Source organism: Ranitomeya variabilis, chromosome 6 (genome assembly GCF_051348905.1).
Source record: "Ranitomeya variabilis isolate aRanVar5 chromosome 6, aRanVar5.hap1, whole genome shotgun sequence".
In the NCBI taxonomy this organism is placed as follows: Eukaryota; Metazoa; Chordata; class Amphibia; order Anura; family Dendrobatidae; genus Ranitomeya; species Ranitomeya variabilis.
Window position 1 is genome coordinate 264,767,673 of NC_135237.1, and position 72,089 is coordinate 264,839,761.

The following is a 72,089-nucleotide window of genomic DNA, read 5'->3' on the forward strand; positions in this document are numbered from 1 at the left end:
GTTATACCACCTTACACAGGGACAAATAGGAAGGTGCAGATGAAAGTGCAGGTTCCTTCATCAGGTGGGGGGGGCATACTCGTTGGCAACGTCACTGGCACAGGGCCCCTCAGAGTACGCAAAAGTGACGCTGCTGGTGGGAGGCGTCCCCGCCATGCAAACACACCGCCGTACTTTGAGGGGCCCTGTGCCAGTGCCAATGCGAATGAGTGGGCCCTCCCTGCTTGCTCAGGATCACAGCACTTGCAACGTTGAAATACTTACCTCTCCCTGCTCCACCGCCGTGACGTAGTCCACATTTCCTGAGCCCACTAAAGGCTTGAACCAGCCCTACCCCCCACAACTTTTGCCAAATGACCCCCAATTTCCTATGCCCAACTATTATTATAAAGTTAATTAAGATTGACAAGCTTCAGAAACAAGAATGGATGTTTTTGGCATTAAAATGAGCACTGTAGGTGTTTTCCTGGCCTCCACTCACTGCCGACTATGCTTCCCCATTGACTTGCATTGGGTTTCGTGTTTCGGTCGATCCCCGACTTTTAGCGATAATCGGCCGACTGCACTCGACTCGACTCTGGACAAAGTCGGGTTTCACAAAACCCGAATCGATCTTCAAAAAATGAAAGTCGCTCAACCCTATCTGTAACCCTATATACAAGCCCACTCACTGATTCCAAGATTGTAGACACCTGTGATGCTAGTTAGTGGACACATCTTGATTAAGGCTACTTTCACATTTGCGTTTTAATCTGCAGCGTTTAATCCGCAAACGCAAGGACACGAAAAACGCAAGAAAATGCGTGTAAACGCAGCATTTTAAAACCACATGCGGTTACCGCATGCGTCATTAAAACGCTGTGTTTACATGCTTTTTTATGCGTTTTTCATGCGTTTGCGTTTTTTGTGCGCATGTTGAAAAAATTTACAGGAGAAAAATCTAGATCACAAGAAACAGCCAATGGGACTACAGAGGGCGTGTATTACGGGATATCTATATATAGACCCTAGGACAGCTGAAATCTTCAGATGTTGCTCCTGTATCCTGTGACAAGATGGATCTTCACATGGATAGCTTTTACTTCAAACTGGATCTAAGCATCAAGATTTTTCTGGCGTGTGCGTTTGCTTGGGAGCAACACCAAAACCGGGAAAGACAGAGAAGGACACGGCGTAGGCGTTTTTGGCAACACCCCATTGTAGAACTGCGGGAGAGCCGTGGTGCATATCACACCCTGTATGGCGAGCTCAATGAGAACCCAGAAAAGTTCCCGGAATATACAAGGATGTCACAAGACTCTTTCCGGGATTTGCTTGATCGCGTCCAAGGAGCCATCCGGAGACAGGACACACAGCTCCGTAGAGCGATTCCACCAGAGGAACATCTCCTGGTTACCTTAAGGTATGTAATAATTCTAAACAAATGCTAGACATAATTTTTGCAGGTCTGACATGTATTTTTGGCATTTTTGTAAATTATTTATTCTTTCTACAGATTTCTAGCAACTGGAGAGAGCTTGTCATCCCTTCATTTCCAATATCGCCTTGGAATTTCCACGCTGTCCGGAATTGTTTTTGACACCTGCCGGGCTTTATGGACCATTCTCCGTGAAGAATTTATACCCATACCCACGGAGGACATGTGGAAGGAAATTGCTGAAAAATTTTGGACTGTTTGTGATTTTCCCAACTGTTTGGGTGCGGTGGATGGGAAGCACATCCGGATTATCAAACCAGCCAGAACGGGATCACAGTTCTTCAACTATAAGAAATATTTTTCACTTGTTCTCATGGCAATAGCCGATGCAGACTGTCGCTTCATTGCTGTGGACATTGGTGCTTTTGGCCATGGCAACGATTCACAGACTTTTAAAAACTCTGATATGAGCCGACGTGTTTATGGCAAAAATTTTAATTTCCCACAGCCACGACCACTCCCCAACACTCGAGGCCCACCGCTGCCATTTGTAATGGTTGGGGATGAGGCCTTTCAGATGAGTGAAAATCTCCTGAAGCCCTATTCAAGTCGGGACTTGAACCGCACAAAACGGATCTATAACTACAGACTAACCAGGGCCCGCAGAACAGTAGAGTGTGCCTTTGGGATTATGGTGTCCAAATGCCGCATTCTAGCAACTGCCATAAATCTAAAAATGGAGACAGTGGATGAGGTGGTAAAAACCTGTGTGGTTCTCCACAATTTCATTCTGGCTAAGGAGCAATCCACCATAGAACTAGATGAACCTGTTGCAAACCCTTTGCCTGATTACCGTCATCACCCGCTGCGGTCAACAGTTGAAGTAGGCCACATGCGGGACCAATTTGCTGCCTTTTTTGATTCTGACATTGGACGTGTGCCATGGCAGGACAATATGGTGTAAAATGTCCTGCTGGCTTCGGGTCTGTAAAGTTATGTTTTAAATGTTAATAATGTTTTTTCTAATGAAATAATTGTGTTTTACTTTCTTCACCATGTCTCCTATCTATTTCCTTAACAAACCACTTTGGGTTTTTGGGCTTAGGTTGTTGACGTCATTGCATCTTGTCTTGGTTCACCAGTAGCTATTTGCCGCAGACTGTATAGACAATGGCTGCTATTGTCGCAGTATTTGTCCAGTACTTAACATCAGTATTTGTAAGCCAAAACCAGGAGTGGTAGTTAAATGCTTAGTGGTGCATATGTGTTTATTGAACTTTTCCTCACATAGTTCCACTCCAGGTTTTGGCTTACAAATAGTGCTGTAAAATACTGAGCAAATACTGACAGTGTGACGGCAGCCTACACCACAGATCTATAGTCATCAAGTCAGGTGTCAGAAATAATGAATTCATGATGCAAATGGCTCTTGAATTCATTTTTCCTGACACTTGTCTGGGTGAGTATAGATATGCCATGTATGACGTACATTGTCCCTTCACTTTGTGTGAGATATATGTAATGTACCAAGAAGATAAAATGGAGGTAATACAATGCATTTCTCAAATCAGCAGGTCAGGGGTCATAAATAATGTTTCTGATAAGACACGACCTGGTGAGTATAGTTGTGCTGTGTATTACCACCATTTTGTCTTCTGTGTGCGACAAAAAGTCACAGAGTAAACAGAAAGAAGTGTTTTTGGAGAAAATACAAGTGTTATTTTTGGGGTCAACCTCATATCTCCCAACCAAACACACACCAAGCTTCAGTGTTCTGCTAAGTAAGTACTGGAGGTTGGAGGTGGCCCCCAAAAAAGTGTTTGACGCATTTTTTGTTATTGGCGCACGGTGTGTGTTGACGGCGGCGATATACACAATTAACCAAACCTTATTGGAGCAAAACACAGATTTATTTTAAACACAAACAAAAAAAAAATTATAATAACTGCGCTCCTTGGGGTTGAGTGCCGATATTGTGGGGTGTCGAGCTGTGAGGTCTGGCTTACCGTAGCCAACATAGGGGTGGCAGGAGAAGGCGCTATAAAACTTCTGGGGTCAGGAAATTCAGGGATTGGGCTAGACACATGAGAGGGCTGAGACACACTGGAAGAGTGAGACAAACCAGACATTACAGACACATTGGGAGGTGAGGGGGGAGGGATAGCTATCGGTTTTTTTTGTTTTGTTTTGCCTTTCCCTTTCTTTGGTTGGCGCGGGTGTCCTGGGAGCCTTGTTGGGCTAATTGGTATCGGCCTGGCCGTGGTGGCCGACCTGTTGCGGTCTGTGTGCCTTTGCTGCGGCATAGTTGTTGTGGTGGCGGGTAACGCCAGGGCAGGGTCCAGCAGCGGCATAGTTGTTGTGGTGGCGGGGAACGCCAGGGCAGGGTCCGGCAGCGGCATAGTTGTTGTGGTGGCAGGGAACGCCAGGGCAGGGTCCGGCAGCGGCACTCTTGTGGTGGCGGGGAACGCCAGGGCAGGGTCCGGCAGTGGCATTCTTGTGGTGGTGGCGGGAATCGACAGGCCAGGGTCCGGCAGCGGCATTCTTGTGGTGGTGGCGGGGAACGACAGGCCAGGGTCCGGCAGCGGCATTCTTGTGGTGGTGGTGGTGGGGAACGACAGGCCAGGGTCCTGCGGCTGCAGCATGGTGGTGGCAGTGGAGGAGGCCCAAGCAGGAGCAGCAGTTGTCATGGTGGTGGCGGTGGGCTGACCCACTGCACTGGGCATGGTGGTGGTGCTATAATACGGTCCGGCAGTGTTTGGAATGGAGGTGGCTGTGCAGTGGTATGCAGCAGATGTCGGCATTGAGGTAAAGCGTGACAGTGTGGGCACTGGTGGAAATGCCCCCGCTGTCTGCTGAAAATACCGACTCTGCTGCATAGCCTGCACATAAGCAGCATTGCAGGCCTGCATAACAGTAATCTGGAGATCGGGACTAAGGTGTTCCGACATGCCCTGTTCTATCTGATTAAAAAAATGATGTGCTGGCCTCTGGAGGTCGGCTTTCACTTGGGCAAGGGCTGTGGTAACCTCCTGGATACGTGTGCTCATATGACTAATGGCAGTATCCAGTCGGTCACCAATCGCCTTGAGTCCCTCGTGGAAGACCGAGCTCAAGTGCAAAAACTCGGGCATGAGTGACCTGTCCGCGGCCCTCTGCCGCTGCCGGGAAGAGCCCATAAAAAATTGGCTAGAGGCAGAGGACTGAGGAAGGGGAACACCTGATGGACCAGCTTCCTGGTCTCCAGGTTGTGTGGCAGGCCCACTTGCTGCAGCGCTGGAGGATGGCTGGGATGGGTCCGTGACTGACTGATGAAGGACCGCTCCAGAACCTGGGCCAACAGTGGAGCTCCAAGTGCTGTGAAAAAAAAAAAATTAATACAAAACATTTACAAAAAGATAACTCCAGAGTTATATAAACATTCAGATAGGGATAGGTTACACTAGCACTATTTGGAGTGAATTTTACATCAGAATTTGCAAGCCAGGAGTACAACAGTAGGAAGAAAAGTTTCATAAAACCACATGCTCAACTTCTGCATGCATCAACCACTCCTTGTTTTGGATTCAAAATACTGATGTAAAATATGAAGAGACGATGGAGGCGATACAAGCCATATCTCTATACAAGCCACATCTATACTCACCAGGACAAGTGCCAGGAAAAATGAATTCAGGAGCCATTTGCATCCTGAATTCATTATTTCTGACACCTGACTTGATGACTATAGATCTGTTGTGTAGGCTGCCGTCACACTGTCAGTATTTGCTCTGTATTTCAAATCAGTATTGGTAAGCCAAAACCTGGAGAGGAACTATGTGAGGAAAAGTATTCAAAGAACACGTACCCCACTTCTGCATGTATCAATCACTCATGGTTTTGGATTCAAAATACGGATTCAAAATAGTGACCCAAATATGCTAGCATTACAAAACTTTTTTTTTTTTTTAACCAATATACTTACCTTCTTCATGCAAGGACCGGTCTCAAAAACGCAAGGATGAGGTGGTACTTGTATTTTTGTATCCTTGCTCCAGAACCACTTGGAAGCCGGCTCTCTTGGCGCAGGTCCTTGTTGAAGCGGTCCTTCATCGATCGCCAGCGTGTTTTGACTTTTGACACTGTTGACAAAACAAAACATAATAGTTAGGACAATGGTCTTTTGACCGTGGTCACACAACTGTGTGTGCTGTGAAAAAGTAATGACTTTCTCTCATCATACACAGTTGTGTGAGTATGGCCAAGGTATTGACTGCATCACACTGCATTGCTATACTTACCAAATGCAGAATGGACCCGAGCCGGGGCATTAGCCCAGCCATCCCACAACGCTGTGGCCACCTCATTCCAAAGCCGCTGGATCGTCACGTTGTTGGCGTGCAGTGGATCCCGGGTGTCCCACAATGGGACTCGCTCATGGACCAGGGAGATGAGGTGTTCATTCTCAATGAGGTCCTCATCCCCTTCTGGAACCTAAAAACAAAAAGGACATTAATATTGGAGACATTAACATAAGGAAGACAGAAAACAGAATCAGAGGAATGGCATGAATATTGAAATAAAAAAAACCACTGGTGCTGAAGCAAAAGGGAAAGAAAGAGAGAAGTAGAAAGAAATGAAGATTCAAGAATTGTAAAGTGAGGATACAATAAACAGTCAGCCAGGTATACTTACACGCTGCCGCCGTGCCACCCGACCGTGACTACGCTGCTCCTGCCCAGTCTCCTGCCCAGTCTCTTCCGCTGTAGAAGAAGTGGTCTGAAAAAAGAAAAATATACATTGTCATATGTGTAGATGTGACAGTGAATACTTACCAATCTGAGGAGGTGAATACTCACTTCGCTGACATGTTCTCCTTGTGCAGGCCCAGGCGTTTGCTCATCATCATCAGAAGAAGACATTCTGATGTGTGCAGAAAGAAATGGCAGAAATTAGGGCATATAGAGACAGAAAATAGAAAAGAAATGCATTGGATAGGATATACTCACATAGTTCTGAGGCTTGTTTGCTGCTCCAAGGGGTTGTGGGGCATCTAGTCTGCAAGACAGTCTGATGAGTAGTGAACTGCAAATGTCCACTTCCTCCCTTTATCACCTTGTATGTGGGGGGTGGCTTATCAGTGTCTAGACATGTTTTTCTCAATTGAGACGCATGCGTCGGCAAACGCAACCAAACACATGTGCTGAAAAACGCATGCGTTTACATAGACTACAATGCGTTTTTTTGGCACAAACCTTGCGCAATCAGCCGCTTACGTTTCCAGGCGGCAAAATGACGCCTCTAATAATTACTACATGTTGCATTTTCACGCCAAGACGCAGACGACTAGACGACGCATGCGTCGTCAAACGCGGCAAAATGCGAACAAACAAAAATGCATGCGTCAATAATGTAAAATATATGAATACACAACGCATGCGGATATTTGCGGAAGAAACGCTGCGGACACAACCGCAAATGTGAAAGCGGCCTTAACATGTCCATTTTGTCACATTATTTTCAGGGGTACCATATTTCTGTCCAGGCCTATTTCATGAGTTTTATTTTATTTTTTTAATTCTGTGGAAGCATGGTTGAAAAGCAATGTCTTTCATTTGTTAATTTTCATAGATTTTTATCAGATTTTGTCAGATTCAAGTTATTTCTGTGACCATTGTGGGTTTTTCTGTCATTAAAAGCGGGGTATCAACAATTTTGACCATGTGTGGAGGGCCAGACTGGGACTAAAATTCAGCCCTGGCATTTGAAGTTACACATGCCCACTTGTCACATGGTGACTGTATAATATCTTCGTACACTTGTAGGTTACAAGAAGTGAGGGGAGTGTAACATGACTACATAATATATAATCCCAGCTGTATCCAGCATTACAGCTCAGTCCTATTTATTGCTTTTAGTTGCAGTACCAAGTACTGCAGTCCCAAGAGAAGACACTACTTTACCTACATAACTGGATCTCATAGATAATGAAGGGATGAGATGACCAAAGGCTATGGAACCTCATTATGATGCTCCCTAAATGTTGCCTACAGCCACTTTTGGTTCTGCTGCGCAGCATGAGACCCGGTGACTCTGAAGAGCGGTGACATCAGTAACTCAGTAACGTCACCACTCTTCAGATATTTCAGGTCTTGTGCTGAGCTCAGCGACTGTGAAGAGCGGTGTTGTTACTACTGTCACCGCTCATAAGAGTCGCTGGATCTCGCCAGGTCTGGGCTAGTAGTGGGGGTGTCTGATAGACATCTCTCCATTACTTACACCAGGGATAGATAGCAGCTGACATTATGCAGCTGACATCAACCCTAAAAATCATTACACATACCAGAATTAAATGCTTTGGCAACTGGGAAAAGCAGTAGAGTTAGCGCTATTCCCAGGCGCCGGGTGCTAACTGCAACTGCCATCAACCTTGCTTGGTCTCCCTGCGAAGCATTTCTGCTGTATTTACATGCACTGATCTCAGGCCACTAAACAAGTGTGATGACAATACTGAAGTTGTTCGCTTGTTTCCTGGCCTCTTTACACCAACTGAGAAAAAATGATGGGGACAGAACAATCACAATTAAATCAATATGTCCCCATACAGTATCATGTTATCAGCAGCACATCTACAGTTTACGCCGGCGATGTGCTGCTGAGAATAAGGATTTCTGTTCACACATAAACAATCCAATCACTCGATGAATAGGCAGCATTTTGCTTGTTTAGTATAATACACCCCATAGTCCTCCATATATTATAATGTGCAGCTCAGTCCTCCATATAGTATAATATACTCCTCAGTCCTCCATATAGTATAATATGCTCCTCAGTCCTCCATATAGTATAATACACTCCCCATAGTCATCCATATAGTATAATACACTCCCCATAGTCCTCCATATATTAAAATACACTGCAATTCCTCCATATAGTATAATACACTCCTCAGTCATCCATATAGTATAATGTACTGCCACAGTCCTTTATAAGTATAATACACTCCTCAGTCCTCCAAATAGTATAATACATTCCTCATAGTGCTCCATATAGTATAATGCCCCGCCATTGTCATTCATGTAGTACAGTTCACTTCCCATAGTATAATGCACCCCATAGTTCTTCATATAGTATAATGTATTCCCCATAGTCCTCGATACATTATAATGCAGCCCACATATAGTATAATGATGCCACCCCAGAGTATAATGCAGCCACCCCACATAATATATTGTAGCCCCGAGTATAATGTAACCCCCAGAGAATATAATGCAGCCCCCTCATATAGTATAATGCAGCCCCTGCATATATAATATATGGTAGCCCCCTCATAGAGCATAATGAAGCCCCCTATAGAATATAATGTAGCCCCTCCATAGAATATAATACAGCACCCCATATAATGTAATACAGCCCCCCATAGAATGGAATACAACCCACCTCCCCATAGAATATAATACAGCCCCATAGAATATAATGTAGCCCCCATAGAATGTAATACAGCCCCTCATAAAATGTAATACAGCCCTCCCCAATAGAATGTAATACAGTCCCCCCATAGAATTTAATACAGCCCCCCAAAGAATGTAATGCAACCAGCCCCATAGAATGTAATGCAGCCAGCCCCCATAGAATGTAATGCAGCACAGCCCCCATAGAATGTAATGCAGCACAGCCCCATAGAATGTAATGCAGCACAGCCACCAAAGAATGTAATGCAACCAGCCCCATAGAATGTAATGCAGCCAGCCCCCATAGAATGTAATGCAGCACAGCCCCCATAGAATGTAATGCAGCACAGCCCCCATAGAATGTAATTCAGCACAGCCCCCATAAAATGTAATGCAGCACAGCCCCCATAGAATGTAATGCAGCACAGCCCCCATAGAATGTAATGCAGCCAGCCCCCATAGAATATAATACAGCACAGCCCCCATAGAATGTAATGCAGCCAGCCCCCATAGAATGTAATAAATCCCCCCATAGAATGTAATACAGCCCCCAATAGCCCCACAATCCAGTTATCACTCATTGATATATTTAAAAAAAAAAAAAAAAACACTCTCCTCACCTCTCCTTGTGCCCGTGCTGCTCCCGGCTCCGGTCTCAGCAGCTGCAGTCTGCCCGCCCAACACACAGCAGGTGCACGATGATATGATGTCATCGCGCACCCGCAGTGTCAGAGGCAGAGTGGGGAATGATGGAAGAGGGAGTGTCAGCTGACGCTCTCCTCCATCCTTGCATTCAACTGTACCGGCGTCATAGACGCCGGTATAGTTGAATGCGACGGCGCTGGCGGGGGGTGAGTCAGCGCTGGCGAGTGGCCCACGACTGCCACCGGCCCTTCTGGCATTTGCCAGAAATGCCCGATGGCCAGTAAGGCCCTGCATGTGTGTCTTTAGCTATTTGATGGGTAAAGATAGATTGGAACTGTGGTACACGAAATGTGCAATGTAATAGACCAAGTCTGAATAAGTCACTGAATACAGAATCAAGCAATTGGAGATTTGGGTAATATGCACTGCTGGTATTGTGTCCACAAATAATTCCAATATGCTGTATGATATGATCATACAGTTTACTCTTTAATGCGTTTACAAGTTCTCAAAGTTTTCTCATTAATCATATGCCTTCTCTGATTTTTATCCTCTTCTCTCTTTAGATTGTGAGCTCTGTTTCTTTTTTCCATATGGTGGGTATTCAGTTCTTTTTAATACCTGGCTCCCTTTGCAAGCTGCTATACCAATATATTTCCTAGATATTAGTATTGATATAATTATTTTTGGAGGCTTAAATGTATCCTAAATTTCCTACACAATATAGTTCTACTAGAGAAATAACAGCATGGATATAATATTTGTGTTTTAGCCAAATTTTGCACAGTGTATTTCTAGCAATCCATAATAGTGGACTATGGCGTTTGTTGCCTGCTTTAGTTACCTAATAAAAAATTGATAATGGACACAGCAATGAGGTAACTTGTAACTGCACATTCTTGTAACTGGGGATGTGCATGTCACTATGGACTTCAGTGAGACCGCTCTGGCCTAATTTCATCTGACTTTGAATGTGTGCAAATCACAGAGAGATGTGAACTGACTACGGACTGAGAAAATCAGCAAAGACAGAAAATCATTGCAAATCACAGCCTTATCAATATTTTACTAAGGGAAGACTAGACACTATACAAAACCCTCACATTGAACTGCACACATAAACACTTATGTGTATAGAGAAACGTATATTTACCTGTACATTCATCCATTACTAAATCCTATGAATATAAATTACAATTCTTAAATGTTTTTGAGTTGATATGAACTCATAATGCATGAAATGAAATGAATCACAAGACCTTGTGCAGACAATATATTCGCTTAAAAATTTCACTTATAGGACACGATATGGAGGAAAGATTATGCAATTGATATGACCTTGACTATGAACTCAAAGTCAAAGATATTTGTAATCCTATGATATGGAGGTGGTCTGTGTAAATGAAAACAGACGTCCAGCTCTGGTGTGTGTGTCATTTACTGCATCAAACTGTGCTAGTAATTAGGAGATAACATGCATGTTAAAGTACTGATTTGATAAAGTTCTCCGATAAATTTGTAAATGGAATGCATGGTGCCCATAATGACTGACTATATATATTTTGCAAATACCCACAGTTTTTATACTAATACAAAAATCTAAAATGTCAAAAAATACAAAATAATGGAATGAGTAACTTATTTATCTGTGTTTTAGCGATTGTATCAATAAGCTGTTATAATTGATAAAACAGGCAAGGTACCTCAATTATTATGTAGCAAGTGGTGCGGTAGATAATGTAAAGCTTAATCTTTGTAGAAATTAGAAAAGCAGTTTGAGATAGACATAGTATAGCTGCATCTCAGTGTCTGAATTGTCTCTACATTACTTAGTGTGAACCTTTCATAGGTCTACTGAACCTATGATCACTTCAAAGATCACTGAAGGTATATATGCATAGTTCAGTAGACTAGTGGAATAGCAGTCCTATTTTGGGCATTATCAGCGTTTTCATGGTCAGGGGAGTATATTGAAATCACAGGGCCAAATAGCAAAAGTGTTACATGGGAAAAAAAATACACAGTCATGGCCAAAAGTGTTGGTTTCATTTAAATTGTTCCAGAAAATGAAGTATTAGTCCCAGAAAATAATTGCAATTACACATGTTTTGTTATACACATGTTTATTTCCTTTGTGCGTATTGGAACAATACAAAGCAAAAACAGAGAAAAAAAGGCAACTTGGACAAAATTTCACACAAAACCCTGAAAATGGGTCTTACAAATTTGTTGGAACCCTCAATTTAATATTTGGTTGCACACCCTTTGGAATAAATAATTGCAATCAATCACTTCTTATAACCCTCTCAACTGAAATTTTGGACCTCTCTTTTTTTTGCAAACTGCTCAATGTCTCTCGTATTTGATGGATGCCTTTTCCCAACAGCAATTTTAAAATTCTTCTCAGTTGTTCAGTGGGATTCAGATCCAGACTCATTACTGGCCTCTTCAGAACTCTCCAGCGCTTTGTTTCCATCCATTTCTGAACGCTTCTTAAAGTATGTTTGAGGTCATTGTCCTGCTTGAAGACCAATGACCTAGGTTGCAAACCCAGCTTTCTGACACTGAGCACTAGATTACGACCAAAAATTCTTTGGTAATCTTCAGATTTCATGATGCCTTGAAAGGCATAGTTAAGGCACCCAAAGCCAGAGGCAGCCAAACCACCCTAAAACATCTTTGAAACTCCATCATATTTCACTGTAGGTATTGCGTTCTTTTCATTGTAGCCCTCATTACATTAAATAATATAGTAATTTGGTTTACCAAAAAGCTCTATCTTTTTGTCTTATCTGTCCACATGATGCTTTCCCAGAAGGATGCTGACTTACTCACATACATTTTGCACACTACAGTCTAACTTTTTTAGGTCTCTCTGTCAGCAGTGGGGTACTCCTGGGTCTTCTGCCATAGTGTTTCGCTTTGTTCAAATGTCAATGTATACTTTGCGCTGACACTGATGTAACTTGAGCCTGCAGGCCAGCTTGAATTTCTATGGAACTTAATTGGGGATGCGTATCTACCATCCAGATTTTCCTGGCATAAAACTATTAGAAATACTTTATTTTCTGGAACAATACTTTTGGCCATGACTATATATAAAGTATATATCCTTAATGAAGCCCCATAATGTTTTCACCAGCAATACCCCTTTTTTGGTAATTTTAGAGTATGATGCACCCAAAATGTGCCCGCCGATACACACCAACACACACTGAGTATGGTATGCCCACAGTGAATACCCCCCACAGTGTCACTTAACAAATAAAGTGTAGTAATTGTCATAATGATGCCCTCTTCTAGTATGAGAACTACACAGGACCCTACTCAGGATGATGGCAACTACAGCCCATCACACAGTATAATGTCCCTCACAGCTCCAACTTGGTATTAGGGCCCCCACAGCCTCCACACAGAATGAGGGCCTCCATAGCATCCCAACCAGAATAAGTGTCCCCACAGCATGCTACTCATCATGGGAGCCCACAAACTCTTCCTACTTAGTTTGGGAGCCTACATTTAGTAGTGGACCCCCACAGCTCTCCACTCAGTATGGGAGACCCACACCCCCTACTCAGTATTGTGGTCCCTGAGCCCCTTACACAATATAATGGCCACATAACTCCCCATTGAGTACAATAGCCACCACAGAAAATGAGGAACAAATATAGAATGAGGGTCCCCACAGCACAGCACTCAGTATGAGGACTCCTACAGTCCTTAACTCAATATGGGGGCTGTGAAGAATAATGGAGATATAATTTCATGTCAATCATTTGTATCCTTTTCAGCTTCAGAGAAGAACTTCACACCCCAAACAGCTAACTAGTATTAAGCTCCTACAAGAAGACCCTCTGCTGATACCATGTAGACTAACTGCTTTGTTGAGTCAGCTATGATTTCATAATTCAAATATGGACTTATTGTACTTTCTAGCCACACACGGGTTACATTTTTGAGAACTCTGGAATCTACCAAACTCCTTCCAGTGTTCGATCTCTTCTAGCACTCCAGGGTAGGGAATTCACATAGAATGGCTAGTAGGAGCCAGGTAGCAACACCGTATTTGGTCTCCCAGTGTAACGGGGTCAGGCCAGAAATCATGGCTACAAAACCGCCTCCTAATAACCACCCATTGGGAAGTTATGATCTTCCATATGTTTTGGGAGATGTAGCTGCAAACCTCCAGTAACATGCTTTGAAAAAATTACAAATTAGCTTGGAGTCCATGCCCCTGTGGTCCAGCACACACATAACCGAACATTAAATTGGTTATTGACATGATTCTTCTGCTCATAGCAAGTCAGCAATTCTGCTACATACAGGCAATCTGATCATCGCCTGTATGTAGCAGAGGCGATCGGGTTATGGCAGCTTCTAGTCTCCTATGGAGACTATTGAAGCATGCAAAAAGTAAAAAAAATGTTTTTAAAGATATAAAAAATATAAAAGTTCTATTCACCCGACTTTTGCATCATTCAAAATAAAACAATAAAAAAATCTAACATCCACATATTTGATATTGTCGGGCTCAAAAAAGCCCGATCTATCAATATAAAAAAATTCTTAACCATATCGCTAAACGGTGTAATGAGAAAAAAAGTAAAAACATCAGAATGAGGTTTTATTGGTAGCCACAACATCGCATTAAATTGCATCAATGGTCGATCTTGTCCCCCAAAAACCAAGCCCTCACATGGCCATATTGACCAAAAAATAAAAAAGTTATTGCCTTGGGAAAAAGGGGAGCAAAAATGAAAATACCTCAGGTCATGAAGGTGGTAATAAACCAGACTTATATCTAATGAGGAACTGGTGGCTGTCTTACCAGGTTGGCAGCGCTTTGTTTCAGTGGTGCTAATGATCGGGACCTCTCAACCTGTCAAGGAGAGTGTGGTGACACATCAGTGACTGCATGGGCCACATCCTATCACTCCTCATGATTTCCTAGGCCTGTGTGGACAGGGAGTGTCTGTATAAAATTGTACCAAGCTGCCCTTACATGTTCTCAGGGGGCACAGAACGACACGTTGGCGAAAGTGGGGAGACCGCACTATGTGATCCTTCTGATGTAATTGTGATATCAGGCAGGGTGGCAGGGTGGGGGTTCATCATAGAGGCTGTCACAGTTCCCCATAGCACCTCACACAGTACTATAGCTCCTATCAGTCTCCTATTCAGTATAATGGCCTGTACCAGCCTCTCACTCATTGGTATGGACACTAACAGCTCCCACCATCCACTACTCAATATTATGGCCCAGATCAACACTTCAGTCATTTTTAAGACCTTCACCAACCCCCACTCAGTATTATGACCTCCACCAGCTCCCCAATCAGTATGATGGCCTCCACAATTACTGACATAAAAAATTACCACTCACCTTGCCACATTTCCCCAGTGGGCTGCAGTGTGAGTACTGAGGCTCCAGAGTACAGGCAAAATGTAGTGGTGTCATCGTGCCTGCAATGCATGGAGTCTCAGACACATGAGTTCAGGCTGAATGGTGCCTAACCCACCATTCAACTCAATGGTATCTGCATCCTGAGGAAACAGATACCACTGAAATTATGATGATGGAGGGAAGAGAGGCCCAGTGTTGAGTGATATTGGGCATCCCAAGTCATGGGTCCCATAGCGGCCGCATGTGTTGCTGCCAAGGACAGTATGCCCTTAATCATGCTTCAAGGGCCATCTGAAAACTATTAAATGGGCACTGCATGGATGTCTGAGGCATGGTTATGGACACAAGGTCCATTTTAGAATGAAAAGACCAGAGATGCAGTTTGTGATGGCAGACAGAAGATGCCCTAAGGACCGGATGCTAGAAGCTGTCGGACAGGTGAGCAGTGAGGTGAGTATTTAATTTTATTGTTTTCTTTTTTTACATCTTATGTTTAAATCTGACCATTATTATGGCAACTATTTAGCTATTTTTAAGTTTTGCATAGAATTTTCTTTAACTACTACAACACTGCTCAAATAAAAATATGGAATGTGAAAACTATTTACAGTGCATTGCCACATTTTCCGCAGTTTATGTAATAACAACTAATAACCAAATCCATGGTGTTTTATACATGAAATATGACATAAAAAATCTTAAACACTGAAAAACTTACATTTTGACATTAAGCTTTGACATTAACCAGTAGGTTTAATTTTAAAAAGGGAATGTTAGGTGCCAGTAATGCTTTCTTTGTGTGACAGCAATCATTACAAACTGGTTTCAGAGAGTGGTAACCATTTCCTCAAATAATCTTCTAAGGTATTTCATCAAGCTAAAGCAAAATCATCAATACAGTTTTGAAGAGTTTGTTAGGAATTAACAACAGAGCAGTGACTAGCCCATCCGTGTCTAATATGAGGGTTATAGAAGAGCATAATCCCCTCTCCGATCTTCTTTGCAACAGCTATGATGACTAAATTTCTAGTGTCTTATCACACTGTCACAGACTAAAATTAAGAAAGAGGATTCCTAAGACATCACAGCATGAAAACTAGATGGGAGATGATCAGATTACTTTCTATTGGATTTGTCTGCAGACCACCAATCTTTCAGGAACAGACCTGATTCTAAGGCCTATCAAATTTGTGATATCTGTAAGACATTTTGATGCGATAACTTAGACCAATTTGAACTCTCAGATAGAAGGACTTGTGTTAAATAGTTGTATAGTTGTTGAACATTGCTTGGGTGTTAAAAAAAAAAACAAGACAAAAAATTAGAACATGTGAACAAGCAAGAGAAAAGTAATAAAAATAGAAACATTCAGTACATCTTATGCTCAAATACATAATCATTTAATGATTCAGAAACATCAGTTTCCTAAGTAAGCAATTAAAGGGGACCTGACTTGTAAGACCACCTACATGTAAAGCAATTTATTTCCTACTTATTTATAATTATTGTAAAGATGCTGTCATTTTTCAAGAATGAGATGTACTGCCATATTGTTGTCATTTTTTTAATCAAGTTATGTTAAATCTTTCCCTAATATTAATTAGCTCTTTCCTTGTCTGTGTCATACTTATACTGCATGGAAGGCGGACAATACCCACACAATTGTATGTCAGATGGCTATTAGGGATAAGGATTACCTATGCTAACTGTGTTATACAGCTGGGGCACTGCTCTAACCGGAGATAACTCGAATTTCAGCAATTTTACTTCCTAGATTCCATAGACATTGCTTTGTCACTCCATAGTTGCCCCCTTGATGTGATCATGGGGTTTTGATGAGTGTGTACGACAGTCTGGGACCTGAAAAAGGCGCTGAGATTTGTCATCTTTTCACTGCTAATAAACTGTGCCACAAACAGACAATAAAAAAATCCATTAAAACTTTTACTATTATGGAAAACATTTTTACAAATATAAAACTGATATTTTATAAGTAGCCCAGCATCTGAAACAACCCACACTAACAATTTCTACATCATTTAAAAACCAAAACTAACAATGAAAGTGCAAGGTGTATAACACAGACAAACATACAAACAAATGTGTGGATAGTGCTATAGATCCCTACCAGAAATCAATACAGTACTCAGTTTCTGATATGCTATCCTGTCCTATTCAAAGACACTCAATAGGGTCTAACAACGCAAAAACCACTATTAACTCATACCATAGGTGTGGAAAACCACTTTAGATAACCTACTGGGTACGGTAACTTATAGCACCACTAAAAGATTTTATAGCCCCAGTGCAACAGCGGAAACCATATACATATATACACTGCAGTCTGGGGTAAACCAATGAATTCAAGCTTGCCAAAAATGCATATTATTCAGTCTACCTGAGACTGTTCATCAACCTTATTACGCCTATGTAAGAATCCATCAGTATGGCTGGTATGGAAAAATAATATAGAACGATCTCACCCGCCTCGAACCATATTACACCGTTATATTCAGTTACAATGGTGGCGGTGGACGTCCTCCCCGACTGTAGGGGAGGACGTCCACCGCCACCATTGTAACTGAATATAACGGTGTAATACTGAAAACACACTCAGGCAAGACATTAGTGGCAGGGCAGCACAATACCTCCAAAGCACAGTGGGACAGCTCATGCAAGGTGTCCTGCTTTGAGACCCAATAGTTGAAAGTCGCAGAGGAATTAAGGAGAATGTTGGTTTGGTTGGCCAGGTATTGACCATTTTTAAAAACTTTTCCCTGCTTCTCAAAAATACCCAGTCATCAGACCCTGGCTGCTGGGCTGTTGTCATAAAATTGTCAAACACCATTGACAGTAGACCGCTGCCTCTGCTGTGTGTCTCCCTGGCCTATCCTCCTTTGTTGGGCAAGTAAGCTTGCCTCCTGCCGCTAGCATTGTCTGATGGCAATTTTTTCAAAATATTTTCCACAATGGCCTTCTGGTATAGCACAAGTTTAGAATACCTCTGCACCTCAGGAAGAAGAGATGTAAAGTTTTCCTTGTGTAACGAATGGAAATGGAGGCACAGATGGTAAAGTTCACATTCGTTTTTATTGTAATTGAACGTGGAACCTCTGGACCATGGTCCGGTGGGATCCGAAGGGGGCGTGACTATGTGAGCCCCAAACACCCATAGTAAGACCCCTCGAACAGGGTCGGAATGGGATACCTGGGGGATACGGGTGCTACCTCCAGTTAGACCCCGGACTCATGGTAGCTGACCCAGCTGGGCAGATGGACAAACAGGGTTAGCGGGTGACGTAGAGCTAACCAGTGCATACCGGGGGTACGGGTAGAAGATGGTTCCAGCGGTACCGACATTGTCCTGAGGTTCAGGTGACTGAATAGCGGGATGAGATGGAACTGGGGTAAGCAGGTTGGAAGTCATCCAGAAATGCCAGGTAACATGTAGCAGATAGTCTGTGGAGACAAACAGTGTAAGCGAAGCACTGACAGAGACTTCAGAACAGAAGCACATGCTAGTAGGAACCGGAAGTTAGCAACTGAGGATACTTGTTGCCCCGGCACCCTCCCTATGGTGGAGGGACTAGAAATAGTAATCATTCACATGCTATTGGTCAGAAGCACCTTTAGGAAAATGTGCGCTGTCTCTTTAAGAGACCGGTAGCGCACGCGCGACCTAAGCACACAGGCTGAGGACCTGCTGGCTGCATGCCAGGAAACAGAGGAGGGAGACTACTGTAAGCAGAAGCCCCGTCCGGACAGCGTGGAGCCGGCACAGAGCGGGAGTCCAGACGGGGACCCCGCAAAGGTACAGGGACCGGACCGGGTGTAACACCTTCCAGCATGGATCTAGTAGAGTGAACAACCTGTACTCTTTCTTAGCCTAGATGAATGTAACAAGGAGGTCATGGGAAGGGCAGCGGTACATAAAGTCGGCCATATGTGCCAAACTCTATACAGCATCCAACACTTCTCTGTCTCCATCTCCTCCTCCTTCATTTCCTCCTTATTCCCATCCTCAGCCCATCCATGTAGGAGAGACGAAATGAAGGTTGTGTGGCTAGTAGCTTCTGTTGTGCTCACCACCAGCTCCTGTTCCTCCTCTTCCTCCACCTCAGCATCCACCTCCATATTGATACCCAATCTGCGCTTAGAAGATGAGATGAGGCTGTGCTGGCTACAATCTCTCTGCGGTATGTCTTCCTCCATCCCCACCTGGTCCGCATGCAACGCTTCATGTTTAATTGTGAGCAGTGACTGTTAAATTGGGCACAAAAGCAGCATAGTCACGCTGACAATGGAATCATTGCCGCATACCATCTTTATGGAGTCCTCAAAGTTTTAGAGAACAAAAGAAATGTCAGACATCCATGCGCATTCTTCAGTTGTTATGTGCTGAGGCTGACCAGAATACTGATGGGCATATTGGAGCTGGCACTTTTCTGGCCACTGGCCTCTTCGGCTTACAAAGCCTTGTCAGCATGTGCAGTGTGAAGCTACTCTTAGTAAGCACCTGTTCACAATTGAGTTCTGTTTGGAAGTGGCGGTCAGTCTTTTGATATTTGCATACATAGGCTCTCTGACTGAGCACTCCACTCCTCAGCCTCTGGTGTTTTGAATAAGAGCAGGAACCTACCTTTCCACATAAATGTAGGCAAGAGAGGATTCACATTAGGCATTATAGTAGAAATGAGCATAACTTTTGAAATTAAAATTTACCAACATTGCTAAATGTTTCACAAAAATTTAATTTGTGGTCAATAAATTTTTACATCAAAGCCTCATATTTTTCAGTATGTTTCTATGAATTTTGAAGGAAATATCAGTTTGTGAAGGAGTGTGCACTGCAAAAATAACAAGAAACTCAGAAATTCCCTTACATTTTTAGTCACCAGATTCTTTTTTAATAGATCCCGATGCCTGCCCATTTTAAATCTGTCTGTATCGACTAAACTGTTACAGAGCTTTTCTCAGTCCTTCAGAATTGTTGTACATGCCATTGATGGACATGACACTCTTGGTGCGTCAGCCTATTTACATAATATAATCAAATGTATAATTCTTTAGGCACTTAGTGTAAATTACCTGTATAGACCAGTAGCGTGATCATAGGATCAATAAATCCACGTCACATTTTTTTTCTTTTAGCTGTCATGATCCTTTCACGATTTCTTCCTACTTAACATAGATGGTGGATTGGAAGTCCCCTCTGAAATACTCCTGCTTAATAACATTCACATGTGAAAAGCTTTCATTTTCACATGTGGCACTGACTGCCAGCCCTTAGTGCAGGCTTCAATGGAGTTTTCCAATGTGTGGGGCGACATTTCTGCAAAGCAAGGCTTCTTATTAAAGTTTCTCACTAAACACCGTTGAAAGGAGGAAAAACCTACAAGCAAAATTTATTTTGACATTCAAGGTTGTAAAAATTATTTTCTGGATTTACAGTTGCTCAAATTCAGGAAGTCAACATCTGCCAAAATACGAGGCATAAGTACTTGTAATACATTTGCATACTGAGTCTAGCAGTCACTTGAAGTCAGGGCTGCCATAAGAAGTACTGTACCTGAGTCTCATACACACAAATGTACTTTCCCAGGGAAAATATTCCATAATCTACCTTGATGGTCCCACTATTAGAAGCAAATGATTGAAGGTCTTTGGAATAATATTGTAAGAAAATGAATACATGCAAGACTGTAATCTGAATAAAGGGGTGGTTTGATCATAGAGAATCCTTTTAATAAGAAAGCTGCATGTTTGGTTGTGATAAAAAGCTCTGTAAGAGTAATTTTAAATGAAAGTCAAACAAATCAAGTGACTCATTGGGTCCACTACGTTGAACGTCGCTGCATCTAAACAGTTCTCCAATCTAGTTCACGGAGGAAGGTCTTGTGAGAGTGACGCTGTCCACAGAACTTATAAGACCTATTTTGACTATTGGAAAAGGGGTGCCCTGATGAGACCATTCATTGAAATACTTTTGCAATAGCTCAAAAATATGTATTGTTATAATAAAAGAACAGTTAGAATATGAATATACAAGAGCACTATTAAAAAAATCTATTAAAATAAATATTAATGTCTTCTCTAAACTTGTATTTCCCATATATCTGCAAAGCACAAGCAAGTGAGCAGAATGTGCTACTAAGCAGAAGCCAACACTCAATAAACTAATGACTATAATCAATTGGAAAGGTTTGGGAGAGGTCTTAATTAAAGAAACAGTTGCTGATACAAATTATGTTTCCAATCCATTGACGTAAAATAAGGGCAGGAGGTTGAGAAAAGAAGAGTGTTGATCAATATCTTGAACTTATAGATTTGCTTTTAGCTAAGACTCTTTACTGGTCATAGTCAGTGCCATACAATGTTGTTTTAAATGGCAATTCAAGTGATATTGTATTATACAACTCACACAATTTAGGTTGAATGCTTGTTTTGCCCATTTGATTTGATCAATCAAAAACATTATAGTTGATGGCCAATGTCCCTAAAATACTAAAAACACTATAATATCAGTGAATCACCGATTGACTCCCCTGTTACTTATATTCCTATTAGGCTAGCTAGAATAATAAGATTGTGTTAAAAAAAACATCTTTCATTGATATAATAGCACATTGAAATCGATATTTGAATTCCCCTAGTGGTTATATCTGGATCTTAGTTTAAAGAGACATCAATCTGTAATGTCAGCACAGAGATAATGGATCTTCATGTGATCAATATTCAAACCGGTTCTTATAAACGTCTAAAACCTGCAACACTATATTGTCTTTTGCTGACTACAAAGAACCTGTGATGTTTGTTCTGTTTAACATGTTCCGCTTGTAAATCAGATATGGCTTTTCCCGCCTGCTCTGAAAAATTGCAATGGATGTCAGGAATAAGAATCTAGAAATCAGAATCTAGAAATACAATCCATCTTGTTCTGTTGTCAGCTTTATAATTAGGTTTCTGCAATATTATAGTAGTGATAAAACAATCTTGGTCTATCAATATGTTAAACTGATAATAAATGGGTAATAAACAGACATCCTTTTTATGCCGGCACCATGCTTTTTTTTATGTGAACAATGTTTTAATTAGCACTATCCCAATCTCCAAAGAATAAATCTACATCGCGATACCTTCAATTTATCTTCACAATGAAATGCATGTCCCTGATTGGAGCCAGAGTGGCAGGTTTTTGCTCACAAAGTGTTTGATAAACTTTACTAATAATTTGCTAAAATTTGTGAAAAATGTGGGCTATCTGGCTCAGTGATTAGAACTATTGCTTTGCAGACCTAGGGTTCTAGGTTCAAATCCTACCAAGGATAACATTTACAAGGAGTTTGACTGTCCTCCCCATGTTTCTTGGGGCTTCCTCCGGGTACTCTAGTATCTTCCAATACTCCAAAGACATACTGATAGGGATTTTAGATTGCGAGCCTCAATGGGGACAGCGATGATAATGTATGTAAAAAGACTGTGACATTTATATATACATAGGAAGACTATATAGACAATCAGTGTGATTTTCAATACAATTTGTGGTTTAGACGACTGAGAATAATTTTGAAGATTTACAGATTGTCAAAGCAATTAGCATATGTGTTATAAAATGTTAATGCTAATAGGTTGATTTCAGTATGTGTATTTCATAAAGATCACATGCTGTATAATTATATATATGAATACCAGAATATATTCCTCTCAGTATATAATCACGTATGACAATGCAATGTTTCATGGCATATTGACCTAGCGGTAAACCTGGGCTTCCTAGCCGGTTTTATTGGTGTTAATAAAAAGGTTGAGCGTTTTAAATACTTTCCAATAAATGTGATAATTGAGATCACAATGCTTTACTCACAAACTGTTTTGAGCCTTTTTTGATGGTTAAGATTTTTACAGAGGAGACACTTTTGATAAATATGTTATGTTTATATGATATTATTCCATACAATATTACACTAATAAATCATAGAGCATGAAGGTCAAAACATCTGAAAGCAAGCCGTACATTTGTGGTATATCTTTTCTCTAACCTAGCCTGTAATGAAGTTAGAAGTTAATGAAGTGCTGTGACACGCAGAGGACACACACACAACAGAAACGATGATTAATGCAAATGTACTTTAAGACGTCTCATTCACTGACTTTATTAATGCAAAGCAGTCCATAAGATCTAATGCTCCTTCCATTGCTATACTGAGAGGACACAAAGTCATCATGAGTTTATGGATTTAAATGTGAGATTTCGATAGGCAGGGAAACAACATTTCAACCTTTACAAGAAGGCCAGGATGTGATTAGACCTTAAGACATAAATAAGAAGCTGTAGGCCATGCTAAAAACCAGTCATCCATTAAATGCTAGTATTCAGCAAAGACAAATCATGTATTTGATTCACCTTTTAAAAGATGATTAGTGCAGTGTGCAGCACAAAGACCTTATGTGTGGAAGGACCCTTTTCTAGAAAAGCAAATGTTATCGAGCCAGAATGACGTCCTATGTCATTGTTATAATGGCTTACACTGCATAATATGTACTGCAGTACACTAGAGAATGATGTAATATTCAGTTTTATTGTGCATTTATATGTGTAGTCATGGATACTTAACATTTAAAATATGTTATGAAAAATAACAGTAGATATGATCTTGGTAGTTGTGTATAACCAGTTCAATGCCAGGCACATTTTTAGGTTTAACTATACGTGCAAATTTAACAGATCTAAAAAAACATTTATGCTCAGATATTCAAATAATTTTTCCCTCTTTTTTTCAAGATGCATAGACTTGATTTTTCTGTCATTTTTATATTTTATATTAGAGAAAATGTAAAGAAAAATAATAAATAATAATAAATACGTGTCTATTTTTAAACATTTGTTACATTTTTATTTTTTATAACCAAAAAGGACTCGCAAAATCATTTAAAATTGCTTCCCTTTGTATAAAAAATCATTGTTATATAGTAGATAGCCTTCTTTTTCGACAGTGACAGAGTTATAAACAGTGATTTGCACTTGTTTGCTGAAGACAAGCAGACTAAGGACAATGGCTTACTGGAGCCATGTGCTGTGGTCTGATGAGACAAAGATAAACTTATTTGGTACAAAGCCATTTGTTGCTTGCCTACAGTCAAGCATGGTAGTGGGAGTTGCATGATTTGGGGCTTCATGAGTGTTGCCAGCAGTGGGAAGCTACAGTTCTTTGAGGGAACCATGAATGCTAACATGTACTGTGGCATACTGAAACAGAGCATGATCACCTTCCTTTAGAAATTGGGCTGCAGGGCAGTATTCCAACATGATAATACCCCAAACACACCTCCAAGATGAACACTGCCTTGCTAAAGAAACTGAGGGTAAAGGTGCTGGACTGGCCAAGAATGTCTCCTGACCTAAACCCTATTGAGCATCTATGGGGCATCCTCAAATTCGAGGTGGAGGAGCACAAGGTCTCCATTATCTATCAGTTCTGTGAGGTCATCATGGAGGAGTAGAAGATTCCAGTGGCGACTTGTGAAGCTCTAGTGATCTCCATGCCCAAGAGAGTTAAGGCAGTGCTTTTAAATAATTGCAGCCACACAAAATATTGACTCTTTGAGTATAATTTGGCCATTTTTACTTATGGGTGTACTCAGTTTTGCTGCCAGCGAATGAAACATTAATGTCTGTGTGTTAAGTTATTTAGAAGGGACACCAAATTTTCACTGTTATATAAGCTGTACACTGACTACTTTTCATTGTATCAAAGTATCATATATTCAGTGTTGTCCCATGAAAAGATAAATTAAAATATTTACAAAAATGTGAGGGGTGTACTCACTGTTATGATATACTGTATATGCATGCAATGTAGTCTGTAGTGTATTATTATACTTACCTACCACTGCTCAATTTGGCATTCAGCAGCGTTGTTCTCCACTTCTGAGTGATGTCACTGCAATTACGACTAGCCAGCTCACTTAATACTCTGTGTGAGCTGGAAGTCTCTTTAAAAAAAAGCCTATAGATCATTATTATGCTGGTCCATAGAATTACAATGTAAAAGCCACTTTTGAGTCACACAGAGCGCAGTGTGACCTGGAAAGTATGCAGAGGGATGTCACCAAAGACAGTAGCAGTAATTGAGTGCATTAGAATACTCACACCACATTACATACCATATTTTCGGACTATAAGATGCACTTTTCCCAAAAAAATTTGGATGGAAAATGGAGGATGCATCTTATAGTACGAATGCAGGCTTATTGGGGGGTTGTGGCGGTGGTTGAGCAGGGTCCGTTCCTCAGGAAGGCAGCTGTGACAGAAGTGTGACCATGCTGCGGCCCAGTGCCGGCAGTGAGCAGAGCAGAGTACATTAATAGTTTCCCAGCGGCCATTTTCCTGAAGCCATGGGCCGCTGGAGGCAGCCCATGTGCACATTGGCAGCTGAGCCCAGCCACGATCTCAATCTGCACATGTGCCACTTCCAGCACCATTTTCCTGAGGCTGTGAGCTTCAGAGAAATGGCCGCCGGAGGCCACACAATTATTATAGTTGATTTTCTTGCAGGTTTACAACAAAATAATATTTGCTAAAGCAGAAACTTCTTGATGGCCAAAAAGAAAATAATGGTTTCTGTGCAAATAAATTAAAACTTGAATATAGCTGAAAGTTAGATAGTAATGGGTAACAACTAGTGTTGAGCGATACCGTCCGATACTTGAAAGTATCGGTATCGGAAAGTATCGGCCGATACCGGCAAAGTATCGGATCCAATCCGATACCGATACCCGATACCAATACAAGTCAATGGGACTCAAGTATCGGACGGTATTCCTGATGGTTCTCAGGGTTTGAAGGAGAGGAAACTCTCCTTCAGGCCCTGGGATCCATATTAATGTGTAAAAGAAAGAATTAAAATAAAAAATATTGCTATACTCACCTCTCCGACGCAGCCTGCACCTTACCGAGGGAAGCGGCAGCGTTCTTTGTTTAAAATTTGCGCTTTTCTTTCCTTACGTGAAGTCCCGGCTTGTGATTGGTCGCATGCCGCCCATGTGGCGGCGACGCAACCAATCACAGCAAGCCGTGACGTAATTTCAGGTCCTTAAGGATTTTAAGATTACGTCCCGGCTTTGTGATTGGTTGCGTCGCAGTCACATGGGCGACGCAACCAATCACAAGCCGTGACGTCACGGGAGGCTGGACACGCGCGCATTTTAAAATGGGCGCGTGTCCAGCCTCCCGTGACGTCCCGGCTTGTGATTGGTTGCGGCGTGGTCAACCAATCACAAGCCGGGAGGCTGGACACGCGCGCATTTTAAAATGGGCGCGTGTCCAGCCTCCCGTGACGTCCCGGCTTGTGATTGGTTGCGGCGCGGTCAACCAATCACAAGCCGGGAGGCTGGACACGCGCGCATTTTAAAATGGGCGCGTGTCCAGCCTCCCGTGACGTCCCGGCTTGTGATTGGTTGCGGCGCGGTCAACCAATCACAAGCCGGAGAGCCATTTTAAAATGCGCGCGTGTCCAGCCTCCCGGCTTGTGATTGGTTGACCGCCCCGCAACCAATCACAAGCCGGGATGTCACGGGAGGCTGGACACGCGCCCATTTTAAAATGCGCGCGTGTCCAGCCTCCCGGCTTGTGATTGGTTGACCGCGCCGCAACCAATCACAAGCCGGGACGTCACGGGAGGCTGGACACGCGCCCATTTTAAAATGCACGCGTGTCCAGCCTCCCATGACGTCACGGCTTGTGATTGGTTGTGTCGCCCATGTGACTGCGACGCAACCAATCACAAAGCCGGGACGTAATTTTAAAATCCTTAAGGACCTGAAATTACGTCACGGCTTGCTGTGATTGGTTGCGTCGCCCATGTGACTGCGACGCAACCAATCACAAAGCCGGAGCGTAATTTTAAAATACTGAATGATCTGAAATTACGTCACGGCTTGCTGTGATTGGTTGCGTCGCCGCCACATGGGCGGCATGCGACCAATCACAAGCCGGGACTTCACGTAAGGAAAGAAAAGCGCAAATTTTAAACAAAGAACGCTGCTGCTTCCCTCGGTAAGGTGCAGGCTGCGTCGGAGAGGTGAGTATAGCAATATTTTTTATTTTATTTCTCTCTTTTACACATTTTTACATTAATGTTGTTTCGATACCGATACCCGATACCACAAAAGTATCGGATCTCGGTATCGGAATTCCGATACCCGCAAGTATCGGCCGATACCCGATACTTGCGGTATCGGAATGCTCAACACTAGTAACAACACATTTTATACCAACTGTGAAAAAGTATCATTAACATATACCACGTGGCTCTTACAGTAGTGCAACAAGAGAGTCCCTTTTGTCTTGTCTTTTGGGTTGTGGTGACAAAACTGGCTTTTTTAACACTGAAGAGTCATCACTTTTTAATCACGGAAAGAAAACAACTGATGATCACCTTTTTCATTTGCTTGCACAGATATTTGCCAGCTGAAATGTCTCTTATCTTTTATTGTGCATGTCTCTATGAACTACATCAATCAAACAATCAAAATAGAAATGTAAAATTTTGTACAGCACCAGACCTGACATGCTCTCTTAAGCTACTTAAATGCTGCCCTGGAACCATCATTAATATAATATTTGCAGAACTCTTCTCATTTAACACTCCTAATATACCCCTGCCATAGAATGTACCTCTTTGCATTTTTTTTTCATATCCATTACCTTGAGTGACAAAATGACAATATGATTAGCAGTTAATAAGGTCTTGGTTTTAAAAGATTGACTGACATTGCATTACTCATTTAATTTCCGTTTTTCCTGTTTTTTTTTCTCTCTCTTTCCCCATCACCAAGGGAATTAATATTATCACATCAAAGGGTCTGTTATAGGGAGTAGAAAATAATTTAACAGGACACCGGCTGTGATTATTCAAACTAGGTTATTTGCACCTTGTGTGTGTATAGCAATATCATAGTACAACTTAATTTTTATCCAATTGTCAGTCACTAATGGAATACATATGCTTTCATTTTAAAGAACGCATAATAAGTAGTTAAATGAAGAATGAGATTGCATTCCGGCAAAGATAAGAGGAATATAAACAATGTGCTAGTATATGAGAATGAGGCAGGCTTAAGCTTTGTGTCACATAATACGTTCCTATGCTTTTTTGTGCTTCCTTGCCTTAAGGAAACAGTTGATTAATATTATAATCTATGAGCTAGATAAATTTGAATTAAACAGGAAGCTGTACAGAACCATCACTGTTTTGTCCCATCTCATCTCTCATCATTTCTTCAAATCTTGGTGACAAATATTTATTAGGCTCTCACACAGTGCCACCGGATTTTCTAATAACAGGCATTTATGGTAATCACATATATCGTATATTTATCTCTGTCCTTAAAACAGGTCGGATTTGTGGGAGTAGAAACGAATGATGTGGAAAGCGGCAGCAAAGATGTTTTACTGTATAAGAAATTAAGGCTAAGTCTCTGATTTTGGAGTAAGCAAAATGTCCTGGTTATAGAGCCCTCAGAAGGATTACACAGGGTACTCTGAGAGGATGGAAAAAAGACGTAAAATAAAAGAACAAAATGCTCTTATGTCAAAAGGTTTGAAGACCAGCCTTGTTAATTCAGTAAACTGCAGAGTTAAATTAGTCCAGGCCCTTGTGAAAAGTGGTGTTACATATTGTCCAGCCGAGATAAATTTTCCCTCACACTCTTTAACAGACAAGCCGGTGACAGGTGACTGCTGTGCGTAGTTTATTAAAATGGCCACCTCATGGGAGATTTTCAAAATCTTCAATGCTTTTCATTGATAACAGGGTCAGCGACAGTGGGAGTCAGAACAAAAGAGAAAAAAATAACCCAAGGATTCATGGGCCAATCACATGTTTAAGCAGGTCAGCTTCATGCATTCAAAAGAAATTTCTTGACTTTTTTGTGAGAGTTGAGTCCAGCTTCATGTGTTCACAGTAGATGACCAGTAAGGTTAACACAGTCTGCAGAAATGTGCTGTGCTGCTCGAGTAATAAAATGTCAGCTGGTTGATTAATTTCATGCATCTAATTCTACTTTATTTGCCTCTAAAAGTTGAAATTGTTGTTAGCCATATTATTTAAAGCATCCTCCAGACATGTCTATCTTAGTAATAAAAAAAAATTCCTCTGCTAAATTTTTTTTGCATCTTTTGTTATAATTTGCTGTTGTGCCAATTCTCCGTTATTCCTTTGAAATATTCCTAATTAAACAGGCACTGGGTGTTACCATTGTATGTGTCAAAAAGATGTGTTTCTATTCACTCTGACTATGCCAGCACTGATTGGACAGCATCACCATGACACGATCCAAAGCCTAGTTGTCAATTTCTTCTTAAAAAACGGTGGAATGGAACAACCTACATATATGAAAAAGCTTAATTCAGCTTTATTATTTAAAAAAACAAAAGTATATAATAGAATGGGAGCAATTAGTATAGGTTCTCTTTAATTCACCACTTCAGTGCTTTTTTTTTCAATGCTGGAGTGGTGCTTCTATTTTAAGATCTATGCAAAGCCCCAGGTCTTATACTCGTCCTTCAGTGCTTTCACCTTTTTCGGTACTGCTCCGATCTCATGGCGCCACCTTGACACCACAATTTCTGACTGTCTGAAAGTCAGAAGCTACATCACAAGCTCTCGGTGCAAGTCTTTGAGAGCTATGGAGTAATTCACCAGGTAACAAACTGATGGAGACCGATGGGAGTGGAGGTGATAAAAGGTGAAGACGGTGGTTGGTAAGGATAAGAATAGGGTCAAGTACATTAGGTTAGAAGAACCAATCTAACGGTAAAATTAAAAAAATGCTTGAGTGGTATTTTAATATCTTTGTTTCACAGATAGAAATTACTGACTTTTTGTAAGGCCGGTGTCACACTTGTGAGTGCAATGCGAGAAACTCGCACGAGTCTCTCGCATCAATACTTGACACAGCCACTGGCACTCGGACCGGAGTGTGCAGTCACATGTATTTCTATGCAGCTGAATGCTCCGGTCCCGAGTGCTGGCAGTATTGATGCGAGAGACTCGTGCGAGTTTCTCGTGTTGCACCTGTAAGCGTGACACCGGCCTAACTCACATAATATAGAATGTCTAGAAACTGCTGTTACAAATTTGTTGTGTTTTTTTTTTTGCATTCCTTACTTAAAATGTCTACCAAAAATGTCTAGTGCAAGCACTCAGTCACACGTAATAGTTCAATTCCACATACTCTTGCACTTGAGCAGCCAATGAAAGTTATTACACTGAAAAAGGCCTTTTTTTTCACCAACATTTACAAATAGAGGGGATGTTCTAAGGAGAAATCTAGAGAACACCCCTGGGTGACATAACAAGTGGCCGCAAGTGAACAGTCAGCTCTTGAGAGGTGTTAGCATTAGGAAAAAAATGTAAAAAAATGTACAAATGTAAGCATCTGTGCGACTTTGGGAATGCAAAACAAAAATAGTTTTGCGCATATGGTTAGTTATAAAATGTTGTGGTATCTGCTTTAACATTTACAAATATATTTAATATGTAAAGAGCAACCTAAATCACCAAAATGTATTAGCGACATATCAATTTAGGTAAGTGACAAATGTGAGCTTTCTGTGTTGCCTGGTTATCTTGTTATTGTCATTGTATAACCATTTTAATACACTTTTTACTTCCATGGGAAACCTTTATAATTACACTAGCACATAGCAGTGAACTTTCAAAAATCAAGGTGGAGGTCACAAACAATAAGCTTTGCTTTCTGTCGCAATAATATTTTCCCTTCCTTTATAAGCCTTTTAAAAATAGTCTAGAATTTTATTGTAAATAAATGATTCAATCAATACTTATTAAGGTACTTAAATCAACTATAACAAATTGAGAAAAGGTCATTGGAAAAAGGATATGAACTCCTTGATATTTGTTTTGCATTAAGGAAGATTAGTTTCTTAAACACTAACTACAGTGCAGAAATCGAGGGATAAAATACACAGAGACATTGAGACATTCACATCTTTGCTTTAAAAGGCAAAGATGTAAAGACACCAAGGTAGTAAAATGTCTAATGTTTAACAACATTTAATGTTCATGAACCAAACTTCATATTGAATGGATAGATAGATAGATAGATAGATAGATAGATAGATAGATAGATAGATAGATAGATAGATAGATATGGGATAGATAGATAGATAGATAGATAGATATGGGTTAGATAGATAGATAAATAGATAGATAGATAGGTAGATAGATAGATAGATACATACTGTAGATAGATAGATAGATAGATAGATAGATAGATAGATAGATAGATAGATAGATAGATAGATATGGGATAGATAGATAGATAGATAGATAGATATGGGATAGATATATTAGATAGATAGATAGATAGATAGATAGATAGATAGATAGATAGATAGGTAGATAGATAGATAGATAGATAGATAGATAGATAGATAGATAGATATGGGATAGATAGATAGATAGATAGATAGATAGATAGATAGATAGATAGATATGGGATAGATAGATAGATAGATAGATAGATAGATAGATAGATATGGGATAGATAGATAGATAGATAGATAGATAGATATGGGTTAGATAGATAGATAAATAGATAGATAGATAGATAGGTAGATAGATAGATAGATACATACTGTAGATAGATAGATATATAGATAGATAGATAGATAGATAGATAGATAGATGATAGATAGATGGATAGATAGATAGATAGATAGATAGATAGATAGATGATAGATAGATGGATAGATAGATAGATAGATAGATAGATAGATAGATAGATAGATAGATAGGACTCTTAATTCTAAATATTTTTCTATCTACTGGCTAAAACGGTACAAAGATATTTAGCTTTCATGTATGTTCTTAATTATGTTTTTTTTTATATTGCCTTAGCAATTTTAAATACTCGCCCTTTATTATATGATTGGTGGTGAATACAGCCTTTACTGAATGTACAGTGGATGGTTTAATTTATTAGCAATGTGAAGAAAGGCATGAACAGGACATCAGATAAGACTGTTGTCAGTTAATGGCGAATTACTTGTAGCTGGGAAAACTGACAACATTTTTTTCTCCTAACTTTGACACACATCATCTTCTTTCCCACAGAGATATTAGTTGCTCTTTCCTCAGAAATATGAGTTGCAATGTTTAATTAGTTGTAATTTTGTGTGGGAAAAAGATCACCCTATTTATTTAAACATTAGGTTCTCACTAAAATAATATGTTGTTCCTTCACTTAAAAATATACAGAAGCTAGTGTTCTTTATGGAAGACGCTTACTGCCTTATTTTGCTCCAATATAAATATCACACTATGTGTTTCTTTACGACTAATTTAATTTTAATAATTATTTTCATAACGACAGGCTAGGCCTTTATTGAAACAAATCTTTGTCTATTGTACAAATACTTAAAGCAATGTGTCACATCAGAAATATTAGCTATAATCTGGGTCATGCTTTTTCTCTATTTAACTCCTTAGTGAAGAAGCCAATTTTGACCTTAAGGCTTTGTTCTAACGTTTTGTTTTTGCTGTGCTTTTTTATGCAAATTTTCTGCTGCTTTTTACAGTATCAGCAAAAGCTATGAGATTTCAGAAAACTCATACACACACTTTGTTTTTGTTTTTCCAGACCGAATTGGAAAACTGCTGCATTTTTTGCAAGCTGCAGCATGTCACCTTGTTCAGTGCTTTTTTCAGCACTTTTGCAGCATTTTTTCACCCATAGAAATCAATGAGTAAGTGCAAAAACGCAGCAAAAATGGTTTTGCTGCATTTTTGGTGCAGAAACCTAAGAAAGCTGCATCATGTTTTTTTGGAGGCACTAAACTTTATCAGCATGCACAAGAGACAATAAAAATGCTGCAAAAGCGCAGCAAATACGCAACAAAAAACATAACAAAAACAAAAGCAAAACCTGCTTTTTGTAAGCAGCTTCTTTACTGCCAAGAGAGTAGGTATTGCCTGCAGAAAAAAACACAGCAAAAATGCAATGTGTGAACGTAGCCTTAACCTTTTGAGAAAGCTCCATTTTTCAAATCTGACATATGGTAAAAAATCTGGCATGCTTCAACCTATTTCAATGATTCAAAGAATCTTTCTTAGTTATATATTATACTTTATGTTAATGATAAATTTAGGTTGATATGTTTCATTTTTTGCTTTTGTATAAAAACATCCTAAATTTGTTGAAATTTAGAAAAAAATGCAATTTTCACATTTTGGATGCTTGTATCTGTAAACCAGATAGTCACACCAAAGAAAAAGTTATTCAATTATTTTTACTGTATTTCTTTTTTAGGTCAGCATCATTTGTTAAACATAGTTTCTTTTTGCTAGAATGTTAGAAAGGTTAAAATTTAACATTGATTTTCCATTTTTTTCAAGGAAACTTGCAATTTTTTTACGAACCTTTTCACATTGAAGTAACTTTGAGGTGCCTATACATTGCAGTACCACCAAAAAGTGATGATATTTTAAAAACTCCACCACACAAAACTGCTGTCAGGAAATGTGTTCAGTCTTTAGGTGCTACACAGAAATTAAGGCAAGGTGTAACAAAATTTTTATTTTTTTTTACTAAAACAATGTTTTTCATTTTCAAAAGAGGCAATAGGAGTAATTGGACATGAACATATTGTTAGGGTCGGCGGAACGCACTAATTAAGATATGATAATAAAGTGCATTCACCACCCGGGGTCCACAGTGCAGAGATGGTACGCTGCAGCTAAGAGAGAACAGTGATGAAACAAGCAGCAAGCGTAACTGACTCGCACTGAGTTAAACGTCACTCAGTGGAGAAGCATATAGCTGTGCCAATCGTACACAGCGGCAGGAAAGAAACTCTGCAGTAGATCTGTGTTTATAGGCACACAGCCGCAGAGTGATAATGGTGCTAAATGTGAACCCTGTTAGCTTCACAGGCGTACGCAAGCCCACTGGAGCAGGGGAACCAGTAATGGACTCCAAGCTCACATAGAACTCCTCTCCGGAGAAGCCAGAATTCTAAAGGCCTAATGCCAGCCATGAATTCGTACACACAATCTCCTCTCTGGAGGAGCCTGAATTCTTAAGGCACTAGGCCTGCCCTGAGCACATACAACCGAGTACACAGTACCATTAGATTCCTCACACACACAGAACATAAATGATCTTAGCGCACCGACGGGCATGCCAAAGATCCTTTTATAGATTTTGTCAATCAGACAGGACCTTGCTCATGGGCCAATCTGGAGCCGGACCAGGACCTGAACATGTGACAGCCGATGACCAAAGAGAAGTCACCTCACGAGCATGCCCAGTAGAGCGAAATCCGGACTTGATCTCAGAAGAGATCGCTCGCTGCAATCACTTATTAGTTGCCATAGCTGAACCCGGAGAGGCAGCGGTAACCACAGACTGAGTTTGAGCAAGACTCCAAGACTGATATCTTTGCTGAGCAGCATCCACTGCAGTCAGAACAGAATAGGAGGCTGCGGAGGAAAGTAATGCCTGTGCAGTGGAAGATTCCCCATGCCCAACAGATATATTAACAAATTCTTCCGAACATAGCAGTATCCTATTTGTTGTAAAAAATTCTTGTTCGCAGCAATTGAGGCTTGAAAGGGAAGAAGCACTAAAAGTAGAAATGAATTCAAGTCAAATTTTACAAAAATCTAGCAGCAGTCAGTGTCTTGCTGAAAAGCAGAAGAGCGGCAAAAGGTTAAAAAGAAAAAATATATACTCACTTCACAGCTCATGTTTCCAATCACCCCAGGTGCTCACTGCTCAATATCTGGTCTGTGGCACCTCTGTTAAATCGAATCTACAATCTATTCTTTACTCTTGGCTGAGGCTTTCCCATTTCAATGTGTTGAGGCTGAGTTCAATATGCATACTCCAAAGTCTATTTGCTGCTGCTTTGCTGCTGGAAGCCAGTGCCTAAAGTTAATTGTAAAAGTAGATTCAGGACACAGAGGGGACAATAGAAATGGTTAGCAATGAGGTATGTTTTTATTTTTAACATTTAGCCAGCCGCATACCTCTGCAGCCGTCTCAGCTGCTCCATGCTCGCCTTCCGGTCCTCCATTGCACTGCATCTCTGGCCCACTGTTTACTATAGACCGGTACTTTTGGCCATGAGCAGACCCCTGGAATTTATTGTGCAAACTTCGAGACCTACTCAAGGTCAAAATTACGGCCTGTAGTGGTACAATATAGATGTAGAAAACTGGATAGCAGAGGGGGACCAGTGGAGGCGGCTGGAAAGGTGTGTGATGAATTAGGTATACGATTATTTATTTTTTACATCTTATTTTTGGGGCTGAAGAAATCCCAGAGCATAATAAGGGAAATTGAATTTTCAGAGAATAACTATCCTACAAGTTGAAATTCCCAGGAAAATCTGTAAGAAGGCTAATTTAACATTTGTCAAAACTCCTTATGTCTAGTTTGTGGAGTGTAAATTTGGCTGGAGAAGATTGCTGACACCATGTCGCATTTGCAGAGCCCCTGAGGTACCAAAGCAGCAGAAACGTCCACAAGTGACCACATTTTTGTACATTAGACCACTAGACGAATTAATCTAAATTTGTGTTAATCATTTTATTACCATGAGTTCTTAGCAGAACTCTATACAAGAAAATGAAAAATTAAATTTGTTCCAGTGAAATATCATTTTAGAGCCAAATCTATAATTTTCACAAGGGGTAAAAGAAAAAGATGGATCATTTAGCTTGCTACACAATTTCATGCCCCATATATGATCAGAAGATAATGTTTGGACACATGGCAAATGTTTGGATTGCCAATTTGGAGTAGATTGTGAATGTAGGTTTCCTTTCCATAGCTTCTAACATGCCAAAGCAGGAGAAATTCCCCACAGGCAACCACATTTTAGACATTAGATCCCTAAAAAAATTAAAATAGGGGTGTGTTGAGCATTTTTACCCAACAAGTGCTTTGTAGAATTTTTTAAAATATACTCGAGTCTAAGCTGAGATTTTCAGCCTATTTTTTTAGGCTGGAAGTGCCCCTATCGGCTTATATTCGAGTCATTGTCCCAGGGGGTCAGGGAGAGGGGGAACAGCAGGGGTGGCAGCTGTCACATCATACTCCATGCTTCTCAGATTGTTTCTGGTGCTGGCAGCTCTTCCTGTGTTCAGCAGTCACATAGTACCGCTCATTAAAGTAATGAATACAGATGCGTCTCCACTCCCATAGGCGAGGAGCGCATATTCATTACTTTAATGAGGGGTACCATGTGACCTCTGAACACAGGAACAAACTGCCAGCAGAGACCATCGGAGAAGCAGGGACGTGCAGAGACTGTTCCAGGAGGGTGAGTATGACGGGGAGGGTGAGCCATGCGATATTCACCTGTCCCCATTCCACCTTTGGGTTCTGTCTTCCGCGTCCTATGGCTGTGACATTCCGGTCAGAGGGCGCGATGACGTGATAAGTGAGCGCCCTCTGCCTGAACTGTCACTGCAGAGACCCGGAAGACACAGAGGTGCGCAGCAGTGGAACGGGGACAGGTGAATATTGCAAGTCCCAGGGGCCTGAGCTAGTGGCGATTCTGGCACCTTGCCCCCAGCGATAAGAGATGAGTATGTCATTTTGTTTTTAATTGCAGCACTGTTATATGGGGCATATTTTAATATGGAGCATCTTATGGGGCCATTATTAACCTTTATGCAGCATTATATGGGGCATATTTTTTGAATGGATCATCTTATGGGGCCCATCATGAACTGTATGGAGCATTATATGGGACTCCTGATTCAATATGGATATTCAAAAACATTTAACCTACTGATGTCTCAATTAATTTTACTTGTGTTGGTATCTATTTTTATTTTTGAAATTTACCAGTAGCTGCTGCATTTCCCACCCTAGGCTTATTCTCGAGTCAATAAGTTTTCCCAGTTTTTTGCTGCAAAATTAGGGATCTCGGCTTATACTCGGGTCAGCTTATACTAAAGTATATACGGGTAGATATAAAAATTAAAAATTATATTTTTTTCTCCAGTAAAATGTTGTTTTAGCATTAAATTTGTAATTTTGCAAATTTCATAATAAGGATCATAAAAGAAAATTGATACCATAATTTTGTATGTATTTTCTCCCAAACAAAGTAATATTTTGATACTTGATATACTGTATAGTAAAAAATAATATTTGGGGACATGATAGGACTTGAAACGCAAAGAGCACTATTTGAGCAAATATGCATGCCATATTGTAATTATAGAGCCCCTGAGGTACCAAGTAAAGCAATGATATAAAAAAGTGATCACATTTGGAAAACTAAACCCCGCAATGAATTCACTTTTGTGCAGTGAGCAATTTCAACCCAGAAACTACATTACATTTTATAAGATTGAGCCATAAAAACAAAAATTTAAGGTTTTTCTGCTAAAATGTTACTTTTGCCTCAAAGTTCTAAGAAAGCTTAATAGAAGGAAATGGACATTAAAATTTGCTATGTAATTTTTACTAAATACTCTGTGTGTGGTTATACACTACTGCTTGAACACACCATTGAGATTGGAAAGGAAGGAGCACTGTGATGACACAACATTTTATCAAAAAACAGCTCACATAGAAAAAACTCAGAAAAAATACATACATGTATTTTTTCTGAGTTTTTCTATGTGAGCTGTTTTTTTATATTAGTGGTAGGACCCGCAATATTATGAGGACCCTTGACGTTGGGTTGCGGGCTTACTTTATTTTGGCCAAAATATTAAACCAATACCTCATATAGTGTATGTGTTTATCATATGCATGCATTTTTTTTGCACTATATCATATCCTTTTTTGCAGGATGTGGCCAGGCCTCTTTATGTTGGCTAGGTTTTTCTGGGGCATATGTCACTGTGTGGTGCATATTATAGTGCTGGGCAGCCCGCCTGTTAATACAAGGGGCGTCATTAATAGGTTGCATACCAGACACTGTGCACCACACTTTTCAGTGTGACTGGCGACCTATGTGAGTCATATCAATGTGCATTTTTTCTACTAGGCAGCCAACCCCTGCATTGTTTGCTTGGTGTGGGGGTGGCTGTCTTTATCACGTAGTTTGCACCTGTGCCACCCCTAACCTTTATCTGTGGAGGCCTGCTGCATCCTGCTAAGTGTGCATTTGTCATCAGACAGGGTTTTGGGAAGGCCGTATCTCATGGTATGAATTTTTTCTATGTGAGCTATTTCCTGAGGAAGAAGTATACCATGTTATTTCCTGAGGGAGAAGTCATATACAGACTTTGAAACGCATTGAATAAAACAACCATTCCTTTTCATCAATACGTCTGGATTTCCATTTGTTCAGCAGAGCGGACAATATCCACAAAAATCCTTTATATGGTTCTTGATTTGGTCAATCCTTGACCCGTTTATATGCCCTATCAAAGGGGCACCAGGTGAGCAGTTTTCTGAATAACAGATTCTGAAATTGTCGGATAAGACCCAGTGTGCGCTTCGTCTCTCTTATATTTTTTTTTTGTTTGAAGCATCAGCTGATGAGAGAGTACTACTCCCTTTATTTACATAAATAATTTAAAAAAGGTGTGGGGTCCCCACAATTTTAACAACCAGCTAAGCTAAAGCAGACAGCTGGGGGATGGTACTCCCAGGCTGGTAAGGGGCCATGGATATTTCCCCCAGCCTAAAAAAGCAGCCTGAAGCTGCCTCAGATGAGGCCCAACCACTAGATGCATCAATCCTGGTGCTTTGCCCAGAGCTACCCTCTTGCTCTTTGGTGTTTTTTTACTCCATACTTTGCAAGTAAAAAATACACAGCCAAAATAAAATCTTTTATTTGAAAGAAAGACACAAGCTTATTTAAAATAAAAAAACACAGTTATACTCACCTTACGCCTGTTCCATTGGGGCCTTTCTCCCCTGTAACTGCGACTGTGACTGCTATCCCCGCCAGCTGGAACACACTGATAGGAGTGTAATCGCTCCTGCTCTGTCTAGCACTGAGCTCTCGCGAGAAAGTTTACCTTATGAATCCTGAAGACCTCACTTTCGGTACCACTTGTGACCATAGGTAAACTTTTTACTGCCTGTTACAGCTGCTGGCTCACAAAGTCATCTGACAGTGGGAACTTTAGCTGTCTGACCAGTGGTAATTATCTTACCGTCGATCAGAGCCCATGTTTTCTGCACTGTCATGTAGATGACAGCATGGCAAACAATGGATGTTCAGGCACTGCATTCATCTGAATGGGGAATAGGTTCAGGTTCAGGGGCTGTTCTGGAACCCAAACCAAACTATTTTTTGATATTCGGCTGACCCCACCGGACCCGAGCATCCACAGGTCCGCCCATCACTATTCACCATACATTTAGGCCGGCCTCACACTCAGCGTATGTAAATACGGTCCGTTTTTTACGGCCGTAATATGCAGAAAAGTCCCCAAAATAGTGGTCCGTATGTCATCCGTAGGCAGGGTGTGTCAGCGTATTTTGCGCATGGCACCTTCCGTATGTAATCCGTATGGCATCCGTACTGCGATATTTTCTCGCAGGCTTGCAAAACCGACATCTAATGGATTTATGTGCTCAAATGTTCGTTAAAACATATATACAGTAAATATATATATATATATATATATATATATATATATATATATATATATGTATATATATGTCATTGAGACACATATATATAAATTCTGTATTTATATTTAATTCAGCGCGATATATGTGAAAATCCGGTAATTCAATTGCCGGCTTTTCATTTCTCCTTCACAAACCCGACAGGATATGAGACATGGTTTACATACAGGAAAACATCTTATATCCTCTTTTTTTGGATATTCCACACTACCAATGTTAGTAGTGTGTATGTGCAAAATTTGGGCGCTGTAGCTGCTAAAATAAAGGGTTAAATGGCGGAAAAAATTGGCGTGGGCTCACGCGCAATTTTCTCCACCAGAGTGGTAAAGCCAGTGACTGAGGGCAGATATTAATAGCCTAGAGAGGGTCCATGGTTATTGGCCCTCCCTGCCACCCCAGAAAAGGCACATCTGGAAGATGCGCCTATTCTGGCACTTGGCCACTCTCTTCCCAGTCCCGTGTAGCAGTGGGATATGGGGTAATGAAGGGTTAATGTCACCTTGCTATTGTAAGGTGACATTAAGCCAGATTAATAATGGAGAGGCGTCAATTATGTCACCTATCCATTATTAATCCAATTGTATGAAAGGGTTAAAAAACACACACATTATTAAAAAGTATTTTAATTAAATAAACACACAGGTTGTTTTAATATTTTATTGCTCTCTCAATCCACCTGAAGACCCTCGCTCTGCAAAATAATAAACCAACAATATACACACCTTCTGATGAACTGTCACGTCCCACGAAGTAAATCCATCTGAAGGGGTTAAATCATTTTACAGGCAGGAGCTGTGCTAAAGCACTCGCTCGTGCCTGTAAACCCCGGGTGCTGAAAGGAAAGCTGAGTGATCTGTACTTACATTGAGTCGCGGTGAGGCGCCCTCTGCTGGATGAACTCATATGAACTCGAGCATGGGAACTTTTCCAAAGTAAGCTCCACCATGGGGAAAAAAATTCCTTCCCGACCACACATACGGCAATCAGACTAGTTCCCTGGATCAATGCCTTATCAAGGAATCTAATATATATACCCTGTAACATTATATTTTTCCAGAAACATATCCAGTTCCCTCTTAAATTTAAGTAATGAATCACTCATTACAACATCATACGGCACAGAGTTCCATAGTCTCACTGCTCTTACAGTAAAGAATCCGCATCTGTTATTATGCTTAAACCTTTTTTCCTCCAGACGTAGAGGATGCCCCCTTGTCCCTGTCACCGGTCTATGATTAAAAAGATCATCAGAAAGGTCTTTGTACTGTCCCCTCATATATTTATACATTAACATAAGATCACCCCTTAGCCTTCGTTTTTCCAAACTAAATAGCCCCAAGTGTAATAACCTATCTTGGTATTGCAGACCCCCCAGTCCTCTAATAACCTTGGTCGCTCTTCTCTGCACCCGCTCCAGTTCAGCTATGTCTTTCTTATACACCGGAGACCAGAACTGTGCACAGTATTCTAAGTGTGGTCGAACTAGTGACTTGTATAGAGGTAAAATTATGTTCTCCTCATGAGCATCTATGCCTCTTTTAATGCATCCCATTATTTTATTTGCCTTAGTAGCAGCTGCCTGACACTGGCCACTGAATATGAGTTTGTCATCCACCCATACACCCAGGTCTTTTTCATTGATGGTTTTGCCCAGAATTTTAGTATTAAGCACATAGTTATACATCTTATTACTTCTACCCAAGTGCATGACCTTACATTTATCCCCATTAAAGCTCATTTGCCATTTATCAGCCCAAGCTTCTAGTTTACACAAATCATCCTGAAATATAAAATTGTCCTCCTCTGTATTGATTACCCTGCAGAGTTTAGTGTCATCTGCAAATATTGAAATTCTACTCTGAATGCCCCCTACAAGGTCATTAATAAATATGTTAAAAAGAAGAGGGCCCAATACTGACCCCTGTGGTACCCCACTACTAACCGCGACCCAGTCCGAGTGTACACCATTAATAACCACCCTTTGTTTCCTATCCCTGAGCCAGCTCTCAACCCACTTGCACATATTTTCCCCTATCCCCATTATTCTCATTTTATGTATCAACCTTTTGTGTGGCACCATATCAAAAGCTTTTGAAAAGTCCATATACACCACATCTACTGGGTTCCCTTGGTCCAGTCCGGAACTTACCTCTTCATAGAAGCTGATCAAATTAGTCTGACATGATCGGTCCCTAGTAAACCCGTGCTGATACTGGGTCATGAGGTTATTCCTCTTCAGATACTCCAGTATAGCATCCCTTAGAATGCCCTCCAGGATTTTACCCACAGTAGAGGTTAAGCTTACTGGCCTATAATTTCCGAGTTCTGTTTTTGTCCCCTTTTTGAATATTGGCACCACATTTGCTATACGCCAGTCCTGTGGTACAGACCCTGTTATTATGGACTCTTTAAAGAAATAATGGTCTATCAATGACTGTACTTAATTCCTGCAGTACTCGGGGGTGTATCCCATCCAGGCCCGGAGATTTGACAATTTTTGTGATTTTTAGACGCCGCCGTACTTCCTGCTGGGTTAAGCAGGTAACATTTAATTGGGAATTTTTATCACTAGTCATATTGGCTGCCATGGGATTTTCTTTTGTAAATACTGATGAAAAAAAGTCATTTAGCATATTGGCTTTTTCCTAATCCTCATCCACCATTTCACCCAGACTATTTTTAAGGGGGCCAACACTATCATTTTTTAGTTTCTTACTATTTATGTAGTTAAAGAATATTTTGGGGTTATTTTTGCTCTCTCTAGCAATGAGTCTCTCTGTCTCAATCTTTGCTGCCTTGATTTGCTTTTTACAGAATTTATTGAATTTTTTGTATTTATTTATTGCCTCCTCACTACCTACTTCCTTTAATTCTCTAAATGCTTTCTTTTTGTCACTTATTGCACCCCTTACAGCTTTATTTAGCCATATTGGTTTCCTCCTATTTCTAGTATGTTTATTCCCATACGGTATATACTGTGCACAGGTCCTATCCAGGATGCTAATAAACGTCTCCCATTTTCTTTGTGTACTTTTATGTCTCAGGATATTGTCCCAGTTAATTGCACCAAGATCCTCTCTCATCCGTTGGAAATTTGCCCTCCTGAAGTTTAGTGTCCTTGTCACCCCTCTGCTACACATCTTATTAAAGGAGACATGCAAACTTATTATTTTGTGATCACTATTCCCCAAGTGACCCCCAACCCTTATATTTGATATGCGGTCTGGCCTGTTGGTTAATATTAGATCTAGCAGTGCCCCCTTCTTGTTGGGTCCTGAACCAGTTGTGAAAGGTAATTGTCTTTCATAGTTGTCAAAAACTGATTACCTTTACTGGAACTGCAGGTTTCTGTTCCCCAATCTATTTCAGGGTAGTTGAAGTCCCCCATAATAATGACTTCTCCTTGAGTCGCAGCTTCATCTATTTGCTTTACGAGGATATTCTCCATTGCTTCCATTATTTTGGGAGATTTATAACAAACCCCTATCAGTAATTTATTATTTTTTCCCCCTCCCCTTATCTCTACCCACAGGGACTCTACATTTTCATTAGATTCACCTATATTATCACGCAGGATGGGTTTTAAGGTCGATTTTACATATAGACACACCCCACCCCCTCGCTTATCTGTACGGTCATTTCTGAAAAGGCTATAGCCCTGCAAGTTAACAGCCCAGTCATGGCTCTCATCCAGCCATGTTTCAGATATCCCCACCATATCATAATTATGTTCCAACAACATTAGTTCTAATTCATCCATTTTGTTGGCGATGCTTCTGGCATTAGTATACATGCACTTAATGTTCCTCTCTGTTCCTCTATTCTTTCTTAAATTACTAACTGTTCTAACCCCACCCCCCATGCCACCACCACCCCCAACTTCCTTATTTGTGCTCAGGTCTCTATCTGCACTATCTTCCCCTCCTATAAAATGAATACCCTCCCCCCAATCCCTAGTTTAAACCCTCCTCCAACCTTCTAGCCATTTTCTCCCCCAGCACAGCTGCACCTTCCCCATTGAGGTGCAGCCCGTCCCTAGCGTAGAGCCTGTAGCCAACTGAGAAGTCGGCCCAGTTCTGCAGGAACCCAAACCCCTCCTTCCTACACCAATTCTTGAGCCACTTATTAACCTCCCTAATCTCCCGTTGCCTCTCTGGCGTGGCACTTGGTACAGGCAGTATTTCGGAAAATACCACGTTGGAGGTCCTTGCTTTCAGCTTGCAACCTAATTCCCTGAAATCATCTGTAAGGACCTTCCACCTACCTCTAACTTTGTCATTTGTGCCAATGTGCACAATGACCACTGGGTCTTCACCAGCCCCTCCCAGTTATCTGTCCACCCGATCAGCGATGTGTCGGACTCGAGCGCCAGGTAGGCAGCACACCGTTCGACGATCCCTGTCTTTGTGACAGATTGCCCTATCTGTTCCCCTAATAATTGAGTCCCCCACTACCAGCACCTGTCTGGCCTGCCCTGCTCTCCTATTTCCCCCCTTACTAGAGCAGTCACTCCTCCGGCTTTCAGAGGACATGCCTGGCTGCAGCAGTGCTACCCCTGCACTGGCACCCCCCTCATCTGCCAACTTAGCAAACTTATTGGGGTGAGCCAGATCAGGACTAGCCTCCCTGGCACTCTTCCCTCTACCCCGCGTTCTGAATGTCACCCAGCTACCTACTTCACTGTCCTGCAGCTCCATCCTACCATCCCCCTCCTCATCTATCCCATTGAGCATCTGCTCTGTGAGCAGAAGACTCCTCTCCATATTGTCTATGGATCTCAGTGTTGCCAGCTGCACATTTAGATCCAGAATCTGGGATTCCAAATGCACAACGTGCTCACATCTCGCACAGCAGTATGCACCCTCGACCGGCTGATCAAGGACTGTATACATGTGGCAAGATGTGCACTGGATGGCATTAACAATAATGGAGCACATTTCCTAATGGGGATTGCACCTCACAGAAACGTTAAATAAAAAATAAATACATGTATTAATTAAAAACAGACAGCAATTCCTCTCTTGGAAACTCCCTGATTCCAAAGTCACTGAATCACAAGTCACACTTACCGCCATCCACACTTACGCTCAGGTCACACTCAGCTCTCTCACACTCGCTATGCTGAAGATTTATAGATTTTTTTTTCTCTATTTCCCTTCAACAAAAAGCCACCTTGCTGTTCAAATGCACTTCCAAAAAAGGAAGGAAGGAAGGAATTATAATAATAATTTTTATTTATATAGCGCCAACATATTCCACAGCACTTTACAATTAAGCGGGGACATGTACAGACAATAAATTCAGTACAAGTTAAGACAATTTAAACAGTGACATTAGGAGTGAGGTCCCTGCTCGCAAGCTTACAATTTACAAGGAAATGGGGGGACACAATAGGTGAGAAGTGCTTGTTATTTCAGGTCTGGCAATTATAATAAATAGGGATTTTCATATAAAGCTCCCTGATCCGGTCATCAGCCCGTGTGTTTAAGTGCAATAGTCAAGTATCAAATGCAGTTATCATGTGCATGGAGGGTGTGGAGACAGATGATTAGTAGGGTGCAGATTCACATGCAGATAGTATTTGGAAGGAGGGAACAGGACAAAGTTAGTTTACTGAGTAGTTGATGTGGTAGGCTTGTTTGAAGAGATGGGTTTTTAAAGCGTGCTTGAATAGGTTGGGGCTAGGTATCAGTCTGATCGTCTGGGGAAGTGCATTCCAAAGTATGATCACCTTGTTTGAATTTTGAAAGATAGGTTACAGTGTAAACTTGTTTTCAATTTGCCAAGTGTTTTGGACAAACATGGTAGTTATTCCAAATAACATCATGTGGAATAATGTATTACATTTTTTTTTACTTACTAATGTCCTGCTGTGCCTCACATGTGCTTTCATCATAATTGGGGAACACCTGGCAGCACATGCGTCTCCAACTGCCTCCTTTCTATTGCGGTTCGCATAGTTGGCGTTGTGTTGGTCCCAGATTTCAGTCATCTCCTGCACCAGCACAATCAGCATTTCCACAATAATATGTCTGGCCATGTTGCTGGTACCCATGAAGGCATGTTCCTGGCTTTTTTATTGGTTGCAGGACAATCTGCATGCCAAGCTTCCTGTTTTTGCCTGATGCAATTTCCCATCAGCAGGAAAATGAATGTGTATTTATCGCACGCTATACGGGTTGGTCTGTGTGGCATCCAAGATTTTCTTTCACCTATTGACTTGCATTGCAGTGTCTCGGGCAATATATGCATACAATCGCAGCATGCTGCAATATTACACGCATGTCGAATACGCTTGAGAAAAAAAACGGTTATGTGAGCTGCCGCACAGATTAACACTGGGTGATGTTTTATCGCATAGCACTCGGCCTTAATCTACGGAAGTGTGACTCCAGCCTTTGTCTCTTAGTAATGATAATTGTTCAGTTGTGAAGAAATGTAATTTGTCTAAAATATGTTGTAAATTTAGAGAATACCATGTATTCAGGCTTACCACATTTCTAATATAAAAGATTATTTTTCATATTTTTACAATGATTTTATAGTGATGGCAATCCCTGCTCTGTAAAATACATTGAGATACTTAGCTTAAGTTTATTAACTATGGTATTTTTATAATTCATTACTTGGTTTTAATGTATGGTCATCTTGAGGTCTTCACAGGGTCAGCGATATCTTTATTACACAATATCTATTCTCTCACATAACCTTTAACCTGAGCACCATATATCATTTCTGATTGCCGAGTTTTGCCTTGAACATGAAACACTGCAAAATCATTGCCAAACACATATGGTATATGTGTACAGGCTGTGTAATAAATGCCAGTATGTATGCAGGACATTACAGGATACATTGTATAATGGTAATCGTTAATGCCAAGAAGTTTTCCTCTACTTAGAAAGGTAGATTTGGATTACATTTATGGTAATAAACATAAGGTAACATTGTATAGCGTGTATATATTTAAAGGTGAAAGGTTCATTGAAGATCATTCAAATATATAATGAAAATTTAGGTAAGCATTGTAAATTAAAAAGGTTCTGAAATATTAGTTACTATTATTATTATTATTATTAGTAGAAGTAGTAGTAGTAGTAATAGAAGTAGTTTGTTTAATCTGTCATATATTTATCAGTTGAAGTGGTCATTGTACAAAAAAAGTAACAATGGAGCAAGCACCACCTTTGTATTAATGGAGTGATAGCCCAAATACATATAAACCAAATTTAATTAAAAAAGAGAAAAGACATGTGCAAAAGATCGGTTGCACTTCCTAAATTTAAACAATGTAAATCTTTATTCATTAACAAACACAAATACCTATACAAACCAGACAAAGCATTTAAAATAGCGACTTTGCACCACAGCCTGCTTTCTAGGTGTATACAAACCATATGACCAGTATGATAACCAATAGAGCCATGTAAATATAATGGATATCTGAGATAGTTATGAATGGACACTACCCCTAAAGCGGTCAGATAGTATTTGTGCAATGTACAGGTACAAAAAGTACCCAAATAATGTAGCATCAAAAGAATATAAAAAAGTAAGCAATAACTATGAACAAAAAGTGCCATGCGTATAGTCACCCAGGTAAATTGGCTCATGGGAAAAGCATCACATGGGAATGAGGGCCTGACACATATCTACATAGGAGGAGGTGGTTTTCTCACGAATCCTGAGTGTCTGTGCATGCATACTGTATTTCAAGTATCCATTATACTACAGGGTGGGCCATGTATATGGATAAAACTAAATAAAATGGGAATGGTTGGTGATATCAACTTTCTGCTTGTGGCACATTAGTATGGGAAGAGGGTCATGTGACACATCAAACTTATTGAGAATTTCACAAGAAAAACAATGGTGTGCTTGGTTTTAACGTAACTTTATTTTGTCATGAGTTATTTACAAGTTTCTCTTTGTTTACAGCCATTGACATGTCGCAGAAGTTAACACGTGAGGAGCGGATAGAAATTGTGTTGATGTCTGGTGAACTCAGCATCCAAGTCATTGCAGAAGATTTCAATACAAGACACCCTACGCAAGAAAACTGTCACCATTCCCATTTAATTTAGGTGTGTCCATATAAAGGGCCCACCCAAAAAAGTTTGCCTCATCACTGAACATAATGTTCTGTGTAAACTGAGGGTCCTGTTCCAATTTTTGTTTTACCCATTCTGCAAATTCTGCGCACCGATCTGGGTCATCCTCGTTGAGATGCTGCCACAGCTAGATTTTGTAAGGGTGCCATTTGTGAGTAGCTAATATCCGCAAAAGGGATGTTCAACTAATGCCAGATTGGCGTGCTGATATTTCAGTCACCAAATGGTGACATAAAGGATAAAATTAATTCCTTGTTGGTCCTGTAGAAATAGTTGTAATAATTGTGAAAAATTACACTGGTCAACAGCATTTTTGGTGCCAAAGATATTTCATCGAATTTAGGGTATTTTGGGGGTGCTGATTCTGAATATGTCATCAGTTTTGCCAGATTGGCTCAAGTTTTTGAGATTTTTGGTATCTTATTTATAGCACTTGTTGGTAAATGCGACGCATCATCTCATTAATTTCTTTGGATTAGTACTTGAACTGAGCAGTTCTCAATATAGTTTTGTGTTAATTAGTGTTCTAAAAGTTTGTTCATAGCTTGATTTTTGCACTAACTTTATGTTGTTGTCTGTTTTCCAGTGAAAAGCATGAACTCATCAAGAAGAAGTTGTCTTAACGATCCAGACTCATTCTGTTACATTTGTGGTGAATACACACTGCCAAAACATAGAAGAAAGATAACAGACTTCGTAAAAAAAAGTGTATTTTGCCTATTTTGGGGTTATGCTTGGGGACCAAGACAAGTTTTGGGCACCACACATAGTGTGCAAAGCATGTATCGAATTATTACGAAAATGGAGCAAAGGACAAAGAAAAAGCTACAAATTTGGTGTTCCAATGGTGTGGAGAGAGCCAAAAAATCATCATGATGACTGTTATTTATGGTAAACACAGGTACAGGCACATCTTCACAATGAGGGACAGGCCTTCTTGCAGATTCCATGTTACTCCCATTTTCGTTTCTTATGCTTATTGAATCCTTGCACTTGCACTGCACAGAAATAACAGTCATCATGATGATTTTTTGGCTCTCTCCACACCATTGGAACACCAAATTTGAAGCTTTTTCTTTGTCCTTTGCTCCATTTTCGTAATAATTCGATACATGCTTTGCACACTATGTGTGGTGCCCAAAACTTGTCTTGGTCCCCAAGCATAACCCCAAAATAGGCAAAATACACTTTTTTTTACGAAGTCTGTTATGTTTCTTCTATGTTTTGGCAGTGTGTATTCACCACAAATGTAACAGAATGAGTCTGGATCGTTAAGACAACTTCTTCTTGATGAGTTCATGCTTTTCACTGGAAAACAGACAACAACATAAAGTTAGTGCAAAAATCAAGCTATGAACAAACTTTTAGAACACTAATTAACACAAAACTATATTGAGAACTGCTCAGTTCAAGTACTAATCCAAAGAAATTAATGAGATGATGCGTCGCATTTACCAACAAGTGCTATAAATAATATACCAAAAATGTCAAAAACTTGAGCCAATCTGGCAAAGCTGATAGCATATTCAGAATCAGCACCCCAAAAATACCCCAAATTCATTAAAATATTTTGGACACCAGAAAAATTTTTTTTTTTTGTTGACCTGTGTTATTGTAGGATATGTAACTGCCTAACAGGATGTAAAGGGGTTATCTACATTTAGAAAAAAAGTTTTACAACTTATCCTTATTCAAGTGAAAGTGTAACTTCTGACACAGCCCAAACAGGAAATCCCTGCATGCATAGTGGCTGTCGAACAGCCTCAATACATGCAGCCAAGGGAACTCAAATATATTTTTCAAGCACGCCAAAGACACACAATTAGCACATGAGCATTTTCGGATAACATCTTTATGAGCACGGTAGCTCATCACCAGTAGTAATGTCTGTATGTTTTTATTTCCACTGCTTCCTGCAGCTAGATTAAAGGGAATCTGTCACCCCTGGGACACTTTTCAGTTGTTACTATGGGCATACAGGTAATAGAAATGTTAATCTAGTCTTACCTGTATGCCCCATCATTGCTGTCTAGATGTGGAGAAATAAACATTTATTTCATTATGTTAATGATTTCATTCAGGTTCCAGGGTGTACGGTGCATGGAAGAAATCCCTGCATTCGCTCCTGACTATACTATCCCCCCACTCCCATGCAGGTCACACTGACTTGTGACGTGCAGTTGTGGCTCCGGAATCCTGCGCATAGGTGTCCTGCATGCATTTGACAATCTGTACCTTTTCATTCTCTCTATGGTCAGTGTATTCAGCGTTCTTGTGTGCAGGCGCTAGCGCACAAGAACCAGACCATAGAAAGATGGAAGAGGTACAAATTGTCGAGGACATGCAGGGTGCCTGACGGGATTCAAGCAACACAACTGCATGTCACAGGTCAGTGTGAACTGCATGCCTGCATGGGAAAGGGGTGATAATATAATGAAGAGCGGAGGCAGGGATTTCTTCCAGGCATGGCATGCCCTGGAGCCTGAAAGAAATCATTAGCATAACAAAATAAAAGTCTATTTCTCCACATCTAGGCAGCAACTATGAGGCATACAGGTAAGACTAGATTAACATTCTGTATGCCCATAGCAATAGCTGAAAAGTGTCCCAGGTGTGATAGATTCCCTTTAATTACTTAAACTGTTGCACAACCCCATTTATTGTCTTAATTTTTCAAGTGGGTTCAGTGTTAGAGTAAAATACATATTATTATTAAATGAATCTGAGGAACATCACAGTCACACTAACTGACATATGAATTATGGTAGACAGCCATTGACTAAAGTAATGACAGCTCCTTTTTATTTCTGTTATGTTTCGTAGGTAATGCCGAGCAGAACAAGATACAGTCACCTACATTTTGATATTGTATATCTGTTTTGCCTTCAGATTACTACCCTATTACAGTGACAGCAACAAAAATAACATCTCACATCTTTCCTGTTCAAGCTATCCTTCTTAAGGTCAAGCCGACTTCGCAGTCCACCTTTTGTCTTTAATATACTTGTTTTCAACATTCATTATATCACTTCCCAAAGCAAATAACACCCGCCTCTTTGATTGGAAAAAAAAAGACTCTATTCGTGAATGCGACTGCTCATCTTGGAGAAATTCAAAGCTGCTGAAAGATAGGTTATAGTGAATAAAAAGAGCGCCTGCAGCACTAGCAGAGGGGGAAAAAAAGCATTTCTGAAGAATGCAAGGAAGATAAATAGAAGCGATACTTTGTTTCATTGTCAGTAGCACTCTGGGGTTATTTTGAAGCACTTATTTATGCACTGTAAGCAGAACAATACTGGAGAAGAAATGATTAAATACCAGCTCTCCGAGCTACAGACACCTCATTGTGGCAGGCCCTGGCTCACCACTGGGTGGTTTTGATAAAGGCAATATGAGTTGATAACTGATACAGTTTGCAAGGGAGTCATCTGGGGCCGGTGACAGCTACTGTGCTTTAATAAAATCATTAGAATGTAAATGTTTTATTGCAAAATAAAGAGCCTCCAGCAAAGTTGACACTATCAGTTTTTCTTCCACTGAATGAAAGTGGCGATTAGCATTCAAATGATATAATGATAGGCTGGTTATCTTTATTAAAATTTTTCAAATCGAGTCTTCATTTTGCATGATTGAGTTTTAAACAAATGCAATATCCAGTAGGCCAGCCAGTCTGTTGGAAGACTCTTGAAATAATTACAGGGGGCCTTTTCTTTCCATTTTTTTTTCTCAAACATGTGTTTCATAAAATGGGGATTGAATTTTCTATTTTAATGTGACAATATCTAGTTAGTTTTGCATAAGAGCGGAGATGTTATAGTATAATTATTGGAAGTGTACAACTTTTTAACATATGTTTCATAAAAGTGAATTAAATTTTCTGAAATCTAGCAATGCAAGGAGCAGGCTGCACTAGAACAGAATCAGAATGTTGGATGTAGACAAAGGAATTAATATGAATGTCAAGGTAAATTCCCATTATGTTTGATGTTTAGGATGAGGATGTTAATATTATATTTTAGGATTAAATGAGCTAATAATATAAATGAAATGCAAATAAGAATATATATGATTTATGTATTTTTTTACTCAATGCTATGGTATTAATGTACTAATTGCATTACAAATTGCTAGATGCAAATGGAAAATATACACGCCCGATCAACAGTAGACCTCACAATATAACTACAGCCTCAATAAACATTTTAATATATTTATGAGGATCAAAGATTTACAGAATTTCTAAGCAGCAGAAATGAGTGAATATAGCGGAAGGCTTTATCTGTTGTTTTAAATGTTGGAGATTGTTAACTGTTATCACAGTGCACAAAAGCTCATTTACAAAATGTATTAAAATATTTGCAACACATATAGTATCATTTACGCTTAATGTAGCTGAATTATTATGTGCTTTTTAAAGCAGTATTTTATAAGGAGCATTGGTAATTTATTTTGCTTTTCTTTTTATTGTTGTTTTTACTTTTTTTAATTAAATTCTTCTTCTATTTAAAACCTTTAAGACAAATCTGTTACATGATTAAGTCTTTTATTCCACTATTGCATATTAAGTATTTTTGCGCTTTAATAACTTTGCATAATTGATATAAATGTGGTTCATTCCAAAATAACTTCACGTGTTCATATTTTCCTAGAAGGTCAATGCCAAAGGCTTCTGTTTTCTCAGAATTTGCTATTTTTTTTCTAATTTATAATGTAATCCGCTTTCAAGTTTACTATTTAAATCTTCCACAACTTAAAATCCATCTTCAAATCCAATCGACATACTATTAAATATTTAAAATCTGTATGTTCTGCTTTTGTGATACAATTTTCCTTTTTTCTGGTTTTTGGCGTATGTCAGTTTTGCCGCACATTTTTCTAAAATACATATATCAATACAATCATTGTATCATTTGGGTTGTTAGCTTAGAAAGATGTGCGAATTATTTTTGGAAATAAGGAAAGAACAAAATAACAAGGATATTGATTCCAAGTTTAGCTTGATGTAACATCCAATTGTTCTTATACCTTTGATAAACTGGCAAAGTGCTGAACCCATTGTTTCTTAAAATTGTGCAAGGCTTTGTATCTTCAGATCAATATTTCTGCTATTCATCCTATGAAATTTGCTAGCTTTTAGGTTTCCATTTTAACTTGAACCCTTCATCTATAGACACAATAGGGTTGATCTAACAATGTAATTAGGACATATTTAGCAATGCATTTAGGACATAAATGCATTAAAAAATAAGGTGTCTAATTCAAATGCAATATTTGCCGACTGGGTAACTTTTCTTTTTTGTAACATGTGTGATGGTTAGGAAAAAGTTATCAATAATATACTAACATATCCAGCATTTTTTGTAAAAATATATTCTAAAAATATATTTACAATCAGACATTGACTTTACCCCACAGTAATTAAAAGGGCATCTGCAACACAAGAGAAGCAAACTGATGCACTGGTCAAACTATTCATCAAAAATAATATGTATTTTCCATTATGTTTTACAAAAAGGAAAAACAGCTTATTCACATGAGTGTAGAGGAGATCAGCAATAACTAATTGTTCAATACTCTTGCTACTTAAAAGAAACATTCCAACAGTGTCTAAAAGTAACAAATACAGTGGCATGTAAAAGTTTGTACATCCCTTATCAAAACTGTTTTTGTGAACAGTTAAGCAAGTTGAAAATGAAATGATCTCTAAAAGGCATAAAGTTATAAATTACAGATTTGCTTTGTGTTTTAGGCAAAACAAAATATTGCCATTTTTTTACATTTTAAAATTACAAAAATGAAAATGAGGCAGTTCAAACATTTTGGCACCCTTGGAGATTTGTGTGCTCAGGTAACTTTGACCAAGGTTTCAGACCTTAATTAGCCTGTTAGGGTTATGTCTTGTTCACTATCATTGTTGGGAAAGGCTAGGACATGCAAATTGTCCAGATTTATAAAACCCAGCCTCCTCTGACCCTTTGCCAAAAACAGCAGTGATGGGTTCTTCTAAGCAGCTGCCTAGCACTCTGAAAATGATGGAAGCCCATAAAACAGGAGAAGGCTATAAGAATATAGCATAGCGTTTTTAAGTTGCTCTTTTCTCATTTTGAAATGTAATTAAGAAATGGCAGTTAACAAGAACAGTGGAGGTCAAGATAAGGTTTGGAGGACAAAAAAAGTTTCAGTGAGAGCTGCTCATAAGATTGCTAGAGAGGCAAATCAGAACCCCTGCTTGACTTTCAGAAAGATTTAGCAGACCTTAGAGTTGTGGTACATTTTTCTACTATTCAGAGACATCTGCAAAAATATAGTCTTCATGGAAGAGTCATTAGAAGAAAACCTCTCCTGCATCTTGGCCATGAAATTCAGTGTCAGAAGCATGCAAAGAACTATTCAGAGACATCTGCAAAAATATAGTCTTCATGGAAGAGTCATTAGAAGAAAACCTCTCCTGCATCTTGGCCATGAAATTCAGTGTCAGAAGCATGCAAAGAACATCTAAACAAGCCTAATGCATTTTGGAAACATGTCCCATGAACCAATGATGTTAAAATAGAACTCTTCAACCAAAATGATCAAAGGTATGTGTGGAGAAAAAAGGGCACAGAATTTTAAGAAAATATCATCTGCCAACCATCAAGCATGGGAGTGAATCAATCATGCTTTGGGGTTGTGGTGTAAGCAATGACATGGGGTACATTTCACAGATAGAGGGAAGAAGGGATTCAATAAAAATTCAGCAAATTCTTGATGCAAACATAACACCATTCGTAGAAAAGCTGAAATCGAAAGGGGATGGCTTCTACAATTGGATAATGATCCTAAACACTATTCAAAATCTACAACAGACTACCTCAAAATGCTCAAGCTGAAGCTTTCACAATGGCCTTCATAGTCCCCTGAACCGAACATCATTGAAAATCTGTGACTACACCTTAAAAAAGCAATGCATGCAAGATGACCCAGATACCTTCCAGTACGGGAAGAATTTTTCAAGGAGGAATGGATCAAAATCACTTAAACAAGAATTAAAAGACTCTTGGCTGGCTACAAAACATTTACAAGCTGTATGTTAGGGGTTGAGCTCCCGCTTCTGCACAGTGGGAATCTCGGGCTGTTTCTGCTGCGGTCTCCCATTCTTCTTCTGCCGCAGTGGAGCCTGCTCAGCAGAGACATCAGTCCCAGCGTATTGCTTGGTCTCACTCTGTGCTGAGGGTTGCTGCGGCTTTCCCAGCTTCTGCCATTAAAGCCCGTGCTGGGCAGCGATGAGCTGATGCTTTTGGGACTAAGTCCTGCTTTTACCCTTCTGAGCATGCCCAGGGTGAGATCTCCCGTTGGAGATCGAGGGTCACATGCTCAGATACTGCAGCGGATTCCATTGGTCCTCCAGGAAGGTCCTGAAGGTGCTGAACTTCTGTGGCAGCTTCTTATTGGTCCTTTTAGGAAGGCCCTGTACATGCTGCAGCTATATAAGGTTCACATGACTGCACGGCCATGCGCTAGTGTACAATTGCATACGTGTGTTTGTTGATGAGTGCAAGTCGTCCTTTAAATATCCCATCCCTATTGTATGACTGCTCGCGTAAGGTGTATGGCTGCTATCTAGCGCCCGACTAGACTCACAACGTGTTACACACAAAACAGCATCCATTGCTGTGACTGCCAGTGCGGCGCCACGCGCCAGTAGAGCGCTTCCTAATCCACGTCTGGGTGTTTAGTGGTGTCTGCCAATACGGCACAGCTCGCACTCTTGTGCTTCAAGCTATTATTATTTGTTACCTCTTACACCCAGTAGCGGTGTCAAGTGCAAGTAGTCTGTACGAACTCTAATCCCGTGTCTTGGGACTGAGTTCGGTGACTCCTTGCTTACGCTTTTTGTGCGGTACCGCGGCCCTGTGACGTAACTGGGTTCGCGTCCACCGCCATATAGCACTGCCATTTACTAGCAGCAGGTTCTCACCTGCACGGTGGACCCCGGACTGCAAACGCACCTATATTATCTCACCTTTTACTTGGTGCGTTCCGCCAGTCCTAACACTATAATACTTTCAAATTGGGGTGCTACTATGTATTAACCATGCAGGAGCCCAAACTTTTGCATGTCCCATTTTTCTTTTTCAAATTTTTAAAATGTATAAGATGAAAATATATATATGTTTGCCTAAAATGCAATGGAAATGTGTAATCTTTAAATTCAGGCCTTTTAGAGATTATTTCATCTTCGACTTGCTTAACTGCTCACAATAACAGTAACACCAGAGGTGCCCAATCTTTTACATACCACTGTATGTAATCACCTACTGATCCCCCATCACTCTTGGCAATGCCATGGTCTCCAACAGGTTGGTCCCTTACCTGGAAATGGATGGTAGATGACTTGCTATGACCAGTGGTTGACTGCAGATGATCTAAGTCCTGTGGTACACAGATAATCACTGACATCAGCATGCCATCCACACTGGAAGAAGCAATGAAACTGGCAAGGAATCTGAGCAATACCACAGCAGAAGTGGTGGAGGATTGGTTGGTAAATATATACAACTAGATGGTGGCCCGATTCTAACGCATCGGGTATTCTAGAATCTGCATGTAGTTTATTTATAAAGTTTTCAGAATAATGCAATTTACACACAGGATTCGGCCAGCCGCGACTAATTAGCGAAGCATGGTTCAAATTGCCACGTAGTATATTGCCCAGCCACGTAGCATATTGCCCAGCCATGTAGTATATTGCCCAGCCACGTAGTATATTGCCCAGCCACGTATTATATTGCACAGCCACGTAATATATTACACAGCCACGTAGTATACAGCACAGCAATGTAGTATATATCACAGAGACATAGTATATAACACTGCCCATGCAGGATATAACACAGGCCACGTATTATATAGCACAGCGATGTGGTATATTGCCCAGCCACGTAATATATACCACAGCCACGTAGTATGTAGCACAGCCATGTAATATATTGCACAGCCACATAATATATACCACAGCCATGTAGTATATAGCAGAGACGTAGTATAAAACACAGCCCATGCAGTATATAACACAGGCCACGTAGTATATAGCACAGCGATGTAGTATATAGCACAGACACGTAGTATATAGCACAGACACATAGTACATTGCCCAGCCACATAATATATTGCACAGCCACGTAGCATATTGCACAGCCACGTAATATATTGCACAGCCTCGTAGTATATAGCACAGAGCTGTAGTATATAACGCTGCCCATGCAGTATATAACCCAGGCCACATAGTATAGAGCACAGCAATGTAGTATATTGCCCAGCCACATAATATATACTGCAGCCACGTAGTATATAGCACAGCCCACATAGTATAAAGCACAGAGATGTAGTATATACCACAGCCCATGCAGCATCTAACACAGCCCACATAGTATATACAGTAGAAATGTGGGCACCATATCCCTGTTAAAAAAAGAATTAAAATAAAAAATAGTTATATACTCACCCTCCATTGGCCCCCTGGATCCAGCCCAGGCGTTGACCGATGCTCCTCGTGACGCTCCGGTCCCAAGGATGCATTACGGCCTCGCAAAATGGCAAAGCGGTCACAACCAATCAGCGACGGGCACAGTCCAGTGGCAAAATGGCCGCTCCTTACTCCCCACAGTCAGTGCCCGCTCCATAATCCCCTCCAGTCAGCGCTCACACAGTGTTAATGGCAGCGGTAATGGACCGCGTTATGCCACGGTGTAATGCACTCCGTTACCGCTGCTATTAACCCTGTGTGACCAACTTTTTGCTATTGATGCTGACTATGCGACATCAATAGTTAAAAGATCTAATGCTAAAAATAATAAAAAAAATAAAAAATCGTTATATACTCACCGTCCGTCGGCCCCCGGATCAGGAACAGGCCTTTCCCGCTTCTTGCGACGCTCCGGTGACCGCTCCATGCATTGCGGTCTCGCGAGATGATGACTTAGCGGTCTTGCGAGACCGTTACGTCATCATCTCGCGAGACCGCAATGCACTCTTGGGACCAGAGCGCGCGAGAAGCGTCGGTAACCACTTTGCTTGGATCCGGAGCCAACGGAAGGTGAGTATATAACTATTTTTTATTTTAATTCTTTTTTTAACAGGGATATGATGCCCACATTGCTATATACTGCGTGGGCTGTACTATATACTACGTGGGCTGTGCAATGTACTGCGTGGGCTGTGCTATATACTACGTGGGCTGTGCAATATAATACGTGGGCTCTGCAATATAATAAATGGGCTGTGCAATATACTACATGGGCTGTGCAATATAATACATGGGCTATGCAATATACTATGTGGGCTGCTATATACTACATGTACTGTGCTACATACTACGAGGGCTGTGCAATATACTGCGTGAGCTGTGGTATGTACTACTCAGGCTGTGCAATATACTACGTGGGCTGTGCAATATAATACGTGGGCTGTGCAATATACTACGTGGGCTGTGCAATATAATACATGGGCTATGCAATATAATACGTGGGCTGTGCAATATAATACGTGGGCTGTGTAATATACTACGTGGGCTGCTACATACTACATGGGCTGTGCAATATACTATGTGGGCTGTGCAATGTACTACATGGGCTGTGCAATGTACTATGTGGGCTGTGCAATGTACTGTGTGGGCTGTGCAATATACTACGTGGTCTGTGATATATATTATGTGGGCTGTGTTATACACTACATGGCCTGTGTTATACACTACGTGGCCTGTGTTATACACTATGTTGCCTGTGTTATAGACTACGTGGCCTGTGTTATAGACTACGTGGCCTGTGTTATACAATATGTGGGCTGTGTTATACACTACATGGGCTGTGTTGCATACTGCGTGCGTGGGCTGTTATAAACTACGTGGCTGTGTTATATGCTATGTGGGCTGTTATACACTCCGTGGGCTGTGCTATATACTACGTGGCTGTGCTATATACTCCGTGGGCTGTGTTATATACTACATGGCTGTTCTATATACTCTGTGGGCTGTGCTATATTGTTGTGAATTTGCTTTTTGCTCCCTCTAGTGGTTACTAGTTTTTTTTACTCTGGTTTTTCTGTCATTCCTTTTATCCGCACCTGGGTCGTTAGTTAGGGGTGTTGCTATATAAGCTCCCTGGACCTTCAGTTCAATGCCTGGCAACGTAGTTATCAGAGCTAGTCTGCTGTGCTCTTGTCTACTGATCCTGGTTCCAGTTATATCAGCTAAGTCTGCCTTTTGCTTTTTGCTATTTGTTTTGGTTTTGTATTTTTGTCCAGCTTGTTCTAAATCTATATCCTGACCTTTGCTGGAAGCTCTAGGGGGGCTGGTGTTCTCCCCCCGGACCGTTAGACGGTTCGGGGGTTCTTGAATTTCCAGTGTGGATTTTGATAGGGTTTTTGTTGACCATATAAGTTACCTTTCTTTATTCTGCTATCAGTAAGCGGGCCTCTCTGTGCTAAACCTGGTTCATTTCTGTGTTTGTCATTTCCTCTTACCTAACCGTCATTATTTGTGGGGGGCTTCTATCCAGCTTTGGGGTCCCCTTCTCTGGAGGCAAGAAAGGTCTTTGTTTTCCTCTACTAGGGGTAGCTAGATTCTCCGGCTGGCGCGTGTCATCTAGAATCAACGTAGGAATGATTCCCGGCTACTTCTAGTGTTGGCGTTAGGAGTAGATATATGGTCAACCCAGTTACCACTGCCCTATGAGCTGGATTTTTGTACTCTGCAGACTTCCACGTTCCTCTGAGACCCTCGCCATTGGGGTCATAATAGTTTGCCAGGCCAGTATTAAATGTTTAATGCATTGCAGAAGAGGGATTATAAGAAAGAAGATTCTGAGTTTTTTTTTTTTTTTTTCTTCTTCCCCTTTACCTCAGAGTGGCTATGCTTGCTGCAGACATGAATGTCCAGACCTTGATTACAAGTGTGGACCAGCTGGCTACTCGTGTGCAGGGCATACAAGACTATGTTATCAGAAATCCTAGGTCAGAACCTAAAATACCGATTCCTGAACTGTTTTCCGGAGACAGGTTTAAGTTTAGGAATTTCGTGAATAATTGTAAATTGTTTTTGTCCCTGAGACCCTGTTCATCTGGAGATTCTGCTCAGCAAGTAAAAATTGTTATTTCGTTCTTACGGGGCGACCCTCAGGATTGGGCTTTTTCGCTGGCGCCAGGAGATCCGGCATTGGCTGATCTTGATGCGTTTTTTCTGGCGCTCGGTTTACTTTATGAGGAACCCAATCTTGAGATTCAGGCGGAAAAGGCCTTGCTGGCTATGTCTCAGGGGCAGGACGAGGCTGAAGTGTATTGCCAAAAATTTCGGAAATGGTCCGTGCTGACACATTGGAACGAGTGTGCACTGGCCGCTAATTTTAGAAATGGCCTTTCTGAAGCCATTAAGAATGTTATGGTGGGTTTTCCCATTCCCACAGGTCTGAATGATACTATGGCACTGGCTATTCAAATTGACCGGCGGTTGCGGGAGCGCAAAACCGCAAATTCCCTCATGGTGTTGTCTGAACAAACACCTAATTCGGTGCAATGTGATAGAAAAACTGCAAATTCCCTCATGGTGTTGTCTGAACAGACACCTGATTTAATGCAATGTGATAGAATCCTGACTAGAAATGAGCGGAAAATTCATAGACGCCGGAATGGCTTGTGCTACTACTGTGGTGATTCTACACATGTTATCTCAGCATGCTCTAAACGTATAGCTAAGGTTGTTAGTCCTGTCACCGTTTTTAATTTGCAACCTAAATTTATTCTGTCTGTAACTTTGATTTGCTCACTGTCATCTTATCCTGTCATGGCGTTTGTAGATTCAGGTGCTGCCCTGAGTCTCATGGATCTCTCATTTGCTAAGCGCTGTGGATTTACTCTTGAACCATTAGAAAATCCTATTCCTCTTAGGAGTATTGATGCTACACCATTGGCAGAAAATAAACCGCAGTATTGGACACAGGTTACCATGTGCATGACTCCTGAACACCGCGAGGTGATACGTTTCCTGGTTTTACATAAAATGCATGATTTGGTTGTTTTAGGGCTGCCATGGTTACAGACTCATAATCCAGTCCTGGACTGGAAGGCTATGTCAGTCTCAAGTTGGGGCTGTCGTGGTATTCATGGGGATTCCCTGCCTGTGTCTATTGCTTCTTCTACGCCTTCGGAAGTTCCGGAGTATTTGTCTGATTATCAGGATGTCTTCAGTGAGTCTGAGTCCAGTGCACTGCCTCCTCATAGGGACTGTGACTGTGCTATAGATTTGATCCCAGGCAGTAAATTTCCTAAGGGAAGACTGTTTAATCTGTCGGTACCTGAACATACCGCTATGCGTTCATATATCAAGGAGTCTCTGGAGAAAGGACATATTCGTCCGTCTTCTTCTCCTCTTGGTGCGGGATTCTTTTTTGTGGCAAAAAAGGACGGATCTTTGAGACCTTGTATTGATTATCGGCTTTTAAATAAGATCACTGTCAAATTTCAGTATCCTTTGCCGCTGTTGTCTGACTTGTTTGCCCGGATTAAGGGTGCCAAGTGGTTCACCAAGATAGACCTTCGTGGTGCGTACAACCTTGTGCGCATTAAGCAAGGTGATGAATGGAAAACCGCATTCAATACGCCCGAAGGTCATTTTGAGTACTTGGTGATGCCTTTTGGGCTCTCCAATGCGCCTTCAGTTTTTCAGTCCTTTATGCATGACATTTTCCGGAAGTATCTGGATAAATTTTTGATTGTTTATCTGGATGATATTTTGGTTTTTTCTGATAATTGGGATTCGCATGTGGAGCAGGTCAGGTTGGTCTTTAAAATTTTGCGTGAAAATTCTTTGTTTGTCAAGGGCTCAAAGTGTCTCTTTGGTGTACAGAAGGTTCCCTTTTTGGGATTCATTTTTTCCCCTTCTGCTGTGGAGATGGACCCAGTCAAGGTCCGAGCTATTCTTGATTGGACTCAGCCCTCGTCAGTTAAGAGTCTTCAGAAGTTCTTGGGCTTCGCTAACTTCTACCGTCGTTTTATCGCTAATTTTTCTAGCATTGTGAAACCTTTGACGGATATGACCAAGAAGGGCTCCGATGTAGCTAACTGGGCTCCTGCTGCCGTGGAGGCTTTCCAGGAGTTGAAACGCCGGTTTACTTCGGCGCCTGTTTTGTGCCAGCCTGACGTCTCACTTCCCTTTCAGGTTGAGGTAGATGCTTCGGAGATTGGGGCAGGGGCCGTTTTGTCGCAGAGAGGCCCTGGTTGCTCTGTTATGAAACCTTGTGCCTTTTTCTCTAGGAAGTTTTCGCCTGCCGAGCGAAATTATGATGTGGGCAATCGGGAGTTGTTGGCCATGAAATGGGCATTTGAGGAGTGGCGTCATTGGCTCGAGGGTGCTAAGCATCGTGTGGTGGTCTTGACTGATCACAAAAATCTGATGTATCTCGAGTCTGCTAAACGCCTTAATCCGAGACAGGCCCGCTGGTCATTGTTTTTCTCCCGCTTTGATTTTGTTGTCTCGTATTTACCAGGTTCAAAGAATGTGAAGGCCGATGCTCTTTCTAGGAGCTTTGTGCCTGATGCTCCTGGAGTCGCTGATCCTGTTGGTATTCTTAAAGATGGAGTTATCTTGTCAGCTATTTCTCCGGATCTGCGACGTGTGTTGCAGAGATTTCAGGCTGATAGGCCTGAGTCTTGTCCACCTGACAGACTGTTTGTCCCGGATAAGTGGACCAGCAGAGTCATTTCCGAGGTTCATTCCTCGGTGTTGGCAGGTCACCCGGGAATTTTTGGCACCAGAGATCTGGTGGCCAGGTCCTTTTGGTGGCCTTCCTTGTCAAGGGATGTGCGGTCATTTGTGCAGTCCTGTGGGACTTGTGCTCGAGCTAAGCCTTGCTGTTCTCGTGCCAGCGGTTTGCTCTTGCCCTTGCCTGTTCCGAAGAGACCTTGGACACATATCTCCATGGATTTCATTTCTGATCTTCCGCTATCTCAGGGCATGTCCGTTATCTGGGTGATATGTGATCGCTTCTCCAAGATGGTCCATTTGGTTCCTTTGCCTAAGCTGCCTTCCTCTTCCGATCTGGTTCCTGTGTTTTTCCAGAACGTGGTTCGTTTGCACGGCATCCCTGAGAATATTGTGTCAGACAGAGGATCCCAGTTCGTTTCCAGGTTCTGGCGATCCTTTTGTAGTAGGATGGGCATTGATTTGTCGTTTTCGTCTGCTTTCCATCCTCAGACTAATGGACAGACGGAGCGAACCAATCAGACTTTGGAGGCTTATTTGAGGTGTTTTGTCTCTGCTGATCAGGACGATTGGGTGACATTCTTGCCGTTGGCTGAGTTTGCCCTTAATAATCGGGCTAGTTCCGCCACCTTGGTTTCGCCTTTTTTCTGCAACTCTGGTTTCCATCCTCGCTTTTCTTCGGGTCATGTGGAGCCTTCTGACTGTCCTGGGGTGGATTCTGTGGTGGATAGGTTGCAGCAGATCTGGAATCATGTGGTGGACAACTTGAAGTTGTCACAGGAGAAGGCTCAGCGCTTTGCCAACCGCCGCCGCGGTGTGGGTCCCCGACTACGCGTTGGGGATTTGGTATGGCTTTCTTCCCGCTTTGTTCCTATGAAGGTCTCCTCTCCCAAATTTAAACCTCGTTTTATTGGGCCTTACAAGATATTGGAAATCCTTAATCCTGTATCTTTTCGTCTGGATCTTCCTGTGTCGTTTGCTATTCACAATGTATTTCATAGGTCCTTGTTGCGGCAGTACATTGTGCCTGTAGTTCCTTCTGCTGAGCCTCCTGCTCCGGTGTTGGTTGAGGGCGAGTTGGAGTACGTGGTGGAGAAGATCTTGGATTCTCGCCTCTCCAGGCGGAGGCTTCAGTACCTGGTCAAGTGGAAGGGCTATGGTCAGGAGGATAATTCCTGGGTGGTCGCCTCTGATGTTCATGCGGCCGATTTAGTTCGTGCCTTTCATGCCGCTCATCCTGATCGCCCTGGTGGTCGTGGTGAGGGTTCGGTGACCCCTCACTAAGGGGGGGGTACTGTTGTGAATTTGCTTTTTGCTCCCTCTAGTGGTTACTAGTTTTTTTGACTCTGGTTTTTCTGTCATTCCTTTTATCCGCACCTGGGTCGTTAGTTAGGGGTGTTGCTATATAAGCTCCCTGGACCTTCAGTTCAATGCCTGGCAACGTAGTTATCAGAGCTAGTCTGCTGTGCTCTTGTCTACTGATCCTGGTTCCAGTTATATCAGCTAAGTCTGCCTTTTGCTTTTTGCTATTTGTTTTGGTTTTGTATTTTTGTCCAGCTTGTTCTAAATCTATATCCTGACCTTTGCTGGAAGCTCTAGGGGGGCTGGTGTTCTCCCCCCGGACCGTTAGACGGTTCGGGGGTTCTTGAATTTCCAGTGTGGATTTTGATAGGGTTTTTGTTGACCATATAAGTTACCTTTCTTTATTCTGCTATCAGTAAGCGGGCCTCTCTGTGCTAAACCTGGTTCATTTCTGTGTTTGTCATTTCCTCTTACCTAACCGTCATTATTTGTGGGGGGCTTCTATCCAGCTTTGGGGTCCCCTTCTCTGGAGGCAAGAAAGGTCTTTGTTTTCCTCTACTAGGGGTAGCTAGATTCTCCGGCTGGCGCGTGTCATCTAGAATCAACGTAGGAATGATTCCCGGCTACTTCTAGTGTTGGCGTTAGGAGTAGATATATGGTCAACCCAGTTACCACTGCCCTATGAGCTGGATTTTTGTACTCTGCAGACTTCCACGTTCCTCTGAGACCCTCGCCATTGGGGTCATAACACTATATACTACGTGGCTGTGCTATATACTATGCGGCTGTGCAATATACTACGTGGCTGTGCAATATACTACGTGGCCTGTTATATACTACATGGCCGGCCGCGAACAATCAGCGACAGGCGAATCCTGTGTATTCAATGTATTATTCTAAAATCTTCATAAATAAACTACATACATATTCTAGAATTCCCGATGTGTTAGAATCGGGCTACCATCTAGTATACATATATATTTATTCTAAAATAGTGGGGTGGATTAGAGATTATACATTTTGTTACTACATTGCCTAAATAGTTATCATTGTATATAAAGGCATAACCAAATTTATCATATGGCAACTAGGGTTGAGCGACTCTTGCTTTTTTAGGATCGAGTCGGGTTTCGTGAAACCCGACTGTCTCGAAAGTCGGATCGTGTGAAATCGGCCGATTATTGTGAAAAGTCGGGGGGCCGACCGAAACACAAAACCCAATGCAAGTCAATGGGCATTTTTTTTTTCTCTCTTTCTCTCTCTCTCTCTCTCTCCTCCCTCTCTCCTCCGTCCCTGAAAAATTTGTGTTTCACTGTGGGAATCGCTATATCCCAAACGTTAGGATGGCGGTTTTACCCCTTGTGACGCCGCACAAAGCGACCTGGAACCCATGTCATCACGCTGCACACACTCCTTCATTGGCTGAAAAAAATGGCGGGGAAAGCGTCATACGAAACACGACTTTGGCGCGAAAATCGCCGACCGTGTGGCCGATCCCGGGCTGGGGTCGGGTCGGGTTTCACGAAACCCGACTTTGCCAAAAGTCGGCGACTTTTGAAAATGACCGATCCGTTTCGCTCAACCCTAATGGCAACTCTTTGAGGTGTCAAGTTTATTGGTAGATTAGGACTATTTTTTTTGGAAAGCACAAGTCCTCCCATCATTTTTCACCAGTCACCATTAATCAGGGGTTGGGACAATAGCTTGAATCTGTCCCAACCACTGTCCCAACCCCTGATTACACTATTGAAAAAAGTAACATATTTTACTTAATAAATGCAGAAATTCTGCAGAAAATTACTTTTATTCACACTTCTGCTGAAAATAAATTTCTTGTTTGACTTTTTTTTTTTTAAAGTGAATCTGTTACCAGGTTACTGCTACTCAATTTAAGAGCACTTTGGAATAGTGCAGAGGCCCTAATTCCAGTGATGTGTCATGTACTTGTCTTTATGCTGTCATTTTGATAAAATCACAGTTTTATCTGCTGCAGATCTAGCAGTGCTCAGAATGCTGAGCTCAACATAACACCTCCCACACCACTGATTGGCAGTTTTCTGCCCATGTAAAGTGTACACTTAAAGTTGGCAATCAATGGTGGGTGTGGGGTTATATAGAGCTCATGAATATGCTCAACTGTGGCAGGAGGATTACTGGTGATTTTATAAGAACAACATTAAGCAGTCCAGTAAATGATGCATCACTGGAATAAAAGCCTCTGTCTCTTCATTATGCTGCCCTCATATTAATTGGCAAACATTTGGTGGCAAATTCCTTTTAAACATGAGTAAATTATGCCAATATTCATTGAATATTAGCCAAACCTGATAGTCTGACTTTGCAAACTAAATATATGTATACATACATTTTTCAAGGTGGGTGGTGACCATGGCGGCCATTTTAAAGTCGGCCATTATGGATAATAATAATAATAATAATAATTAGGGTTGAGCGACTTTTACTTTTATAGGATCGGGTCGGGTTTCACGAAACCCGACTTTCTCAAAAGTCGGGTCGAGTGAAATCGGCCGATCCTATAAAAAAGTAGGGGTCGGGGTCGGCCGAAACACGAAACCCAATGTAGTGCAATGGAATACTATGGTTCCCAGGGTCTGAAGGAGAGGAAACTCTCCTTCAGGCCCTGGGATCCATATTAATGTGTAAAATAAAGAATCAAAATAAAAAATATTGATATACTCACCCTCGGACGCGCCCTGGTACTAACAGGCAGCCTTCCTTCCTAAGAATGAGCGCGTGAATGACCTGCGGTGACGTCGCGGCTTGTGATTGGTCGTGAGCGGTCACATGGACAAGCCGCGATGTCATCTAAGGTCCTTCACGCGCTCATTCTTAGGAAGGAAGGCTGCCGGAAAGAAGCAGGGCGCGTCAGAGGGTGAGTATATTCCTATTAGGTATATACTCACCCTCGGACGCGCCCTGCTTCCTTCTGGCAGCCATCCTTCCTAAGAATGAGTGCGTGAAGGACCTTAGATGACGTCGCGGCTTGTGATTGGTCGCGTGACTGCCCATGTGACCACTCACGACCAATCAAAAGCCGCGACGTCACCGCAGGTCATTCACGCGCTCATTCTTAGGAAGGAAGCCTGCCGGTTAGTACCAGGGTGCGTCCGAGGGTGAGTATATCAATATTTTTTATTTTGATTCTTTATTTAACACTTAAATATGGATTCCGATATCGATTCCCGATATCGCAAACATATCGGAACTCGGTATCGGAATTCCGATACCAGATTCAGAAGATCGCCGACCTCATGGCCGACCCCACACAGGGGTCGGGTCGGGTTTCATGAAACCCGACTTTGCCAAAAGTTGGCGACTTCTGAAAATGGCCGACCCGTTTCGCTCAACCCTAATAATAATCTTTATTTATATAGTGTCAACATATTCCGCAGCGCTTTACAGTTTAACAGTTTCAAACATAAAAGTCATAAGTAGCAACACTAGCAATACAATAATTAAAGCAAAATAAGAAGACCCTGCTCGTAAGAGCTTGCAATCTACAATGAGGTGGGGGAAATACAAGGTACTAGTGTATATTTACAATGATGTATTTACAATGATGGCCCAGGTGTTCAGGGGGTAGGGGATAGTGAATGGGCTACACAGCGTGTAAAACATAAAATGACTTTGATTAGTGAACGTGATAGGCCGTTCTGAAAAAATGTGTTTTGAGGGAGCGCTTAAAACTATGTAAATTGTGGATGGTCCTAATATCTTGGGGTAGAGCATTCCAGAGGATTGGCGCAGCATGGGAGAAGTCTTGGAGTCGGGAGTGGGAGGTACGCATTAGTTCAGAAGTTAGTCAAAAGTCATTTGCAGAGCGCAGTGGTCAGTTAGGCCGATAGACAGAAATGAGGGAGGAGATGTAAGGGGGTGCCGCACTGTGGAGAGCTTTGTGGGTGAGAAAAAGTGCTTTGAATTGGATTCTATAATGAATGGGCAGCCAGAGTAACAACTGGCAAAGAGCGGAAACGTCTGAATACTGATTAGCTAGATGGACATCCCTGGATGCTGCATTAAGGATAGACTGGAGAGGGGAAAGTCGAGTGAGGGGGAGGCCAATTAATAGAGCATTACAGTAGTCCAGGCGGGAGTGGATCAAGGGGACAGTGAGGGTTTTTGTTGTTTCCATGGTGAGAAAAGGGTGGGTTCTAGAGATGTTCTTTAGGTGTAAGCGGCACGAGTGGGCAAGAGATTGTATATGGGATGTGAAGGAGAGATTGGTGTCAAATATAACACCCAGACAGCACACCTGCTACCGGGTTGTCATTATGGTGCCACCCACAGAGAGGGAAATGTCAGATTTAGGGAGGTTAGTAGATGGTGGGTGCAGAAGAAGTTCAGTTTTGGAGAGGTTGAGTTTCAGATAGAGAGAGGACATGATGTTGGAGACTGCGGACAGACAGTCACTGGCGTTCTGTAATACAGTGAGGGTAAAGTCAGGGGATGATGTGTACAGTTGTGTGTCATTGGCATAAAGATGGTACTGAAAGCCAAATCTGCCAATGGTCTGTCCAATTGGGGCCGTGTAGAGGGAGAAGAGAATGGGGCCAAGACTGAGCCCTGAGATACCCCGACAGTGAGAGAAAGAGGAGATGAAGTGGAGCCAGAGAACAGAACACTGAAGGAGCGGTAAGAAAGCTAGGAGAAGAACCAGGAGAGAGCAGTGTCCTTAATGCCTAGAGACTGAAGCCTAGAGAATAGGAGAGGGTGGTCAACAGTGTCAAAAGCTGCAGAGAGGTCAAGAAGAATGAGCAGAGAGTGGTCATCATTACATTGGTACATTACATTACATTGGTCACCTTGATGAGTGAAGTTTCTGTCGAATGTAGGGGCGGAAACTGGAGTGTGAGGGGTCTAGGAAGGAGTGAGTGGAGAGGTAACGGGTAAGGCGAGAGTAGACCAGGCATTCCAAGAGTTTAGAGTTATTTGTGCAGAATGGGTCGAGGGCGGGTTTCTTTAGTAATTGTTTTGAATTTGCTTTTTGCTCCCTCTAGTGGTTACTAGTTTTTTGACTCTGGTTTTTCTGTCATTCCTTTTATCCGCACCTGGGTCGTTAGTTAGGGGTGTTGCTATATAAGCTCCCTGGACCTTCAGTTCAATGCCTGGCAACGTAGTTATCAGAGCTAGTCTGCTGTGCTCTTGTCTACTGATCCTGGTTCCAGTTATATCAGCTAAGTCTGCCTTTTGCTTTTTGCTATTTGTTTTGGTTTTGTATTTTTGTCCAGCTTGTTCCAAATCAATATCCTGACCTTTGCTGGAAGCTCTAGGGGGGCTGGTGTTCTCCCCCCGGACCGTTAGACGGTTCGGGGGTTCTTGAATTTCCAGTGTGGATTTTTGATAGGGTTTTTGTTGACCATATAAGTTACCTTTCTTTATTCTGCTATCAGTAAGCGGGCCTCTCTGTGCTAAACCTGATTCATTTCTGTGTTTGTCATTTCCTCTTACCTCACCGTCATTATTTGTGGGGGGCTTCTATCCAGCTTTGGGGTCCCCTTCTCTGGAGGCAAGAAAGGTCTTTGTTTTACTCTACTAGGGGTAGCTAGATTCTCCGGCTGGCGCGTGTCATCTAGAATCAACGTAGGAATGATCCCCGGCTACTTCTAGTGTTGGCGTTAGGAGTAGATATATGGTCAACCCAGTTACCACTGCCCTATGAGCTGGATTTTTGTATTCTGCAGACTTCCACGTTCCTCTGAGACCCTCGCCATTGGGGTCATAACAGTGCAGTCCTGTGGGACTTGTGCTCGAGCTAAGCCTTGCTGTTCTCGTGCCAGCGGTTTGCTCTTGCCCTTGCCTGTCCCGAAGAGACCTTGGACACATATCTCCATGGATTTCATTTCTGATCTTCCGCTATCTCAGGGCATGTCCGTTATCTGGGTGATATGTGATCGCTTCTCCAAGATGGTCCATTTGGTTCCTTTGCCTAAGCTGCCTTCCTCTTCCGATCTGGTTCCTGTGTTTTTCCAGAACGTGGTTCGTTTGCACGGCATCCCTGAGAATATTGTGTCAGACAGAGGATCCCAGTTCGTTTCCAGGTTCTGGCGATCCTTTTGTAGTAGGATGGGCATTGATTTGTCGTTTTCGTCTGCTTTCCATCCTCAGACTAATGGACAGACGGAGCGAACCAATCAGACTTTGGAGGCTTATTTGAGGTGTTTTGTCTCTGCTGATCAGGACGATTGGGTGACATTCTTGCCGTTGGCTGAGTTTGCCCTTAATAATCGGGCTAGTTCCGCCACCTTGGTTTCGCCTTTTTTCTGCAACTCTGGTTTCCATCCTCGCTTTTCTTCGGGTCATGTGGAGCCTTCTGACTGTCCTGGGGTGGATTCTGTGGTGGATAGGTTGCAGCAGATCTGGAATCATGTGGTGGACAACTTGAAGTTGTCACAAGAGAAGGCTCAGCGCTTTGCCAACCGCCGCCGCGGTGTGGGTCCCCGACTACGCGTTGGGGATTTGGTATGGCTTTCTTCCCGCTTTGTTCCTATGAAGGTCTCCTCTCCCAAATTTAAACCTCGTTTTATTGGGCCTTACAAGATATTGGAAATCCTTAATCCTGTATCTTTTCGTCTGGATCTTCCTGTGTCGTTTGCTATTCACAATGTATTTCATATGTCCTTGTTGCGGCGGTACATTGTGCCTGTAGTTCTTTCTGCTGAGCCTCCTGCTCCGGTGTTGGTTGAGGGCGAGTTGGAGTACGTGGTGGAGAAGATCTTGGATTCTCGCCTCTCCAGGCGGAGGCTTCAGTACCTGGTCAAGTGGAAGGGCTATGGTCAGGAGGATAATTCCTGGGTGGTCGCCTCTGATGTTCATGCGGCCGATTTAGTTCGGGCCTTTCATGCCGCTCGTCCTGATCGCCCTGGTGGTCGTGGTGAGGGTTCGGTGACCCCTCACTAAGGGGGGGGTACTGTTGTGAATTTGCTTTTTGCTCCCTCTAGTGGTTACTAGTTTTTTGACTCTGGTTTTTCTGTCATTCCTTTTATCCGCACCTGGGTCGTTAGTTAGGGGTGTTGCTATATAAGCTCCCTGGACCTTCAGTTCAATGCCTGGCAACGTAGTTATCAGAGCTAGTCTGCTGTGCTCTTGTCTACTGATCCTGGTTCCAGTTATATCAGCTAAGTCTGCCTTTTGCTTTTTGCTATTTGTTTTGGTTTTGTATTTTTGTCCAGCTTGTTCCAAATCAATATCCTGACCTTTGCTGGAAGCTCTAGGGGGGCTGGTGTTCTCCCCCCGGACCGTTAGACGGTTCGGGGGTTCTTGAATTTCCAGTGTGGATTTTTGATAGGGTTTTTGTTGACCATATAAGTTACCTTTCTTTATTCTGCTATCAGTAAGCGGGCCTCTCTGTGCTAAACCTGATTCATTTCTGTGTTTGTCATTTCCTCTTACCTCACCGTCATTATTTGTGGGGGGCTTCTATCCAGCTTTGGGGTCCCCTTCTCTGGAGGCAAGAAAGGTCTTTGTTTTACTCTACTAGGGGTAGCTAGATTCTCCGGCTGGCGCGTGTCATCTAGAATCAACGTAGGAATGATCCCCGGCTACTTCTAGTGTTGGCGTTAGGAGTAGATATATGGTCACCCCAGTTACCACTGCCCTATGAGCTGGATTTTTGTATTCTGCAGACTTCCACGTTCCTCTGAGACCCTCGCCATTGGGGTCATAACAGTAATGGAGTAATGATAGAGTGTTTGAAGGAGGAGGGGAAAATGCCAGAGGAGAGGGAGAGATTTGATTGTAGTTAGGTGAGTTGTGACGACTGGAGAGAGAGACTGGAAGAGATGTGAGGGAATGGGGTCGGTAGTGCATGTAGTTGGACGAGAAGAAGAGAGGAGCTTGGAGACTTCTTCTGTAATGGGATCGAATGTGGAGAGTGAGCCAGTGGAGATGCAGGGAGGGATGGGAGTAACTGCACTTGGGGTCTGGGAGCGGATTTCCTGACGGATATTATCTATTTTCTCTATAAAGTGGGAGGCCAGGTCATCAGCATAAATGTCTCTGATAGGGGCTTGTGCTTTTGGCCTGAGGAGGGAGTGAAAGGTGTCAAAAAGTTTCTTGGGGATGTTGGATAGTGAGGAGATCAGAGTGGTGAAGCAGGTCTGTTTGGCAAGGTGAAGGGCAGAATTATAGGTTTTTAGCATAAATTTGAAGTGTATGAAGTCTTCTGGTGTGCGAGTTTTCTTCCATAAGCGTTCAGCACACCTAGAGCATCGCTGGAGAAATTGGGTTTGCAATGTGAGCCAGGGCTGTTTTACTCTGTGTTTGGAGGTTCTGAGGGTGAGGGGAGCTACTTGGTCAAGGGTGCTTGTAAGAGTGTCATTGAAGTGATGTACAGCCAGATCAGGACAGGAAAAAGAGGAGATTGGGGACAACGATGAGTGTAGGGAGTCTG